Here is a 72,089-nt window from a genome sequence, read left to right on the forward strand (position 1 = left end):
AGGAACATACATATTGATAATAACCTTGAATGTAAATGGATTAAATGCCCCAACCAACAGACTGGCTGAATGGATACAAAAACAAGACCCATATATATGCTGTCTACAAGAGACCCACTTCAGACCTAGGAACACATACAGACTGAAAGTGATGGGATGGTAAAAGATATTCCATGCAAATGGAAATCAAAAGAAAGTTGGAGTAGCAAGACCCGTATCAGATAAAATAGACTTAATAAAGACTGTTACAAGAGATAAGGAGGGACAGTACATAATGATCTCCTTTCTCCATGAAAGGAAAAATCAACAGTAACATGATAATAGTAGGGGACTTTAACACCCCACTTACACCAATGGACAGATTATCGAAACAGAAAATAAATAAGGAAACACAAGCTTTAAATGACACAATAGACCAGATAGACCTAATTGATATGTATATTTTTTTAACATCTTTATTGGAGTATAATTGCTTTACAATGATGTGTTAGTTTCTGCTTTATAACAAAGTGAATCAGCTATACATATACATAATATCCCCATATCTCCTCCCTCTTGTGTCTCCCTCCCACCCTCCCTATCCCACCCCTCTAGGTGGACACAAAGCACCAACCTGATCTCCCTCTGCTATGTGGCTGCTTCCCACTAGCTATCTGTTTTATATTTGGTAGTGTATATATGTCCATGCCACTCTCTCACTTTGTCCCAGCTTACCCTTCCCCCTCCCCATGTCCTCAAATACGTTCTGTATGTCTGTGTCTTTATTCCTGTCCTGTCCCTAGGTTCTTCAGAACCACATTTTTGATGAACATAAATGCAGAAATCCTCAACAAAATACTAGCAAGCAGAATCCAACAGCACATTAAAAGGATCATACACCATGGTCAAGTGGGATTTATCCCAGGGATGCGAGGATTCTTCAATATATGCAAATCAATCAATGTTATACACCATATTAACAAATTGAAGGAGAAAAACCATATGGTCATCTCAGTAGATGCAGAAAAAGCTTTTGACAAAATTCAACAATTTATGATAAAAACTCTCCAGAAAGTGGGCATAGAGGGAACCTACCTCAACATAATAAAGGCCATATATGACAAACCCACAGCAAGCATCATACTCAGTGGTGAAAAAATGAAGCATTTCCACTGAGATCAGGAACAAGGCCAGGATGTGCAGTCTCGCCACTCTTATTCAACATAGTTTTGGAAATCCTAGCCACAGCAATCAGAGAAGAAAAAGAAATAAAAGGAATACAAATTGGAAAAGAAGTAAAACTATTACCGTTTGCCAATTACATGATACATAGAAAATCCTAAAGATGCCACCAGAAAACTACTAGAACTAATCAATGAACTTGGTAAGGTTGCAGGATACAAAATTAATGCACAGAAATCTGCATTCCTGTACACCAACAACAAAAAATCATAAAGAAATTAAGGAAACACTCTCATTTACCATTGCAGCAAAAAGAATAAAATATCTAGGAATAAACTTGCCTAAGGAGGTGAAAGACTTGTACTCAGAAAACTAAAAAACACTGATGAAAGAAATCAAAGATGACATAAACAGATGGAGAAATATACTATGTTCTTGGATTGGAAGAATCAATATTGTGAAAACGACTATACTACCCAAAGCAATCTACGGATTCAATTCAATCCCTATTAAACTACCAATGGCATTCTTCACAGAATTAGAACAAAAAATCTTACAATTTGTATGGAAACACAAAAGACCCCAAATAGCCAAAGCAATCTTGAGAAAGAAAAATGGAGCTGGAAGAATCAGTCTTCCTGACTTCAAACTATACCACAAAGCTACAGTAATCAAGACAGTATGGTGCTGGCACAAAAACAGAAGTATAGATCAATGGTACTGGATAGAAAGTCCAGAGATAAACCCACACACATATGGGCACCTAATTTATGACAAGGAGGCAAGAACATACAATGGAGAAAAGACAGTCTCTTCAATAAGTGGTGCTGGGAAAACTGGATACCTACATCCAGTAAAAGAATGTAGTAAGAGAATGAAGTTAGAACATTACATAACACCATACACAAAAATAAACTCCAAATGGATTAAAGACTTAAATGTAAGACCAGACACTATAAAACTTCTAGAGCAAGATCTTTTTTGACCCACCTAGAGTAATGGAAATAAAAACAAAAATAAACAAGTGGGACTTAATTAAACTTAAAAGCTTTTGCACAGCAAAGGAAACCATAAACAAGACAAAAAGACAACCCTCAGAATGGGAGAAAATATTTGCAAATGAAACAACAGACAAAGGATTAATCTCCAAAATATACGAACAGCTCATGGAGCTCAATATCAAAAAAACAAACAATCCAGTTTAAAAATGGGCAGAAGACCTAAATAGACATTTCACCAAGGAAGGCATACAGATGGCCAAGAGACACATGAAAAGATGCTCAACATCACTAATTATTAGAGAAATGCAAATCAAAACTACAATGAGGCATCAGCTCACGCCAGTCAGAATGGCCATTATCAAAAAAGCTGGAAACAAATGCTGGAAAGTGTGTGGTGAAAAGGAAACCCTCCTACAGTGTTGGTGGGAATGTAAATTGATACAACCACTATGGAGAACAGTATGGAGGTTCCTTAAAAAGGTAAAACGAACTACCATATGGCCCAGCAATCCCACTACTGGCATATACCCTGAGAAAAACGTAATTTAAAAAGAGACATGCACCGCAGTGTTCATTACAACACTACTTATAATAGCCAGGACATGGAAGCAACCTAATTGTCCATCAACAGATGAATGGATAAAGAAGATGTGGCACATACATACAATGGAATATTACTCAGCCATAAAAAGAAATGAAATTGAGTTATTTGTAGTGAGGTGGATGGACCTAGAGTCTGTCATACAGAGTGAAGTAAGTCAGAAAGAGAAAAACAAATACCGTATGCTAACGCCTATGTATAGAATCTGAAAAAAAAAGAAAAATGGTACTGATGAACCTAGTTTCAGGTCAGGAATAAAGAGCTAGACGTAGAGAATGGACTTGATGACATGGGGTGGGAGGGCGAAGCTGGGGTGAAGTGAGACATATATACACTACCGAATGTAAAAAAGTTGGCTGGTGGGAAGCAGCCGCATAGCACAGGGAGATCGGCTTGGTGCTTTGTGATGACCTAGAGGGGTGGGATAGGGAGGCTGGGAGAGAGGCTCAAGAGGGAGGGGATATGGGGACATGTGTACGCATATGTCTGATTCGCTTTGATGTGCAAAAGAAACAGTATTGTGAATCAATTATACTCCAATAAAGATCTATTTAAAACAAAAAGTTTAAACCCTTAAGTACTGTACAACCTGATTAGGCACTAGTAATAGTAACAGCTAAATGTATTGAGCAGTTACTATATGACAGGTATTGACTGAAGCTTGTTTTTAAACATTAATTCATATATGCCCTCAAAGCAACCAGTATTGTTCCCAATTTACAGGTGAGAAAACTGAGGCACAATCAAAATTACATGGATATCTTTAATACAAACAGAATATGATCAGCATTTACAATAGAGTTGGTACTGTATAGCAAGGGGGTCTAATCTAAAATCTGAGGGCTCTAACTCAAACCATGCTGATTGATTGGTTTCTTATGGCTGCTGAATGACTAAGAAGAAAATATTTCCTTCTTCTTGTCCAGTAATAACATCTTCATTTGTTGAGCCAATCACATTTTATTTAAAAGTTCCCATTTTGGGGCTTCCCTGGTGGCGCAGTGGTTGAGAGTCCGCCTGCTGATGCAGGGGACGCGGGTTCGTGCCCCGGTCCGGGAAGACCCCACATGCCGCGGGGCAGCTGGGCCCGTGAGCCATGGCTGCTGAGCCTGCGCGTCCGGAGCCTGTGCTCCGTAACGGGAGAGGCCACAGCAGTGAGAGGCCCGCGTACCGAAAAAAAAAAAAAAAAACCATTTGGTTAAAAACATCAAATCTACCTTTTAAAATGACATTTAGGGCAATAAATTTCTGCACTGATAAAATTCTAAGTAATATTCAAAATTTCCTGAAGTTATTTAAATGCTGTCTTTATGTAATATACTTGTAAAATCCTTCTCAAGTATGCTTTTTGGAGTATCTAAAATAATCATTTGATCCGTGCCAGTAGTTCAGACATTCAGTGGTAAATAAAATCAAATGCAATTACGTGCATGAGCATAATTTTATTGACAGAGAGGTTTAGGCTCAGCCAGAGAGCTGAGGACAGCATTTTGGCTCTGGAGTTGGTCAGATGCTCTTTTTATGATATTCTGCAGGCTTTGGAGGAGGCTGTGGTAGAAAGACTATAAGATGTGAATTTAACCCCTGTATTCAAACCTATCAAAAAAACCAGCAGAGAGATAAGCCATTTAATAAGGATAGAAACAGTAGGGGGAAATGCAGCTTAATGTCTGCAGGGTGCTCTCTAGGCAATGTTAAAGAAAATCATGGAAGTTTAGGGATTGTGGATCTAAAGTTGATTTATTAAAGAGTCAGAAGACTTTTTTGCACGATATACTAGCTGTAAATGCATAAAAAAAACCCTGCAGGACGTCTCTGGAAATGTTTCTGTATTGATTTCATCAATGCTTGAGTCAGATATGGATGTTTTCCTTTTATGCAAAATGCTGATGTGTACCGATTTGTGACTGGGTTCGTGCCTTAAGGAATTCTCTGTAGGGCATGAAAGTAACCGTATTGTAACAGTTTGAAATTGGAAGAACTTCACTTTCCATTTATTTTCACTTACTCAGCAATAAACACTAAAGGCCAATGACAAAACTCCTCCCTCATCTCATCCCCAAAGATAGGAAACACTTGCATTAATTCTTTGACACATTGTATACATTTCCTGGGCCTTTTCTTTTTATTGTGACTATTAATTCTTCTCTCCTGAATTCTTTCTAAAAATAACTACTCTCTAGAAACCATTGTTTAGTTACTATGAAACATTATCTTCCAGGGAAGACAATTGCTAGGTGATGGTTCTAACACATTTCCAGTGATAATTGGTTTGAAATGTCCCATATGCAGTGCTCAGCTGAGGGTTATATAAAGCAGCAAGTTAAAATGTAACTACGCATGAAATTTATAATGCGTTTGCAGATCATCCTTCTTTTGAAGAAAGCTTTTGCATTTTTCATTTATTTGTGCATGTTTAATTTCCAGAATCTATGTGGTCAACGTTTGTGTACATCTTTATGAAGATGTCCTTGCGGCACCTGTGACCATATAGCAGGTAAGGCAGTGCTGTTCCAATCATGTCTCCAGTTCTGTAAAGCACGATGGACCTTGTCCTAGTCTTTGAAAGTCAATAGGTCAAGCTTTTGAGAAAGGGGATTTTGATGGCTGGTTGGTGCCCAGGTGCTATTTGTGACCATTTAGCTTGTCCACTGTACAGTAGAATCTGGCAGAGCCCCTCTTTATTGGATGCTGGTGAGTGAGTTGAGTTTACCTGGGCTCATGGACATTTTGTTTAGTTAATATCTCTGAGATATTAGAGCACAAAAATAAGAAACAAGAGAAGAGAAAACAATACAGTGAGTGAACAACCTATAGGTTTTTAAACAATAAAAATGAGTGTGTGTGTGTGTGTGTGTGTGTGTGTATATATATATATATATATATATATATATATATATATAACTGTTACATATTGTAAGAGAACAGCTTCATCTACTATCATAGGAAAAGAGAACATGATGGCAAAAAAAGTACAACTGCAGAAAATTAACTATGACCCTCTGAGTTTCACTGATCTCTTCACGTAATTGTGAAGAAGCAGAGCTTGTGCTTCTGGCTCCAAGCTCAGAGCTCCCTGCAGTGACAGGGAGCTTACGGGTATATGGATTCTGTTTGCACAAGGACACTGAGACAAGGAAGTGAACACAGGGCAAGATGGAGGTGGCACTCTGCTTCCCAGGTTAAGTGTCCTGGCTGGGGTGCCATTTTCTGATTTACACTGAAACCTGGCCAATTGAAAATAGAAACAGATTCATTTCCTGATCATAGGAAGAATCCTTCATAATGGGCCTTCATTAAGAATGTTTTGTTTTTCCATTGCAGGGAAGGCTTTTGATCTACTGGACTATCTGGCATAGTCTTCTTGTTTTGTTAAACTTTGAGAAGGTTGAACAGTCCTAGGGACAACGCATTGTGTAAATTAGCATAAAATGTGATAAAGAGGTGAGGAGTGTGGTAGGCAGAATTCTTAAATAGCTCTCAAGATTTCCTCCCCCTGCCCTTGAATGTGGGCAGAACCTATGAATATGACAGGATAGTTGCTCCCATGATTGCATTGTGTTATATAAGACTCCTCCTTAGCTGACTAGAGAGAGATTCTCTTGCCAGCTTTCATGAAGTGAGCTGTCAAGTTATGAGGGGGCCACATGGCTAGGACCTGAGACTGGCCCTCAGCTGACAGCCAGCAGGAAAACAGGGACCCCATTCCTGCCTCAAAGAACTGAACTCTGCCCACAACCAGGGAGCTTGCAGGAGACCCTCGAGCTCCAGATGAGACCACAGCCCCAGCCGACACCTTGATTTCAGCCGGGTGAGACCCTATGCAGAGGTCTCCCTACTTAACCTCTACCTGGACTCCTGACCCATGGAAACTATGAGATAATAAATTTGTCTTGTTTTAAGTTTGTGATAATTTATTACGCAGCAATAGCAAACTACTAGTGTAGGGAAAGAGCGCATCAGATATATTAATGGCTGGCCTAGATGGGATCAGAATAAGTCATGTAAGTATTCACTCTTATGGTCCTACGTTTAAATAACACATGTATATTAAGTGATAGAGTGATCCATAACCCACTATTCTAAACACAAAAGCAATATTATGTCAACCTATACTTTTTTACTTACTCATCATAAAACAACGTAAAATTACACCTTCTCTGACTGTTACATACACATATTTGCTGTCTTAACTATTATAAATTATGGGAAATAATGTTTTTGTTTTTTTCATAATATAGAAAGTTTAATTTAAAAATTCAGTTTTGTTAGTTTTTACTTTCAACATAATGGAAATCATTTCTGGGCTATAATATTAGATTTTGTTGACATTTGCATGGTCCTGTGTGTTCGGTGTGTGTTAGCTCCATTTTACAGATGAATAAATTAAACCATAGATTAGATGAAGTAATTACTCAGAACTAGTAATTGACCATGTTAGACTATGAACTCAGCTTTCCTGACTCCTGAGTTCAAGATTATTTTGATCATAGCTCACCTACAGATGTATAACAGAAGAACACAAAAACATAAGTGCAATAGAAAAAGCTGAAGATGTTTCCACAATAGCTAAGATAACAATGAAAGAATCCTTTGGTTAGGAGCGATGATGTTTGTGAACGGGATAACTAATCTGGTTTCCTCTGTAGCATTAGAGCTTCAGGTGCTTGGGTTTAACCTTCAGAGCGAATTCCCCTGGTTCTCCAGAATATATGTTTTTGACCTTTTTGATGCTACTTTGATTTGCTTTGCAGAGGCCTTGCTTCTTCAGGGTTTTTAGTCTTATGTTCATCTTTAAATAGATGTTTTCGACTGTCTCTGTTTCTGAGGCTGTCCTTACATGTGTCTTTATCTTTTTGTTTTTCTTTGCTTTTGAAACCCGTACTTTGTGCCTTGGATCCTCCTGGAGGGTGCCAAGATCATCTTGGGGTTTGCAATAGGCCTGTTTTGTCCAGGTCCAATTGTTCACATTGAGAGGTGATATTTTGAACAATTTAAACCAATGAGCTATGTTCAGTATTTGTTTGTTACATATAAAGTATATAAAAGAAATGACTTCATATGTCGAATCACTTGCTCATGAAATTTTTTCTTCCAGTTTTATTGAGATATAATTAATGTACAGCACTGTATAAGTTTAAGGTTATAGCATAATGATCTACTCTATCATTGACATCATGAAATGATTATCACAATAAGTTTAGTGAATATCCATCCTCTCATAGAGACACAAAATGAAGGAAATAGAAAAAAAATTTTTCTTGTGATGAGAACTCAAGATTTACTCTCTTAACTTTTATATATAGCATTCAGCACTGTTCATCATATTTTGCTAATGAATTTTATTAACCCTTAATTACTGAAATAATTTTTATAAATTATATATCTAATTATGATTCCATTTATTAAAAACAATTGAAGTAGACTTTGTAATCAGGTAAGAGATGTTATCTATTACACAGGTGTTTAACAATTATATTTTCCATATTATGGAGAAAAATATAGGTCAGGAGAAAACAGCAACACTTTTGTATTTTTCCATAACAGAAGTGGATAACAATACAATGGATAGACATAGTGTATGCTCAAATATTTAATTTAATAATTACTTCAAATAATTCTGGAATAATGGGTTATTCATTTGAAGCATCTATTTGAAAAAAATAAAATGAAGGTTAAAAAATTGGAAACCTTTAAAAAGTTTGATTGCTAGTCACTTAAATTCATTTTAGATGTAATGATCTAACCAAACGTAATCTAAAATAAAATATAATTAATTAGATTGTAACATATCAAAAAATACATTTCAAAATAATATGCATACAACGATAACTTATTTAAAAATTCTGATGAAAAAAGACTTTCAATATTGTTTTTCTTTTAGTTTTAAGAAATGGATTATTTTTCTACTTTTCTATATGTCCAAGTTATTTCACAAAGAAAATGTGTTATTCCAGTAACCAATAATTAAAAAATAATATTCTAACATTTAGAAGTTGTTATAGGTAAATATAAAGGAAGGGATTTTGAAAGTCACTAGGTGTGTTCTCCATAAATAGTTCCTGGATTCCAGATTAGTGAGTTTCTGACTTCTTTATTTTTCTGCCTTTGCCTTCAACCATACTCCTTTGTAATCTATCTTTATTTTTTTAATTGAAGTATAGTTAATTTACAGTATTATACTAGTTTCGGGTGTACAACATAGCTATTCAATATTCTTATAGATTTTGCTCTATTTTTGTTTTCAATGATATCTTGTTATCTTTCTCAAGTTCTGGATTTCAATGATATCTTGTTATCTTTCTCAAGTTCTGGATTTGCCTCTTGACTATTCTTTTACAAGCTTTTATCTCTTCTCTGGTTTTTATATTGAAATATGAATATCCTGTTTATTAGTAAATCCACGTTTCTTAGTCTTTATTATAACAACTGAGCACCATTCTCCACTGTTAACTACCTGCTTCTTGAATCTCTCCCCCTTAGCTCCCATGCCAACATATTCTCCTGGTTTTCTCTGGCCACTTTCCAGTCCCCTTTGTCATTATTTCTCATGTTTTCTTTTTATTTGTTAAACTTATGTTTTCCTCCAGACCCTGACCTAAGCTCTTTACTTCTTGTCCTGTAAAATCCTCCTGACCATTCTCAAGACTTTAATACCTAAATGTTGCCAAAACCCAAATTTTTATCCCCAACACATGACTTCTGTCATTAGCTCCAGACCCACATAGATGAACACCTCAAGGCCAGGGTGTCAAAAACAGAACTCATGTTTTCTTCCAGTCCTGATCCGTTTTTCATGTTCTCTACACAGAAAGTAGAACTATCGTCTACCCTGTTGACTGCTTTGGACAGAAACTTGGGAATCCTGTGTAACTCTTTACCCTCCCTCTTCTCCCATGCTCAATTAATTACCAAAAGATATTAATTCTAGCCTTTAAATAATTCTAGAATCTGTCCACTTGTAATTCTCTTCATCATCTCCTTTATGGTTCAGTCCAGCATCAACTGTTTCCTTGTCTAGTACAAAATTGGTCTCCCCACACCTACCCTTGATCTCCTCAAACTATAATTTACACTGCGGCAGTAGTTACTTTTGTAAACACACACTGTATGGAAAAGAATTTCTATTGTCCCGAAACAATTCTCACTAAAACCTACAAGGTTCTTTATCCAGCCCCTGCATAATTTTTCAGTCTCATAAATGATTCTCCTCTTCTATTCATATAATTCAGTCACATCAGACCTTTTGCCTCAGTGTCTTTGCATCATACCTCTCCTTATTTTCCTCTCATTTTGTTTCCTAGTTTAATGCTTGTTCTTATTTTAGTTCTCGGTTTATATGTCACTTATTCTAGGAACTGTTCGTTGATCCATACTTACCCTGAGACTAGGTCAGCTTGCTTTTGCTTTCTTTTAAACTTCAGTGACACATGTTAGATGCTCAATATCTGTCATCTCCATTTGACTAGAGATTTAAGGAGAGCAAGATCTGTGTTAGTTTTCCCCCAGAACCTACAACAACAGTGTAGATGCTGCAACAGTGCAGTCACATTGCAGACAATAAATATGTGTCAATTAAATGACTGATGGGGCTGCTTTGCTCTGATGGGGCTGTATTGGTTCCTGTATATCAGTTCTCTCCATGTGCCCAGCTACTTGTAAGCTTGAGACTTGTCCAGTTATGAAAGAATATAGAGAACAGACAGAACAATAACGTACCATTCTTCTTTACCCGACATGCCCTGGACCATGCCTTTTTTACAAGCTGGTGAGCCTTAGTCATATTATGTGAGGAATAGAGTAGTTATTCTTGCCACCCCAAGGAGATTTTGCTTTCTCTGTATTCAAGGGAATAGGCATAAGTCTATGTAATTGCTGGCTCTGGTCCTAATCACAAGCTTGAAGAACCAAAAAACCCGTGACATATTTCTGGTCTTCTGTATGAGAATTTTCACATTGACATCAGTCAGTGGTCAGCTGAAGAACTGCAGACTGAGTGGAGTGGGACTGGGAGTGGAAGGAGGAATGTTCGTGCCTCATCCAAAGCAAATTTCTCCATTGTCTGACAGTTGTTAAGCAATGAGAAAAAATGCAGTCAATTTGGCTTTTTTTTTTTTTACTCGTGACCCAAAGTCTTTAGCAACTGACCATGCTAGCCAAGAATGGTAGATGAAACTTTGTCACAGTTTCTTCTTTAAGGTTTTAGGTCAAGTGAGCACACACAAAACACACAAAGGTAAAGTAAGATTAAGACATGTTATTAATATTTAGATATATCTCTATTTATATGCTAATGTAAACCAACAAGACAGAATACTGAGCTGATTACTAAACAAAGTTCCAGAGATTAATGTTAAACGTTTAACATAATATGAAATATTTATAGTTTTAATTTTTCAGGATTTCTTATTTCTATATTTTCCCAGCTGTGGCTTCAAACACGATGGCATCTTGAAGATATATTTCACACCCAGAGGGGGTCAAGATCATCTAGGTTCTGCCATAGGCCTGTTCTGTCAAATTGTTTATACAACTTTCTTCTGAGACGCAGAAACTCTGAATGATTTATAGGGTTACTCCTAAGCAGGGGGAAAAAATATGTGTGTGTGTGTGTGTGTGTATATATATATATATATATATATATATATATATATATATATATATATATATATATACATACATACCATATAAAGAAATTAAGGGGAAAAGACTATGGAGAACTGTGATGTCTCAGAGATTTTTGCAAACTATCCAGTTAGCCTGCCATGGTTTCATGGATGCTGGCACAAGTCATGAGACTCCTGGATCAGAAACAAAGGACTTTATGATTTGTGGCACAGCAAGCTACTTGGGTATCATGTTCATGCCGATTTCCCTTGCCTCCCAAATCCTACAGGGGTAACATTGAAGGGCCCTGGTGGACCTTGCACACATGGTGTGTTTGTGGCACAGCTGAGGAACCCCAAACTCAAGAAATCTGAATGTTTTATAAGGGGCTGCAAGTATATCTGCCCTGCCTGCCAGAGGGTGGCTCTCTCTCTAATTTACAAGGCTGGGGAAGATAACCCCTATGCTCACAAGGCATATAGAAAAGTGAGAGAGTAATGGATAATTGTTACATAAATTAAGGGGGAAAGACTTAAAGTGGACTTTTTCTCTTTTCCTTCCATCTTGGCTTCACCCTAGAAAGCAGAGAGAACATTTCCAATAAAACCAGATGCTTGTGTTATTACAATTAATATAAATGATCAGGTATTTAGTTATGTTTTTTGTTTTTCTTGTCTTCCTTCATCATGGCCCAGAGTAATATTTGCTTAGCATACAGTGAGGACTCATAACTGCTTATTATCTGTGTGAATGCTCAGGGGGTTGTCAAATAAGCACTGCCATGTCTCACCTCCAGAGAAGATGCAGCAACTGTACCGATGAAAAGCTCACCAGCCACTGGCTCATCCCTACTCTGACTTCAACCATACATCTTCAATACTGAATAATATCTAGCTGTAGTTCAGACATGTCATCTAGTATAAGAAATTATTGTTATTTTATATCTGTGTTACACTGATGAAATTAAACAGTGCTATGCAGAACCACTTTATTTATGGATAGTAAGAAAAACAATTCTATAAGAAATTTTCATGTTTGTTCTGTGTGTCAGGATGAAACCTGTGAAAAGCACTTCCTTTACCTATGGGAATCTAATATCTCATAGACATGTGGCCTTCTCCCACAGAGTGTAAAGATTGGTAAATAAAGAACTCTGATAGAAAATGTGCTCATCCCTGTGAGGTCAGTGAGTCCTTTGAAGGCACCATGGTTCTATTCAGTGCCCTGAAAGAGTTCATTAACCTGATGCAAGCAGACCGTTTACTCCTACCTAAAGGATCATGCTAATTAAATTGCTCTGTTTACCCACCTATGTCCCAGTTTTCTACGAATACATGAATGTCTTGAGTTTCATTTCCTGTATTTTTGTTGAAGGCAGAGATGGTTACAGATTAACACTCTCTACCTTGTACTTCTGCTATAGATCTCAGGCTTCATTGAACTTTTTTCAAAACCAATTTTTAAAAAATTTGTCAAGATAGTTTTATACTTAGAGCAACCCAGATGGAAGAATTTTAATGTTTTATATGTTTATAAATGTCTATAAGAGTTATCTATGGACAAGTTTTATTATTTCATTTCCTTCTTGCTGAAATTTAAAACAGTCGTTCCTCCTACCTGAGGCTAATTTCTTCATCTGTGCTTTTGAGTTCATCCTCAGGAATCTTAAGTTATAAGCCAGCCATCTCTCTCTTATGCATTCAAACTCCCTCTTCTCTCTCCCTTAACTGGAATTTTCCTGTTGGCTTTTAAATGTGCTCATGTCTCCTTCATAAAACATCAACAGTAACAATCTCTAGGCATCTCATCTCCTTCCATTAACTTCTCTATTTTCTCCACTTCATAGCCAAACTTCTTGAAGAAATTTTCTTTGTCATTATCTCTACTTCCTCATTTTATTCCAGTATGGATTTATCTATTTTATGAACCATTGAAATAATTTTCATTAAAGTTAATACTGATCTCCTGTTCACAGAATGTAAGAGAGATTTCCAGTCATTTTTGTACAAGTCCCCCCAGCTGCATTAAAAGTTTTGACTATTTAAAAATTTTATTTCTTCCCTTACTGTCACCAAGTTTTACTTCCTACTTTTCTGCTTCTCATTTACATTTTCTTTTCAGGATCAACCTCATCTACCTTGGACATAAAATGCTGATCCTAGGGATTCTCTTATTCTTACTGTATATTTTCTTTTTTATTGATTTCAAGCATATCTGTGGTTTGAATTACAACATATTTATAGATGACTTACAAATATACAGCTCCAGCCCAGATATCCTCTGATTCCTGGACCCATATATATACAACTGACATTTTCTTTTGGAGACTCAAAGTCATCTAAAACTAAAATTATCCAATTAGAGCTCTTTTATAGCCCCTTGACCCCCTTATGCTCCTCCAAAAAACGCCATCTATTTTATTATCCAAGCCAGAAAACTTGAGTCATCCTTGATACCTTCCTTTCCTAAATTCATCATTTTGTTTACTCTCCTATACTTCTTCAAAGTGCTTTGAGTACAATATATCGATTTATTATCACAGTCACCCAGTAAGACAGGTAATACCACTGTGAATTTAGATTTGGAAACTGAAGTGGAAAAAGGTCAACTGACCTGGCCAATATCACCATCTTGGAGTGGAATATAGAGCAGGAACATGAACATTTTACTCAAAATCCATTTGTGTTTGGAAGGTAATTGGAGAGGATTTTTTTAGAAGAAAGGAAGTTTGAGCATTCCTAAATGTTTAAAGGAACAAAGCTAAATTGCTAGTTTAATGAGGAAAGGAAGATATTAAGAATTCAGTAAGATCTTATTAATGGGTACATATTGATATTTTTTGTGACAACTTTAGGATTAAAAGAACAAATAAAAATAAGCTTTGTTTTTATCATAATTATTAGTATTCTATTCTAGTTTTACTGTTCTCAAGGCATTTTCTTGGAATTGTTAATTAATTTTAACAAGAAGCATATATTAATGGTCTGTAAAGGACAAACGCACACACACACACAAAAGCCATGTAAAACTTTCCTGACAATATGTCTGTAGTTATTAAGGAGCTGCTGAAAGTCTAATTATGATAAGAACATATTATTTCTAGAAAACAGGTAGTGTCTTAATTAATGAACTATGCCAAAACTTAAAATTCCAAGTCAGGTTGAATAACGATGTTTTCCACACTTATGGTAAGCGCATGTCTCTAGTGTGTATGAACTTTTTTATATATGTAAGTTAATTTTTTAAAGCTTTCATCAGGGTCAGGTAAGGTTATTAATTGCCATGTTAGTTTGGAGAAACATCTGATTCTTAAATTTTGAAAATAATTTGGAAATCTTAATTTCTCAGGAGCAAACGGTGTGCTTATTTTCATCCCTAGCCAATGGAAGATATTTTTAATAAATTGAACAAAATATGGCAGTAACGTCCCAACTCAGGAAATTAATTGGCACACTCAGTCAAGGAAGGAGAAAAGAGGAGAAAGATGAATACAGAGATGTGTACTTTGAGATCCTCTACTTTATATAAGACTCATTTCATGACACTAAAACCGATGACGACACAAGAAGTTTCCTTTACTGGTGTTATCATAATGATCATCTATTAGAAATAATTTTTAAAAGTAGATTGGGTGAGACTAAAGGAAAAAGAAATACTAATATTTAAATAGTGGGAAATGATATTCCTTTTGCTCTTAATGTATTATTATGACCTCCTTATCATTTACTTAAATTAATGTGCTTTATCCCATCCACATTTCTCACATGGTGATATTATCTATGAGTTTTCCTGATTAGAAAAAATGTAATTCTCCTTGAATGAGGGTATGCAAATCCATTAACTCAAAGCTACAGAAGTCTTTGAAAAGGCCCTCTGTTAGGTGATAGAGGGAAAGGAACGCCTCCTAACTTGAACATTCTCTTAGAGAAAGGTGAGTCTCAAACTTGTACGCATGCAATACCCGTCTCCCATCCTTCCTCTCCTCATTGTACATGGCTGAGGGTATGCTGAAAAGAACCCATTCTAGAAAGCAGACCTATGTTGAAAAAGTGGCACTAGATGAAATGAAAATGAAGATTCTGTATTAAAATGGCACTTTGCAGAAGCAAAGAATAATCAGGACATACTGGAAGTCTTACAAACTAGAAACTCAAAATTAGTCCTGTCATCTTCCTAAGTTCTTTTTAAACTGTGGCTTCCTTGGCTACAAGCTGTCCTCTTTCTAGTCATTAGTGATGCCTCTATGGAATTTATTTCCCTTTGGAGACAGGATAATGCAATGGTTGAGGGCCCATGCTTTATAGAGAGAACAGGATCAGTATTCTAACACTAACACCAGGCAGGTATCTTCAGGCAGTTTGCTTTAAACAAATGCCTTAGGCAATTGGTTTATCCTTTTTGATCCCCAGAGGCATATGCCCATGGCATAGGATGATTGAGTGTATTAAATGTGATAAAACAGAAAATTCTCAAACTTTAGTTGCTAGTTAGTCCTGTTAAGTTTTCAAAAACGGTAGCTCTCATTAAGAAGAAGAAGAAGAAGAAGAGGAGGAGGGGGAAGCAAGAATGCAGAAAGCAAGAGAAATAGTGTCACAGTTGCAGCTGTGCCTTACTGATATGTCTTTTAGGCTTCATTCTTACAATCACAGAATTCTACTTTAGGCTCATAGCCAAAGTGGGTGAGAGGTGAAACCATAAATTCCCTTTGCTACTCTCTCCATCTGTCAGCGCGCAGGTCTTTCTCATACCTAGTCGCTCCTTCCTTAATCAGATGACTTTTACTCTCCTGCAGTGTTTCTGGCTGTCCAGAGGCCATCATTACCACTCCTGTTCTAAGAGGCCAGCAGTTCCCCGTTGTTCCCTCATCTCTGCATGTCATTTTCCTAAGAGCTCTGTACTCAGCAGCCTGTCCCTTAGAAGACAATCTGACAAAATGGTGGTGTTTCAGTGTTAATGTCTAGTAGAAACTTGAATATGTTCCTTGCCGAAAGGTATCTGCTTTTTAAACGGCTGTATCAATCAGGGTTCAACCAGAGAAACAGAACCAGTGGGAGATTTATATTAACAGATCTGTTGTAAGGAATTGACTTAAACAGTTGTGGGGCTGGCAAAGCAAGTCTGGAGTCTGTAAGGCAGGTGGGCAGGAAGGACAGGCTGGGACTCTTGGGCATAAGCTGAAGATGCTCCCCGGAGTTTCTTCTTCTGGGAAGCCTCAGTATTGCTCTAAAGGCCTTTCAACGGCTCTAAAGGCCAATCAAGCCCACCCAGATTATATGGAATGATATCTCTTACTTGAAATCGATTGTGAACTTCAGTGACCTCTACAAAGTAACTTCACAGCAACACCTAGATTAGTGTTTGAATAGCTAGGGATATAGCCTAGCCAACTTGGCACATAAAACTGACCATCACCGTTCGCACTTGTCAACATGGCATACATACAAATCCCTTATGTCATAATTGATCTCCAAATAAGGGAATAACAAAGTCATACTTCTGTCTGACATGATTCAACTATTCTGTGTAAAATTGGAAACATGCTAACTCTTTCCTCAGAAAAGAGGGAATCTTGGGTGATGTTCATTCTTCCCTTCTGATTTCCGGTAACTTAAACACTGTAATATGAAGTTAACTATTATTAATACTTCTTATGTTACATAATAAGGAAAGAGAGAGAAGAAAATACAAATATTTTGTTAATACATATACAGACATTTTCGTGATTAAAAAAAGGAATTCCTCATTTTGAAACTTGTCATATGACCATAATTGGTATTTATAACTGCCTTCTGCTACCACCCGTTCCATATTCACTTTGCCCTCAGAAAGAACCTCAGCTGATTGTGGTTCTTTACCTCAGAGAGTGACCCAAGTCATCAGGCTGAGTTATGTTGTTTATTCATTGACTTTAAATCATAGGATGCCCTAAGGGATCTCTTACATTCCAGAAATACTCTTACTCACCATAGTACGGTAGCAACCCAGTTTTCTCTTGGTAATCAGGATCAATAACTCTAGCCAGTACTGTAATTGCTCTTTTTTTGCCTGTTGAATCAGAGGTACAAGGAGCTCAAAGTGGCTGGGTGGCAGTATTAACTTCCAGTTCAAAGGATTCATCCTTGTGTCTTCTGATGGAAGCATCTATTCCTTTGGAACAAAGACCAGCCTTGCCCAGGATCATAGGGATGGGAAACAAAATTTTTGCTAGTAGATTCCTCGCAATAATGGTGAGCGGTACCACTCTCATCTCCACCTTTTGATTCCTAGACCTATGTATGAATCCTGGCTGTGGGAGAAACAGTACCATATGTTGAATGCTGATTTAGGGCATATACACCCTGCTGGAGAGCACTGTCCCAGTCCGTCAAGTATTGACACCTATCAGGTGCTGTAAGTGCCTTTCATCAGGATGACAGAGGACATCATAAGATCAGTGAATCCCATGAGCATGGGCTAACTGCCACACTGCATTTGCTGCCAAGTGAGTTCCTCAGAAGCAATGCTGTGTGAAACACAGTGAACTTGGATAAGGCATCCTGTAAATCCACCCATGGTAGTTACAACAGAAGTGCTGTATAACCCATCGTCTATTCCAGTAAGAACAGACTGTTGCTCCCTCCATAATGGAAGTGGTTCAGTGGAACCAAGCTGCCGTCAGTTAGCTGACTGATCCCCCAGGTGATGCTGCAAGACTGGGGACCCAGTGCTGGTCTCTGCTGCTGACAGATAGGGCACTCAGCAGGGCCTGTAGCCAGTTCTGCCTTAGTCAGGCTGTTTGTCCTTTCAGGTAAATGACCAGGTGGACTGCCTGAATTTCTGCCCACTGGGAGTATTTTCCTTTACCACTGTCCTTTAAGAGTGCCCCAGGAAGGGGCTTTAGAACTATCCACGTTTGGGCGGTGCTCCCACATCATGCCGGAACCATCAGTAACCAGGGTGGGTTTTCTCTTCCTCCACCAGTTGGTTGTAGGGAACTCTCATGAAGCCATAAGTTCAGGCTGGGAGACAGAAGGTATTCTGACAGGAATGGGAGCCATGGGCATTTGGGCCACTTTCCCATGCAGCTCACCTGTGCCTTCAGGCCAGTGGTTGAATGTTAAAGAAGGACCCCCGAAATGTGAAAATTTTTAGACGGTTCCACCAGAAATTGCTGGTAAAACAAGAATTGCTGGGATGAAGCTCAGCATCAAATTTTAAGAAATGGCATTGGAGGATTGATTATAAATTCAAATAACCCTGCTTTTCATAGTTATCTATTTCACCTTATTCCTGGGTATCCCTTTTCTTTGCAATCCAAGGCTCACCTTTGATATCAAGGTCAGCCTACTGTGCTGGCCAAGGCCATATACCGGTCCTATCTCCTGGGACAAACAGAGGATTTTTCTGCTAAATAGCAGCATAGGAGATGTTTTCAGTTTAGAGTTAAAAATATCTATTTAACCCCCAGTTTTTCTGTGTTCTAAACATGTGCCCAAACCACTCTTGTGGTTTAGAAATTGGCTCCCCACTTTATAAATATTAATCAGGATGTGAGAAGGAAGTGTGAATATAATTAGAAACTTTCTTTCAGTTTTTGCTTGCAAAAAATGTATGCCTTGAATAATTAGTAACTTTTTTTCTCCATTCATTCATTTAATGCTTAATGTTTCCCAAGTTAGCTCAGGGACATTTGCCTTTTCCATTCCTACAGAGCAGAGAAGCTAGAAGACACCATGCAATTAGAAGTCTGAGCTTGCCTAAAACCCTAGGTTTATACTTTCCTCAAGATTACATGTCTTAACTTTTCTTTTATCTGAGGATTAATAAATCAATAATATTTGCTTTGTTCTTTTTATTAGTGATAGTATTGCATATAAATTGAGTTTTTACCTTAAAGTGTATTATATGATGTTTCATGTATTATTATAGAAAAATGCTCATGACAGAATTTCAGCCTTTCTTTATAAACTTTTTCTGAAAATTAAACCATATATTTGATTTAACCTAAAATTCTTGGAAGTAAGTTGTCGAAGATTCACCATGCAAATCTTGTAAATAGCATGGAACTGAGGCCTCTAGCTCAATAAGTATAAAAGCCATAACTAAAATACTCAGCTACTTAGTTGAAGAATATATTTAGATTCAGTGTCCTAGATTAATTGAATTTTATTTCATTCAGGTTCATTTAAATCTCTAGTCAGGAAGATATAAATTGTTTCATGCAAAAACAAATTAGTTTTTATAAATAAATTTTAATTTGTCATTTATAATAAAGCCATAGGTTTTATTTTCAGAATTTAAATACTACATATAAAACAGACTTAGGTTGCTTATTTATAATTTTTTACAGCTATGTTATTAAATTAAATGATTATTTTAGCTCATTTCTTAAAGATTATGGTACAGGATATCTAGTGAAATATTTTAACTATGGAGATTTATATTATTCCCAATAGGTACTTAGAAAACTTTATTAAAATATAATTTTATATCATAAATTTACCAGTTTTAAGCATACAATCCAATGGTTTTTAGTTAACTTTGTGCAACCCATGATCTTGTTTTAGAACATTTTCATCACCTAAAAAGAAACTTAGTAAACATTTTCAATCTCTGCTACCACCCCTCTCTTCAGACAACCACTTATCAGATTTCTATCTCCACAGGTTTGCCTTTTCTGGACATTTCATATACATGGAATTATGAAATATGCACTCCTTTGCATCCACTTCTAGGATAACGTTTTTGAGCTTCAGCCACATTGTAAAATATACCAATAGCTTATTCTTTTCTACTACTGAATGGTATTCCATCATGTAGGTATAGCACATATTGTTTATCCATTCACTGTTGAAATACATTTTGATTGTTTCAAGTTTTTCGCTATTATGAATATTGCTGCTTTAAACATTAATTTGTGTACAAGTCGTTATATGGTCACATGTTTTACTTTAGGAAGTGTAAATAACTGGAAGTGGGATTTCTTGGCTTTATGACAAGTTTATATTTTCAAAAGCTTTTGAAAAATCACTGCAGAGGCAGCCCAGCAATGTACGAGGATCCTACTTTCTCCACATTCTCACCAACACTCGATGATGTCTGGCTTTGGGATTATAGTCCTTCTGGCAGCAGTGATATCTCATTGTGGTTTAATTTGTATTTCCCCTTGTGACTAATAATGCTGAGCATTTTTCATATGCTTGTTAGCCATTTGTATATCGCCTTTGGTAAAATGTCTGTTTAAATCTTCTGTACATTTTAAAATTGAGTTGTCTATTATTGAGTCACAAGAGTTATTTATATATTCTGAGTACAAGTCCTTTTTCAGTTATATAATTTGCAAATAGTTTCTCCAAGACTGTTGTCTTTTACTTTTTAAAAGGTGACTTTTGAATGCAATGGTTTGCATTTTCATTAAGTCCAACTTATCAGATTTTTCTTGTATTGTGCTTTTAATGATATAATTAAGATATTTGGTCTAGCTCAAGTTCACAAAGGTTTAACCCTATATATTCATCTAAGGTTTTTATAGTTTTAGCTCTTACATCTAGATCTGCAATCCCTTTTGAGATATTTTTTGTGTATGGTGTTATATAATGACATAATATTTTTTTTGTAAGTAGATATGCAGTTATCCCAGAACTAGGTTTTGAAAAGCTTATCATTTTCCCCATTGAATTGCTTTGGTACTTCTGTTGAAAATTAATTTACCATAAATGTAATAGTTTATTTAAGGACTCAATTTGGCAATTCCATATATCTACATGTCTATCTTAATGCCAATACCATATTATTTTTAATCATTTACTGAGTTACAATTAAAATGTAAAAAACTGTATATATTTAATGTATACAACTCAATGTGTTTGAGGAGAAGTATACACCCATAAAACATCACCACTGTCAAAGTCATAAATATATCCATCACATCCCAAACTTTCCTCCTGCCCTCTTTATCATTCTTATTAGTATAGTGTGTAGTAAGAACATTTAAAGTAAGATCTACCCTCTTAACACTCTGTAAGTATACAATACAGTGCTGTTAGCTATAGGTACTATGCTGTGGAGTAGATCTCCAGAACTTATTTATCTTATATCTTACATAGTTGAAACTTTGTACCCTTTGACCGTTACCTCCCCATTTTCCCCTCCCATCAGCCCCTAGCAACCACCATTCTCTGATTCTATGAGATTGACTATTATTTTTATTATTATAGTCTGTGTTGTGTGTTTTGTAATGGGAAAGTATACATCCTCCAATTTTGTGGTTTTTTTTCAAAATTGTTTTTTGCTATTCTGAGTCCTTTGCATATCCATATAATTATTAGGATCAGTTTGTCAATTTCTGCAAAAAGCCTAGTAGGATGTTAAGGATTTCAGAGAACCTCTAGATCAAGTTCAGGAGAATTATCATCTTGACAATATTGAGTCTTCATGAACATAAAATGTCATTTAATATTTTACAGTTATATATGATGTTAGCTGTAGGGTTTATTTGCAGATGCCCTTTATCAGATTGAGGAGATTCCCTTCTATTCCTTATCTGTTAAGGTCTTTTTTATTATGAATGGATGTTGGATTTTTGTGTGTGTGTCTGTTGAGAGTTTCATGGTGATTTTTGTCATTTATTTTATTATAGAGTATATAATGTTAATTTTTATATTAAACTAAACTTTACATTTCTGATATGAATCACACTTTGTCAAGGGTTATAATCCCTTTTATGTGTTGCTAATGTTTTGTTGAGAAATTTTGTGTCTATATACATGAGAGATATTGGTTCATAATTTGTGATGTGTTTGTTTGTCTTTAGTGTCAGCGTAATACCTCACAGAATGAATCGGGAAGTCTCCCCTCTTCCATTATTTTTCTGAAAAAAATTGTGATGACCTGTCATTAAATGTTTGATAGAACTTACCAATGAAACCATCTGAGCTTGACTTTTTCTTTGTAGGCAGACATTTTCATTACTAATTCAATTTTTTATTTATAATATGTCTATTCAGATTTCTTGTTTTTTCTTGAGTCATTTTTAGTAAGTTGTGTCTTTCTAAGAATTTGTCCCTGTCTTCTAACTTGACTAATTTATTGGTATAATGTTGCTTTTAGTGATCCCTTATAATTCTTTTAATTTCTTTAAGATCTTTAGGAGTGTTTGTTCTTTTATTCCTGATTTTGGTAATTTGTGTTATCTTTTTCTTCCTTGATGATTCTAGCTAAAGTGTTGTCGTTTTTATTGATCTCATTGATGAATCACCTCTTGATTTCATTATTTTTTTTTCCATTGTTTTTCTGCTTCTGTCTCATTGGTATTTGCTCTAGTCTTTGCTACTTCCTTCCTTCTGAATGCTTTGGGTTTAGTTTGCTTTTTTTAATTTTCTTAAAGTGGAAGTTTAGTTTTCTAATATAGTTGTTTAAAGCTATAAATTTCCCTCTTAGTACCACTGTAGCTTCATCCCATAAACAGCTACATATTTAGGTGTTTTTCTGTTGTTCAGTTAAAACTATTGTCTAATTTTCATTTTAATCTTTGTTGATGTATGGGTAATTTAGTAGTGTATTGCTTAATTTCCAAATACTTGTGGGTTTCCCAAATTACATTCTCTTGTTGATTTCTAATTTAATTTTATTGTGGTTAGAGAATATACCTTGAATGATTTCAATCCTATTAAACTTACTGATACTTGTTTCATAGCCTAGCATATGGTAGCTAATCCTCATGACCCATACCAATGTAACAATGGAGCTGGGTCAATGAAAGTGGAGCATCCCCAGTAAAACTCCAGTCTACTTATATATGGAGAATGTCTAGTAAAGACATTATCTGTTTACTACTTAAATAAAAGATGAAATCTCTGTAGTTGAAGATCTTTGGTTAATGTAAAAAAATTTTATGTAAAACTGTAATTCAGTAAATATTACTACAAAGAAAAGTTCTGGCTAAAAATAGTTACGTTGGCAAAAAATATCCATAGGAAAATATTTTGATGCAATTATAAAAAAAGTATCTTTCAAATACCTTCTTTGATTCCTACACAAGAAGAAAATATGTATATATTCGCTTTTAGGAGAAGAGCTTAAAGTGAATGGTCTGATCCAAACAGGATGCAATGAGTCTCCACCTGCATCAGGCTCTATGCCAGATATTGTATCCCAGTACGAGGGAGCTCAAGGAACATTAAAGAATGTCTACCTGAATAATACTAGAACATCAAATATCGCACACACACAGTTTTATTTTTAAAAAATCAAACTGTTACATTTTGTCTAATTTTCTTCTACATACAGCAGGAATATAAGATATTAAAAAGTGAAGACAAAAACCCTGTCAGGAAGTAGCTGAGATGGGTTGTTTTACTAGTTTATCTGATAAAACAAAAGGAAAATGAGTGAACAAACAAAGAACACTGGCACCCTCCTCCCCACTTACCATCATCAAAATGTGAGCAAATAAAAAGAATTCTTCTATTTTAAAAAGAATCTAAACCCAGGGGTTTTCTGTTCCCAGTAGAAAGGCAATAATCACACCTCTCCCCCTACTGTCTTCTTTTCTCCCTCCCTCCTTCGCTTCTTTGCTTCCTTCCTCCTTTCCTTCCTTTCCTCTTTCTTTATTTCCTCCCTCTTCTTCCTCCTGTTTGCATCCTCCCTTCCAACTCCCTCTTTGCCTTCAGCTTTGCCTTCTCCTCCCTCCTCTTCCTCCTTCTTCTTTTTCTTCCTTCTTTTTCTTCTCTCTCCTGACCCCTCTTGCATTTCTTGTTCTCTCATGAAAATAGAATGCTACTATCTTGAAATGAAGTGTCTCACACATTAAATAAAGATGGTGGCTCAAAAATAATATCTGAGTTAAAAGATTCAGGACAAAATATTCATAAACTTTGACATTGAATCTAGCCCAGAACATGGGATAGAGAATATCATAGTTTTAAGGTTAGAGTTATAAGTTGTGATTTCTGTATTAAATAATATTCAAAATAAGGTTTTATGAAAATGAATAAATTAAAGTAAAAATATACTTTAATGAATCTTAGATTTAAATATTAGATATAACATTAAATATTAGATTTAAATCTTTCACTTTCTCCCTACTTTATTGTGTAATTAAAATTTCCTAAGTTTCACTAAAGTGATCTATTTTTTAAAAAACAAATCTTGAGTTTATATATATACTATAGACCTGACACAATACTATGTGTTGGGACAAGCACAACACGTATAGGATTAATGCCTTGCTATATAGGAGCTGACAATGATATGGTGAAATATCACTGCATGTGACAAAACAAATACTGGGCAAAGGATGGTAAGAAGCAAATAAATATAAAAAGTAGTAATAAATCATAGATGGATGAAAGCTTTTCCATTTAGGATGGTTAAAAATGTTTACACCTTGAAACAATAAAATTAATTTTATTTGCATTCATTGTAAATGATGCTATTATAAGTTATTTTACTATCTCCTGCTGTAAGGGGGGGATGGGGATATTCATGCTTTAGCTTCTTGGTGTCTCTGATTCAATATATAAAAGTATAATTAATGTACATTTTTTAAGCTTTCTAATGTTAGAATTTGTTGACTATCTTGAATTATTAGTCAAACTTTGGTTTGATATCCTATCATATACATTTTTCTGAAGCTTAATTTTCACTGAGTTTTGAAACCAGAGTGCAATTTTAAGAAAACTTTAACCCATATGTTTTGATTCATCAACTCTTAAGTCGTTAAAGTACATTATTGTTTTGAATGGATATTTTATGTTCTAAAGAAGTCTTTTGAGCTATTTCAATGACATTTTTATTTTCATTGTAAAACACAATGATTAATTTTTAGCCAAGGCATTATGAAACAATCTGGAAGAAAAGAATCTTTTCAGATCTTGCCTTTTTGCACATCCCCTTTCTTGAATGCATTGTCACTGCAGGCATAAGACCCTGAGTGTAGCAGTATAAGGTAGGAAAGAGAGAAGAGTTGGACACAAACCAGTAAAGGCATTTGTGGAATAGCTTCACTTTCCATTTATGAACAAAGAGCACATTCAAGTTTATGATTAAGTCAAACAGAAGTATACATAATCACTAGCGTTCTTCTATATCCTCTCTATAGTGATTCAAGGGCAATTACCTGAGATGCATTTAGTGATGAAACCATGCCAAAATACAAGATATTTATGAAGAGAGAAAGAGCTCTATTTAGTAAATTTGTGAGAGTGATTGAATGAGATGAGAACATTAATGGGTAACACTCTTTTTTTCTTAGTCAGAGGAAGCCAGCCCAGACACAGTCCAGTGGCAATACCAGTGCTTTCAGACTGAATCTATGAATTAGCATCATGCATCTATCCATTTAATCACTGCTCAACCCAAAGCAGCCATAGCTGTAGAAAAGAAATGGGAGGAGAAAAGAGCCAGAGGGACTGCATTACATACCTTTGAAGTAGGTAGTTGCTAGTGACATCAGAGCATGGCTCATCCTGAGACTCTTATCTTTATACAGCCTGTCACTGAAATCTGAAAATCCATGATTAGGGATTTGTTTCTTTGGCTAAAGAGTTGTCCTGTAATACAATTCAGCTCATCCCATGAAAAGACATATGGTAATCCTTCTCAACCACTGGACGTTAGTGATCAAGTTTATCAGATTCTTTTCAGGGATTATAAGTTTTGATGGGGGAAGATCGATTTTGCTTTTTTTCAGAGTTTTGGTTAGAGTAGATATATTTGTAAGTGTTTTTTAAGAATGCACTTTATTTGCCCAAGAGCCCACCTGCATAGGTTAACAGAGACCTACTAGGAAGAAATTTTCTGCCAGGCTCATAGTCAATACCAAAAGCAATCTGTCAAAGGAGTTCTCTAGTTGGTTGAGTTATTTGTAATCTAATTAAAAAATCAAACAGTATATTCTGGCATGGTTCTTTTGGTGTGAGTTTTCATGAATAAATTTCAAGATTGTTTTTTCCTGGAGATCTAATCTATAGAAAGTATGTGTGGCAAGCCCGAAATCTGGCTAATACTAGATGTATTGTAACAATAATGCCTGGATTTTTTTTTTAATTTTGGGATCTTTCAAACATTGTATGTATGTATTTTCTCAGTTTATTATCACATCTGCGTAAAGGAAGACATTATTATCATCAGTTTTTACAGACATAATACCTGAGCCTTGGGTAACTACATGAAAGTCAAATCTTTGAAGGAAGGGAAGTGTCTGGTTCTGTTTGATGATGATATACTTCCTTCCTCAAGCGACTGTTTTTCTTTGGTCCACAATGTGAGAACCATAGAGATCCTTCAGAGTTTCCTTGAAGAATATACTTCCATGCTTTTCATAATAAAGTATCTGAAGTCCATTCTAGGGCCAGGTAAGAGCTCAGACTCAGGATGTTTAAAGCTATCCACGGTACCTAGTATCTGATTAAGCTGATAAATTCCCTTTTTCCCTTCTTTTTTATTGCAATGGAACTGAACCAAAGTTGTAGTTCTTGGGGAGTTTTAGAATGGTAAATGCAGTCAAACCTGGGTGCTAGCTGGTCTATGCATGTTAAAAGGTAATTGAATAGGAGCAAGTTCAAGTGCAATTGGATATGTAGGCTAGAGGCACTAAGTTGCCGCTTCAAAGAGGTCACACTGAAATGAATTTTTTAAAAGGACTATAAAATTGCATCTAAGATAGATGGGGAGCAAAAGCAATATTTAAATGAAATTGTTGTGAGTATAAGTCACTTTCCAGGCATTATAACTATTTCTAACATAAAATATGTTTTCACTTCATATATAAAACATTGTTATTATTCACAGCTTATGACATGTTAACATATTAAAACTTAAATGTTTAATGCATATATTAAAATTTTGTGTCATCATTAACCCAGCTGATGAATTCTCTTTGAAAAAAATAATGGAAAAGATATATCAAGAGAGATAATTTTTACAATTAGAATAAAAATATGTAACTTAAAGTGTTGGTGAGATAAAAATGTCTAACTCAGTTCCAAACCCCACTTTTTTTTTTTTTTTTTTTTTTTGCTCATGGGACTCATACTGCCATTTGTTTTCCTATTAAATGACATTTCAAATACTTTATTATAAACATAAATCACATCTCCTTTCAAGAAGGCAAGCGACAAACTAAATTTGAGATCTGGCTTGCATTTCTACACCCTACCCAAGACTAAATAGATGAACAGTTGCTTTACAGACTGTATCTGAAGGATAAACAAAGAGAGACAGTAGATTACAGAAAACATGTCACTTGAAACTGACATCTTTAATTCACAAACATCAACCTAAACCCTGTCACTTCGGTTGACATCTGTTACACATCCTGATTCATGAGGTTCTGGAGAAGTGTAATCTTATCTACAGTTGGTTAGAAAAAAATGTATATATATGTGTATATGTATATATATATACATATTTTAAACTGCTTTGCTATATCTATAGATATGACTTTATCTTTATTAGTCTTTTAAAATGCCAAAAGATGGGCTTCCCTGGTGGCGCAGTGGTTGAGAGCCCGCCTGCCGATGCAGGGGACACGGGTTCGTGCCCCGGTCCAGGAAGATCCCACATGCCACAGAGCGGCTGGGCCCGTGAGCCATGGCCGCTGAGCCTGCGCGTCCAGAGCCTGTGCTCCGCAACGGGAGAGGCAACAACAGTGAGACGCCCGCGTACCACAGAAAAAAGAAAAAAAGCCAAAAGAGCACTGCTGTTCACCAGCTGATCCACTGGATTTAATAGTGGCTGCTGTTGGAGACACTGATAGTCCTAGGTACCCAAATTATACATTCTTTTCGATATAGGAAATTTCTACCACTAATTTGACTTCCTTGAATTAAATCATCTCAGAAAGACCCTTGTTAGATGTGTACATATTACCTCAGATGAGTAAACCATGAACGTATTTACCATTGGTTATCACGATAATGGAGAAAATGTCCTTTGAGATAGAAAGAAGAACTACTGTATAATAAGACAATGAATGGAAGCCATCTAGAGCCCAGATCTAGGCCTTTGCTACTCACAATGTGGTCCACTGACTGAGAGTATCAGCAGCACCTCGGAGGTTGTCAGAAATGCAAGTTTCAGGCCCCACCCCCTACATACTAAATCAGAATGCCCTGGGGATGGGACCCAGGAGTCTGAATTATAACAGACTCTTGCAGTGATTCTGATGAATGCTGACACTTGTCAAGCACTGGTCTAAACTCGAGAATAGGGAGACCTTCTGACAGCATGAGAAGAGGGGATAAGCAGAGCTGGAACAGGTATTTCGTAGGTCACATATTTATTTCACACATTTATGTGCATTAACCTGATCTCAGTTACATTTGCCTGAAAAAAATCATGATAAAAATTAAATGGCTAGTGTGAGTTTGTACCTAAATGCTCCTATGCTAGTCTCATATGCCATGATGACATAAGTTAAAAATACTCTCTTCAGGACACATACTTAAATAGATTTTAAACAAATATATGATTTCTAAAGCTTTAGAGTAGGGGAATTAAAATTTAAAAGAATCATTATTTATGTAGGTATTATTATATGTGAAACCACTGCTAAATCTTGGAGGGTGAGTGGTGTATAAAAGAAAAAACAAACAACTAGAAAAACTCTACATGTGTATTAGTTATTTCACACATATGTGGATGACAAAGCCCTCATAGAAACCTGGAAACAAAGGGTTTATAGGAACCAATGAAGTCATCGAGAATCTTTTAGTTTGTAGATTATGATTGTGCTTACTAAAAGCCTAAAGCCTTTAAACGTGTTATTGCTAAAACACCTACTCAGTCAATTTATCTGTCTTACTCAAATAAGAGCCTTGTGTTCGTCTCTGTTGACCTCATCTTGTTAAATGTACTTCATCACTCAAGCCTGCAAAACATTTGGCAGAGCCCAAGTTTTTCATCAGATGAATCCACTGCTCGACCCTGTCTTGTGACATCTAGAAAGTTTGTATATATGTCTCATTCATGTGCACAACTTTTGTAGGATATCCTAGCAGCAAGGCAATTTCAGAATTCATAACTTTTCAAAGTTTAGAAAGAGAATATTGTGCATATACGCTATATAGGTGTTTCTGCTGTGCTTCTGTATGTGCCTTATTGAAAAACCTTGTGCTATGCAACATGGTGCACTAAAATTGATAAAACTTATGGAAAAAATAGGTTTGTGGCAGACCGCCCAAATCCTGTGGAATTTTGTAATCAGAATAAAAACAACAAAAACTACAAGATAACTTTTAATAAAAATGTAGTGCAGCTAATCTCTACTTGCGTTGGCACCTAGCACCCCAATTTGTTAATCCTTTGCAAAACCATGGAGTTCTTACTTTGTCTCTGGTAATATAAGTTCTGAAGGGTGTTTAACTTTAAAAGCAACCATTTTTATTCAAAACAAATACAAAAAGCAAAAACCAAAACCCAACTTAGCCTGCGGAATCAAGGCTCCAGTCATCTGATTTTGGCTGGCTTCTCTATTAGCTAGCTCCCACTGTTCCTTTCAGAGAAACTAGAGCATTACTGTAAGTTATATTGGTGACTTACAGATAATCATAATTTCCTACTCCCATGTTTGCACTTTTCTCTCATTGTTTTCTTTACCTAGAATTCCATTCCTTAATCCTCTCTGTATCCAATTATGTATTTCAGGTCTTATCTCCTTTTGTGACAACCCCATTCTTAGCAACTTCTATATTGCTATAAAGCTAATTACAAATTATCTATGACAATCATATCATACTCAACATATATAAGCCTGTATATACATACATATATATGTATATATATATCATCCTCCTCTTCTGTCTCCCCATCCTGAGTTAGTTTGCTAGTTCATGTCATTATAATGGCAGTAGAGTAATCCATTTAGTAAATGTATTCATAATTCTTACTAGTCAGGATTCTCTAGAGAATATTTATATGGAGAGAGAGAGAGAAAGAGAGATTGATTGAGAGATTTCAAGGGGCTGGTTCACATTATTGCAGGAGGTGGGAAGTCCAAAATGTGCAGGGCCATCTGCCAGGCTGGAAATCCCAGCAAGAAGTTGATGTCTTGAGTTCAAAGACAGTGGAAGTAGAATTCCTTCCTCTTCTGGAGATGTCAATTTTTTTTCTCTTAAGGCCTTCAACTGATTGGATGAGGCCCATCCACATTACAGAAGGTAATCTACCTTACTCAGAGTTTACTGATCTAAATGTTAATCACACCTAAAAAATACTTTCACAGCAAAATCTAGACTTGTGTTTGACCGAACAATTCAGTACCCATCATAAACTAGTCAAGTTGACTCATAAAATTAACCATCATATCATTTAACCATCCCCCTTCTGATGGTCATTTAGAGTATTTTCAAACAGTTTGCCATTACAGACATTGCTTCAAGGAGTAACGTTTTAAAAAATCCATCTTATATATACATAGGTACACATGTAGTATACATTCCTAGAAGTGCAATTTCAGGGATTTCAGGATCAGTTGTTTTGTACATTTGTTATTTTCATGGATATTAAATTGCTATTCATAGTGGTCCCATATAGTAGTATACAATCTCATCTGCAGTGTTTGATAGTTTCTGTTTCTTCAGACTCCCCCCAATACAGCATGTTACCAGATTTTTGAACTTTGACAAATGAGAGTTGACAAATGATATCTTCTTGTTTTTCTCTTATAAATGAAGTGGAGCATCCATTAAAATGTTTAAGAATGACTTGTATTTTCTTCTATGAATAAGTTGTTCATATCCCTTGTCTATTTTACATAAACTTACTGCTATTTTTATGATAATATGATCAGAGTTGGTTCTGTAATAACCAAAACAATAAAATAAAACATCACTGTTCTTTGAGTTGCAAATATTTGGCAGAATTTGCTATTTCTATTAGTCTGTTTTCACCATAAGGATTCTTTTAAACATATATGTCAAAAGTTTAAATAAATTTTAATTGGTTATTACATAAATATAGGAAAGTTCAAACATTACATATATACAGACGAACACATTTTTATTAAGTGAATAAAGTTCTTCTTTGTAAATATCACCTGGAAGAGGAAACCACTCAATATATAGCTTCCTACAATGACACTTCCAGTTACTGTCACCCCCTCCCCAAAGCGAATATCACCAACATACATTAGTGACGCCTGTTTTAAAAATTTAAACAAACATATTTATTTCTAAAGTTGATTATAGATTATGAAATTATACAGATTTTCAAATGTTGTATAGAGTATGTATTCCTTAGGTATTTGGCTTCTTTTGCCCAACATTATGAGATCAGCCATGTTATTCTGTGTGACATAGTTTATTCATCCTCAATGCCATAAAAGATGTGTTAGTGTATCATATTTGTGTAACCTGTTCAGGCTGCTGTAGCAAAATACCAGAGTCTTGGTAGCTTATAAAGAGCAGAGATTTATTTCTTGCAGTTCTGGTAGGCGGAAGTCCAAGATCAGGACCAGTGTGGTCAGGTGAGGGCCCTCTTCCAGGCCGCAGACTTCTTGTTGTATCCTCATGTGACAGAAGGGGGTAGGGTGCTCTGTGGGGTTTCTTTTTTATAACATCACTAATCTCTTTTATGAGGGCCCCACCCTCATTACCTGATCACCTCCCAAAGGCCCCACCTCCTAACACCATAACATTGGGTGTTAGGACTCCTACATGAACATAGCAATAATTTATTTATTCATCAGTTATTGAAGGACATTTAGGCTGTTTCAACATCTGGCTACTTCAAGAGTGGTGGTAGAACATGCTTGCATATGTCTGTGAAGAGGACTAACTCTATACTTAGGAGTGGAATTATTGGATCATAAAGTACACATATGCTCAACTTTAGTGAATACTATCAACAAGTGATCCAATGTGATTGTAGAAATTTTGACTCCTATCAGCAGTGTATACCTGTCATTTTTGTGTTAGTCATTCTGTGTAGTGGTGCCTTACTGTGTGTATATGCATGTTATTCTGATGACTAAGGAAGTTGATGATTACCTTTTTGAACTTTCTCTATTGAATATTCATTTTAAATTTTATTATTTTATTATCTTATTTCTGCTGTCTTTGAGTTTGGTTTGTGTTCTTTTTCTATCCGTCTGCTTGAGAAGAAAGGTTGGATCATTTATTTTTAAACTTTCTTCTTTTTTTAAATATGAATTTAAGGCTATAAATTTCCTTCTAAGTATTGTTAGCTGCATTCCCAAAGGTTTGATATTTTATGTTTTCCTTGTTAGTTAGTTAAAAAGTTTTCTAATTTCTATTCTTTTAAAAAAATCCATGCATTACTTAAAAGTTCATTGTTTAATTTCCAAGCAGTTGGGGGGAATGTCTAGTTTTCTCTTTTTTATTGATTTCTAACTTAATTTTACTGTGGTCAGAAAATATACTTTGAATGTCTTAAAGCCTTTGAAATTTGTTGAGGTTTGCTCTATGATCCAATATGTGGTCAATTTTGGTAAATATTTCTTGTGCATTCTATTGTCATTGCATGAAGTATTTTGATGTCAATTAGATCAGTTGGTTAATTGTGTTTGTGAGCGACATATTCTAAGATGGCCTACAATTATTCTTGCCTTCAGATAATCAAACCCTTATGTAATTCCCTACCCTGGTATTGGTAGGTCTTGTGGCTTGCTTCTAACCAATAGAATATGATGATTACATTACATAAGAGTGTACCATCAGTCTTTCTAGGAGAATTTCCCTTGCTGGTTTTGATCAATAAGAAGCATGAGGAAGCCACATGTGACAAGAAACTGTGACTGTAAAAACCAGCTACAAAATAAGGATGATCTCTAGTCGATAGCTGGTAAGAACTTGGGGCCCTTGGTCCAACTGGCTGCAAGAAACAAAACTGTGCCAAGAAATGTGTGATCTTGGAAGCAGATCTTTACCAGTCAAGCCTTGAGGTGAAACTGCAGCTCCAGGCAACACATCAATTGCAAATTTCACTTGAGACTCTGAGGCAGAGAGGACTCTATAAAGCTGTGCCTGGACCCTTGACCCACAGAAATTTTGAGCTAATAAGTTGTGTAGTTTAAGACTAATGCTGTGGCAAAGTGTTATGCATCAACAGATAACTAATCCAGTGTATTACAAATTCTATATCTGTACTAAATTTTATATCCCTATTGTATTAGCTATGGGGAAAAGTATATAAAACTACCCCACATTTTCTGGGCTTCTCTATTTCTCCTCTTAGTTCTATAACTTTTATTTTACTTTATAAATTAGTTCTATAAATTTTATTTTTCCTTATACATTTTGAAGTTATGTATTTGATAGCACAAAAATTTGGGATTTGTATGTCTTCCTGGTGAATTTATATCATTATAAAATATTCTTCTTCATCTCTAATAATACTTCTTGCTTCTAACAGCTGTTTAAACTTTTTCTTTGTCTGGCTTTCATCAATCTTTCAATGATAAGCTTAGTTGTGATTCTCTTTTTATTTATCTACTTATGATTCACAGAACATATTGAATTTGTAGGTAAATATCTTTCATCACTTTTGGAATATCCTTGGCCATTATCTCTTCAAGTATCCCTTCTGCTCCATTTGCTCTTTCTACTTTGGATACCCTACTTATATATACGCTGTCATTTCTCACATACCTCTAATTCTCTTTTATGAATTTTCATAATTTTTTCCTTTCTGTTTCGGTTTAGATATTTTCTATTCACTTGTCTTCCAGTTCACCACTACTAGTGTCTTTCAATTTGCACAATGTTTTTTTAAAACTCACTTAATGATTTCTTAATTTCATCTATCTAACATATATTTATTGACTAGCTAGTCTGTGCCAGCACTATTTTTTTTTAAATAAATTTATTTATTTATTTATTTATTTTTGGCTGCACTGGGTCCTCGTTGCTGCACGTGGGCTTTCTCTAGTTGCGGCGAACGGGGGCTACTCTTCATTGCAGTGTGCGGGTTTCTCATTGCGGTGTCTTCTCTTGTTGCAGAGTACTGGCTGTAGTCACTCAGGCTTCAGTAGTTGTGGCACTCAGGCTCAGTAGTTGCGGCACACGGGCTTAGTTGCTCCACGGCATGTGGGATCTTCCCGGACCAGGGCTCGAACCCGTGTCCCCTGCATTGGTAGGCATATTCTTAACCACTGCTCCACCAGGGAAACCCTGCAGCACTATTTTATGCTCTAAAAATATATCAGGTAAAAGCAAAACAAAACAAACAAGAATGTGAAAAATATCTGAATATCCCTACATTCACACAGTTTACACTTTAGTATAGGGAAGCAGAAAATTAAAAATCAATCAGTCAATAAGTGTACAATATAATATGTTAGAATGTAAATATACTATAGCAAAAATTAGGGTAGGGGCTGGTATAGTGAGGAGTGTTGCAATTTTCAACAGGATGGATAGCATAGGGTTTATTGAATCAGTGGCATTTGACCCAAGACTTAAGAGAATCAAAGGACTTGACCATATGAATTTTTGGAGAAGTGGTATTCTAGATAGCCCTGAGGCTGCAGCATATTCCTGGGAAATTCAGGGAATAGCAAGGATGCCATGTTTGTGGAGCAAAGTTAGTGATAGGGAGAGTAATCTAAGAGGTCAAGGAGACTGGTGAGCCATGCAGAGAGTAGTGGAATGTTAAGGATAAACTTACCAGGACCTTTTAAGCCATTATAAAGATTTTTATTTTTATTTGAATAAGTTGGAAAGTCATTGAAGACTTTTAGGCAGATATGTGATATGATCTGCCTTATATCCTAACAGGATCATTCTGGCTTGTGTTGTGAATAGTACTAGTGTGGCAAAGAGGGGAACAGGGATACCAGTGAGGGGCTTATTTTAATAATCCCCACATGTGTCATGGTGTTTTGGACAAAGGTGGTACAGAGGTTGTAGGTCATGGTGAGAACTTGTTGGATTTTGAATCTACTTTGACGGTAGAGCCTGTGGTGTTTAGTTTAATGCTGCCTTTTTTAATAATAAGATCATTTACATCTATAAATTTTCTACCTTGTCTGGCTTTGACTATATCACATTGCTCACATATAGTTTTACTTACTGTTTTCTTATTAACTCAAATAACTTAAGATTTTGAAATTCCTAAATGACTGGGGTTATTTTTACATGAAAAAGATATTTTATCTTGCCTGTGTATTAATTTTATTATATATGGTGAACAAGTTAATATTATCTTTAACAGCCCTACTCTTTTAGAAAAATTAGTATTGTTTTTGTGGTATAATATAGTCATTTTTTGTAAAAATTAAAAGGATCCTTGAAAAGATAGTATCTTCACTATAGGCAGAAAAGTTCAAGAAGTATACCTATCGAACAAGATTTTAAATTTTATTATTGAATTCCTCTTTGTGCATATTTATTTTTGACCTAATCAATCTTTTAAAAACTAGTAATAGTATTATAAAAATCTCTAACTATAATAACATTTAACTCAATGTATTTCTGAAACTATTTCATATTTTAAAAATACATTATGAGTACATAGACCACCCAAACTTATTTTAGATTTTTTAATATAAGGAAGTATAGAGGTTATCCTAATAGCTGTATCTTAATCTTCAATTTATGCTTAATTAATTTTGAGCCTATTTATTTTGGCTGATGATTTTTGCCTTAAATTTTACTCTGTCTTATACTTACCCAGATTTCATTTCACATTTGTCTGTAAAACTTTTCCCTATCATTGACATTCAAATCAGTGAATTTGGCTTTTTGATGCTTCTTTTGGGAAAACAAACAAACATAGATGGATTTTATTTTTAATGTTACACTTTGAGAGTTTTTGTCTCTTAAGTGGGCGAGTCTAGATCATCTGTATTCTTTTCCACTTCTGTTATATCTTTCTCCTGATTTTGTGCTTCCTTGCTTTATTTTCCATTTCCATAGTTTTCCTATACATAAATATCCCTTTTTTTTCCTGCAGTCATCTTAAAGGCATATATCTTATGTTCTATTCATATACCTAGTTGTTAATTTTAAATCTTGTGTTTTTTTTTTCCTATGAACCATTTATAGTATCAATGTGAGGAATGAAGGAAAATGAACAGAATGGCATATCCCATCTCTACCATTTTCTGATTTCTTTTTATATAAACTGGGTCCTTTTAGACATTTAGGCATTATTATTATCGTTAATGTTATATTTTTGTAATCCTGCATATCTGTCATCATGTTACACCTCATTTTCATTTCATTCCTCTGTATTTGGTGATTTTCACAGATTTGTCCTTCATATCCCTAATCTAATACACAACAGTATTAATTCTGTAGTTTATTCCTTCTTTTGTAGATTTATTCTTACATTTCATATTTCCTTGAAGTCATTTATTACTTCACTCTCCTCATTTTACTTCTCCAAAACTGACTCAGCCTATAATTTCTACCTGGCTCCCACCTTTTGCATTTCTTTGAAATACCAAGCAAATGCATTATAATTTTTTTCTCATTCTTGTATTTTCTTCTGATTTTTGAAAATTACTCTTTCCTTGATTCTTTAGGATCCTTTATTTATTTATTTTAATGCTCTAGCATCTTTTTTCAGAACCCCATTCTGCCACTGTTTCTTCTTTGTGGTCTATCCCCATTATAATGGGTATCACATTCTTTAATGTAAACTGAATTGCTCAAAATATTATGTTCCAGTTCCTTAACATGATTTTACGAGATTACCCTGTTTCTTTGTCTCTCCTTTATCCTCAAGAATGAACTGCTTAATTTCCTGAAGCACATGATGTTCTGTCATCTGCTCTTCCTGGCTAACACTGCCAAATTCATACTCATCATTCAAAACTCAGATTAAATAATACTTTCTGCCATTACCCTCAGATAATTGTAAACATTTTTTTCCTCTGAGTTCATACAATATTTTGCACATATCGTATCAAATCTTAAGAGTTTTCTTGGTTTCGTTTTGTTTTATTTTATTTTAACATTTCTTTTTCTTCCTCTAGATTTTGACATTCTTGAGGGCAAGACCTTTGTCTTACTCTTTGTGCCAGCAGCAACTAATATACTACTTGAAACACTGTGGACAAAATATAAAAATATAAATTATTTGATGCTTCTGAGTCAGTATAAATCCATCACCACTTCAGAAAAATGCCTAGGGTATCTACTTCAGATAGTGGAAAACAAATTTATTTTTCTATATAAAGGAAAAATAAAATTTTTTGGAGAATATTAAATATCTTGTTCCACTGAGGTATTTATGAGGTTTTTGAATTGAATTGAAATTCCTCTCTCAGTATAAATCCTAGATACAAATCAAGTGTTCTTAGGGGACTGATACTAGAAAAAGAAACAAAAAGAAAACCAAACATTAGGTTTTAGTCTAAGAATTTGAGTGCTTTTTTAGACCCACCAAATATAATCAGATTTATATTTATTTTTACAGAAATGTTTGCTTTGCCAGTGCATTCCTAATCAAATAATGGGTGTTCCATGATGGAAATTTCAAATAAAGTTCTTAAGGCTGTCAAAAAGTAAATAAGCTAACTAGAATTATATTTCTTTGTTTCCCAGTGGACCTCATAAATGCTTGGAGAGGAATATGGTGTACTTAGAAATAGTCCAGTTACTCGAATACAAGAACAGTCAACACTTTTTCCTACATCCCTCACCCCCAACCAATGATTTCACACATATCTTCTGATGAGATATGTCCATTTTTTAAGTGACAAATATCTTCATGATCTATTATTATTTTTTATTATAATTCAGTTTATTTTTGACCAACTACGTGCCACTTTAAAAAATCTACAAAAAGATAGCAGGATACAATAAAAAATCATCAATTTTTTAAAACTAATCTATTTTGTATAAAAATATAGTACATTTTATATTTTCTCATTAACTTTATGTTTTTATGGCTAGCCACATGAATTTTACCTGCATTAGAGTAAATGAAGTTTGATGAATTTTTTAACTTACATTGTAGAGTGCACAAGGGAACAATGTATATTGTTAAAATGTAACTTTGGATTATTTTGAATCTGATTTTGAGTTCCTTTGTTGAACCTTCCAGAAGTCTTTGACATGATGCATTCTGTCCATAGGGATTTTCCAGCTCAACATAAGCTCTTCTATTTTAATTCTTGTGACATAGGGACTACAGAAAGCTTAGTAAAGCACTCCTCTGGAATACCCAAATCTAGACACTGTCTGTTACCAATGAAATATTCATGAAAAAAATGAATTTATTTTCAGTTTTGTGGTTTATAAGACATAAGTAATTAAACCAAATTTTATGAGGCATTATTTTGAAAGATTTGATTAAAATAGATTTGGAAGATTTGAAATAAAATGGCAAAAGTTAAGATTGTCTGTTTACTCTTATTAGAAACATCTCTCAATAGGAATAATGAGAGCAGTGGGCCACAAGTTCAACTTTTGTGAGGTTGAGAATCTACTTTATTTGAAAAGACTTTGGTTCACACATTGTGAGACAATTTGAGAAAAATGAGATTGCTGCCCTCTGAGCTCATGAAATATTAGGACAATTGGCCATAGAAGAAAATAGTCAATAAGGCCTATCTCTCATTAGAATACTAGAATGCTAAAGATTGCTTTTAGTATTTTTTTATGCTATCCAAGACAGAAAAGTCCACAAGGCTCTTAAGAAATCTCTGAGTTCTAAAAAATAATATATATGTATATACATATATATGTGTATATATATACATATATAATAAATTAGAAAGAAAAAATTATCTAAAGACTGTCCTTATACTTACTCATCTTCATTTGCATTTACAAAAGCTCCAGAGAAAATGCATTTCTTGATAAAGTCACACTTGACCTGACTGTTGGTAAACTTATTTTTAAAGATCATTAGCAAGAGCAGTAATAGTAGCTTCCTTCAGACTATACCTCTCATGTTCCAGTTCCTCTTTGCTCACCCCTTCAGTGTGTTCTTGTCTTGCTCAGAGTAAAATCTTAAGTCCAAGTTTCAGATATGGGGGCAGGATTAAGGGAGCAAACAAGGAGGGACAGTGAGGCACTCAGGGCCTAGCACGATTAGGAAGCTGGCACCATGCCTGACCTAAGTGCACATCAGTTCCTCTTGCACCTCAGTTTCCTTTCAGATTTTTCCTAAAACCAAGTTCTCCCCTAACTAACAATCCTGAAGTGATACTGAAAAACTTAGCTTTGAATATATCTAAGAAGGTAAAGTAATTTCAGAGCCACAAGGCTTGGATTCAAGATAATAGCACCATAATGTCAGACTAGATAATTTGTAGAAAAAGTGATACTACATTCCAACACTAATGCTGTAACACCAACTGGGCATTCTAGTATTCAACTCAATTCTGGTAGTACCTGAAGTTAGTGTAGGCATCACAAGTTAAAGGCTTAGTCTCACAAGACTGTCCCCAGTTCAGACAGCAGTTTCAAGCTGTGGGTATCCCTAAGCCACCTGAACTTCTGCCCTACTTGGCTACAAATTCAGGGGTTCCAAATGACTCCTTCTTCAGGTTAGATAATATGCTAGAATGACTCACAGAACTCACTTGAAAGTGTTATATTGATACTTATGATTACAGTTTCACTATAATGGATACAACTCAAGAATAGCCAAATGGGGCTTCCCTGGTGGCGCAGTGGTTGAGAGTCTGCCTGCTAATGCAGGGGACACGGGTTCGAGCCCTGGTCTGGGAGGATCCCACATGCCGCGGAGCATCTGGGCCCGTGAGCCACAACTACTGAGCCTGTGCGTCTGGAGCCTGTGCTCCACAACAAGAGAGACCACGATAGTGAGAAGCCCACGCACCGCGATTAAGAGTGGCCCCTGCTTGCCACAGCTAGAGAAAGCCCTCGCACAGAAACGAAGACCCAACACAGCCAAAAGTAAATAAATAAATTTTAAAAAAGAATAGCCAAATGGAAAAGACACATAAGACGGACATCTGAAAGGGTCCCAAACACAGGCGCTTCCGTCTCATGGAGTCGGGGTGCAACACTCTCTAGGTACATTGATATGTTCAGTAACCAGGAAGCTGGTCTTTTTGGCATGGCCAGCTCCTCCCTTGAAACTGTGTAAGGGTCCACCAGGAATTGCTTCATTAGCATTAACTCAGGTATGGTTGAAAAAGGCTTATTATAAAAAAGACATTTCTATCACACAGGAAATTCCAGAAGTTTCTTGAAGCTCTGTGTCAGAAATGGGGACAAAAACCAGATGTATTCTTTATTATAGCACAGATACATAATAAAATTTTGTTATAAGCTTGTAAGAACAGAGTCTGTGTTTCAGGGAAGAACAATTGGAATAGCAGAGATAGGAAATACATAAATATTCAATGTTAAGACAGTGTGTGAAATGAGTGCACATCAGTGCAGCAAAGGATGGATACAAGTAGGAAAAATTACATGAGTAGTTATCAAAGAGGATAAAGTGTATTATACATATTTCTGATAAGTTCTTGCTCATAACAAATAAATCCACACGATTATTATCCCAACATATTAACAACATACCTAGGTTGGTAGTAGAAACCTCATTGGAATTATTCATCTCATCATGAATATTTAGTTTATACAGCCTTGAAGAAAAAGATTTAATCTTAAGATAGAATGAATTTAGATTCCTCTGAATTTTTTTCTGTTAGGAATAGCTGTTCATATATATTTGCCTATTCCCCAAGTTCCCCTTGCCAGTACCCCAGAGAAATCTTCTCAGCAAATTCAGTAAGAATTGTGTTATTGAGAAACTCACCGATCTCATATTATTATTTGCAAGTGACGGTTAAGTAATGTCAGTGTTGTTATCTGTGATCATACAATTCTACCCTGTATATAAAAGATGATATAGGGTTTCCCTGGTGGCACAGTGGTTGAGAGTCCGCCTGCTGATGCAGGGGACACGGGTTCATGCCCCGGTCCGGGAAGATCCCACATGCCGCGGAGCGGCTGGGCCTGTGAGCCATGGCCGCTGAGCCTGCGCGTCCGGAGCCTGTGCTCTGCAACGGGAGAGGCCACAACAGTGAGAGGCCCGCATACTGCAAAACAAGAGAAAATGATGACATAGAATAGTTAAAGAAAGATGATGTGAGCAGCCAAATGGTCAGGGTCATGTTCCTGGACATGATGGTGATTTAATATGTAATTACATGGCAACAACCTAACCTGTACGAACTTGAATTTCCTCATTTGTTGAATAAGTAGATATGCTAGATTCAAGGTTTAATATTTTGTGATTCTATTACTATTGACTTCAAATGGTAGAATAGCAATCTGACCTATACACTTGCATACACACACCAGTACATACAGTTATTTTTCCCAAATTAGCAGTACTGACTCTAATGAAGAGTTGAAAATACAGATCCTTGAAAGAATCTGTAAAAAGATTTTTTGTTGATTAGCATAAATGCCCCTTAATAAATGTACATGTAAATATAAAACATAACGTTGCTAATGGATCAAATGTCACTTTTCATCCTCTTGACTTACTTTTTACTCCAGCCACTGCTACGGCAGTTAGCATTTTATCACCCACCTCAGTTATACGTCTTGCTTTCTACACCAAGGCTCCTCTGATGTTTCATGCAGAAACTCACTAAAATGCATGCACAAACCGGAGGTGATGGAGAGCTAATGGCCCATGGAGCAATCTTGAGCAGCAGGAAAAGGATCAGGAAGATAACTGGCCCTCCCTTCCATCCCTTAGGAGCACAAGGCCGAGGATCATTCTGTACAGTTTGTCAGAGGAACCCAGTGGGATTGAGTCTCCATTGCCCTCAGGTTAAATGAGGTCCTAAGAGTGGGGCTCTGATCTGATAGGATTAATGTCCTTATAGAAAGAGACATGAGAGAGCCCGCTCTCTCTTCCTCCACATTCAAGGACCGAGAAATGGCTATGAGGGCATAGCAGGAAGGTGGCCGTCTGCAAGCCAGGAAGAGGGTTCTCAACAAAAACTCAATTGGCTGGAACATACACCTTGACCATAGACTTCTGTCTTCCAGAATTGTGAAAAAGTAAGTTTCTATTGTTTAAGCCACTCAACCTATGGTATTTTGTTACGGTAGCCCCAGCAGACTAATACAAATAGTCTGGAAGGTATGCCAAGAAATCTCCTCTAAGGTAAATGACCAATTATTCCTCCTTGTATCTACCACTAAGAAAGAGGCACAGCACTTAGTGGGGCATCTTTGAATTTTTTCCAAGTCTTTTATTGAAGTATACTATACATATGGAAAAGACTCACATCATTAGTGAAAAATTGTTTCAGTTATGCTACTAGATTCTAGTGGACACTAAGTATCTCATCACGGGGCATCAACTATGCGATCAGAGCTTCCTGTCATGAGTTGGATACTATCCTACACACTGAATCAGGCACCACAGCAATCCATTGTACAGTGGAAATAGTCATTTAAGATCAGGTTGAGACAGAACCAGAAAGTAAAAGAAAACCACAGGACTGGTGGTTCAGACTTCCACAGCTTCTGTCTTTTTAAAATGATGCCTCTTGCTCAATTCAGACTTATTTCCTCACTGGAAGCTATTGACCAAGAAGGAAACATCTCAGGCCTGTTTTAAGGATAGACCAGCTTGATAATCATGTGTTTGTCAAATAAAATGATTGCTTCCACGTGCTGTCACACTTGGAATGGACCTAGTAGATGGAGATGAAAGGAAATTCTCCCAGTGGGCAGAGTGGAAGGAAATGTACTCAGTCTTTCAGTTTAAATGGAGAGAGAAATGACAGTGGTATAGATATATATGAACTCTGGGCAGCACAGATGTCTTGGCTGGTTGATCATGGGATTGGAAGGAGCAAAACTGTACGAATGGACACAAAGGATTTTAGGGAAGTCATGTGGATGGACCAGTAGGAGGGATTTAAAGCCGACTCTGCCCCCATTACAATGTCTAGAAAGAGTTTTAAAAGAGGAGGCACTCAACGCAACATATGACGTCAGTTACTGCAGTGTGTGAACAAAGAGCTTATCAAATAAGTAACCATGTAGGCAGGGAGGGACATTATACATGTAGTTAACAACATGGGCACCCCCTTGCCCATCATGATCTAGCTTGAACCACAGCTGAATGAGAAACCTGCTAACAGAGACTGATGCTCAGCCTTCTAAATGACAGCTTCCCTTGGAGAAAAGATGTAGCCACTTGATAGAGGTTGACAGTAATGGAACCCTACCATCCTGGGAGGGCAGTGAATTGTCCTTATTGGAATTGATAGCAGCTCTGAATATGGGATTGCCTTTCTATCCACAGACTTACAAAATGCCTGATTTCCCAGCACAATGTCCCTTGCAATATCATCTTAAATAAAGCATCCTTTACTAAGGAACTGCATTACTAGACATTACACAATAGCCACTGGCCCTATCATATAATACATCAGGTGTATAACAGAATAGTGGAATGGCCAGTTAAAGGCTTAACTGGGATGTCTGCCTAGGAGCCAGACTCTGGAGTTTGGGTCTTGGCTCCAGGATGGGTATGCATGTTGAGCCCACAGCTGACGCATGGTGCTGATCGCTAGAGGACGCCAGTTGCTAAAGCATATGGGTCCTGGAACCAAAGGGTGAAGCCGACTAGCCTTTCTCACCATCATTTCCAATAATGATGGAGATCATTCTCATCTCTGACCATGTAGGCTCTGCCATACTAGATGATCTGGTCTTCAGGGAAATCACTTCCACTAGGGGACACAGTATGGCTTTCATGGTCTTAAAAGCTGTACTACCACCTGGTCACATGGTGCTCCTCATGCCATTGGGTCAACAGGCAAAGAAGAGTTACTAGACTGTTCAGGGTAATTGAGCATGACTTACCATGAAAAACTCAGGTTGCTGCTACATAATGGGGACAGGAGAGAGTACATGTGGAACCCCACAGATTCACTGAGGCAGCCTTGGGCAGTTTATATCTGGTGATAATTGAATATAGGCAATTACAGCAATCATAATAACAAAACATGAAAGAGAAATGATGGCTCAGTCCCTCAGAGACTAGGGTTTGGGTCCCTCCACCAGGCAAGCATCCTAAACCAGGTGAAAACGGAGAGAGAGTAAGGGAAATCAGATGGTGGAGGAAGGGCATGATGCATATAAATTACTATTTTGGGACAAGTTGCAGCTCAGGGAACTGCAGCTTTTTCCAAGACCCTAAGCCTTCTATAGAGAGTGCAGTCTGCTACTGAATAAACAGTGAGGGCTTTGACTGAATGAAGGACAGAGGAACACCTGAAGTGTTATGGGACGGGACCCATCTTTTATTCAAGCCTCTGCTATAGAAACTGGCTTTGTGCAGGTATAACCTGGCAGCATCTCACCTCAACTGCACTGTATCCTTCCAGCTTTCCACCTTGCAGCTGCTCTGAAGCCAGGGTGGGCAATGCCTATGGAAACCCACTTAGCACTCACACATGTGAATCCTGAGGAATAGTGCTCGACCACCTGAACAATTCCTTTGGGACTTGATACAAACAAATGACAAAACACTTGTTTAGGGGACTGTCTGAGAGAATGTCTGGTTTATTTGATTACCTTCTTGATTATTGCCTTTCATGCCTCTTCTTATTCTTGAATAAAACTCCACGTGTGATTTAGCTCCCCTTTTCCTTGTGAAGTAAAATTCAGGCTTTTAAATTTAACTTTGCCAATAATCGAGAGTCTCCAGTTGCCCATGTTCATTAAAAAAAAAAAAAATCCCCCAAAATAAACAAATCACAACGCTTTAATCTCTTAAACCATCTTCCAGGCCAGTCTTGCTTTTTTTCTTAATACAGCACCTGTACCTTCACAAATCATTTCTCTTTAGAAATGCAACATGCAGGCAGTGAATAAACGCCCCCCTCCCCCAGTCCCCAGCAGACACATTCTACATAACTTCTCAAAGGTCCTGATGGATTTGAGACCCAGTTGTCCATACAGAATAGCCATTTAGGTAACATACCCTTTGTCTTAAAATGTTGGTTTTATTATTATTCAGGTATGATGAGGCCAGCAGATCTGGAGATGACTGCCATGGAAAAGGTCATTTGCTGCCATTCTTATTCCATGCAGGGCCACACAGGGAAGCACCAGGGTCAGTCAGGAGGCCAGAGCCAGGGAGCAGGAGGAAATGTGGGTGACAGTTTTTATTGTGGTTTTTGCAGGAAAGAATGGGTGAGGTAGGGTAGTCAGGCTAAGCAGGTTTAGGATTAGGGAGTTTGAATGATTTCAGTAGGTTCCAGATGTCAAGGCTACAGGGTATATTTGTCTGATACCTGGCCCTGGGGTGATCAGGGCAGGTGATTAGTGACCTGGAGTGTAAGAGCCTGATAAGTGAGCCAGTTGGGGATGTGTAAGTGGCTTGCATATAAAAACATGTTCCCAGGAGAGTCACTTACCATCTCTAGGAATTGGCTAACCCTTGGGAGAGGCAGATGTCAAAAACATCAGAAATACAGAAAATAAAAGCGCACGGTTAACACAACCTTGCATTTGGTTTCCTCCTTTCTTCCCTGCTTCACTCTTTTCGGGTTTCACTTTTATCTCCTGAAATCACTTTACAAATAAATTACCTTTACCCAGACTCTAGTCTTTTGCATTGATTTCATATAGGGTGTGGGTGGAGAGGGAAAGGGGTGAGTGGCAGGGGAACCCAAGCTGAGAAAAATCGTTTCTAACCCCCTCGTTCACTGTTAGATTGCATTGACATATCCTAGATTCTGACCCTATGTCTATTCAGCAGATTAGATCTCATGACTGTATGCCTGCAAGTTGCATTTCTAAAGAGAAATGATTTGTGAAGGTACAGGTGCTGTATTAAGAAAAAAGCAGGACTGGCCTGGAAGATGGTTTAAGAGATTAAAGAGTTACACTTTTTTATTTTTTGGATTTATTATTTTTTTTAGTGAACATGGGCAACTGGAGACTCGATTATTGGTAAAGTTAAACTGAAAAACCTGTATTTTACTTCACAAGGAAAAAGGGAGCTAAATCGCATGTAGAGTTTTATTCAAGAATAAGAAGAAGCATGAAAGGCAATAATCAAGAATGTAATCAAATAAACCAGACATTCTCTCAGACAGCCCCCCTAAGTGTTTTGCCATTTGTTTGTACAAGTCCCAAAGGAATTGTTCAGGTGGTCGAGCGCTAGGGGCCTCTGGGCACGTGTGAACGTTGACCCATTCTTGATTCTCCTTCCTCAAGACGCTGTGATGGAAATCCCACTATGACAAGAGGAGAAGCCATCCCCATTTTCTGTTGCCCAAAGTTGGGGATTGTAAAGATCAAGTTCCCTCTTCTGCCTGGAGCACAGTTCAGTTTTCCATCTTCCTGGTTCTCATCCTTCTAGGAAGACACCTTCTGTCACGTTTTCATAGGCTGACCCAGACAATGGAAAGCAGTCAAAAATTGCCTTTAAGAAGCCCATACAGGGGCTTTATTTTTTTAATTAGTGAAAAAGTCTGAGAATTAAATATAAAGAAGTGTTAAATTATTTTGCTGGCTTAAACAAACAGGGGGAAGAAAAAAAAATCTGCACTAAATTAACCACCCTGTATTTCAAAATGGGAAATTCTTTGGCACGAGTCATAAATTTTCTGTTTTCTGAGATTTCCCTGTGTACTTTCTTAAGGGTCTGAATTTGGAAATCCAAATACATCAGGGACTAAATTATTTAGAAATTACCCTGAATACCAGATTAGTGAGATTATCTAAAAATAACTGAGGTAATGCAATGCAGAAGGTAACTAATGACCTGTAAGTGCAGGTTCCTCTCTAACTCTCCCTTGAGGGAGTAGTTAATGTTTCTCAAATGGCTTCTGTGGGAACTGGATGGTTCAGAGGAACTGGTAATAAGAGATGATACAGTGATTTTGCCATTATGTCCTGACTTGAGCGACACGTAAACAAACCATCTTTCTAAACAAGTATATTCATAAACGCTTAAGAAACGCATCAGATGCTGAAAACAGCCTGGAAATCTGCACTTTTAATCAGACTTCTCAGGCTTACTTGTCAGAATCTATTTCTGCAGAACACAGTGTTATTCCTTTGTTGCATAAAAGAAAATGAGGAGAAGAGGAAGCCAGCAGTTCTAGCTAATAATTTGATTATACTTGCTAATCAAACTAGCTGCTCTGGCATTTTATAATTGCAGAAGTTTTAAGAGACGTATCTGAAAATATCATCAGTCAGGTAAATAGTATCTGTGAATGCAAACCAAAGGGCAATGCCAATGTGTATGAATAGGAGAAAAGCTGTTACTGTTCCAAAGAAAAGGGCCTGGGATTATTCGGTCCTATGTAGTAGAAAGAATGCAGGCTTTGCAATCAAATGAGCCTTGAGCCACTACCCTTTGCCAGATTTGCACCTCAACTCATTTGACTATAGCAATCCCACGTATTACATGGGACTAATAATAAGTACCAGTTACCTTACCATCAGGATTAAACGAAGTCATATACTTAAAGTTAGTGACATAAAATAAATGCTGAATAAAAGGCAATTATGATCATTTTCACATTTTATTAAGAAGAAAAATTCAAATCTGTATAAAGAATAATATAATGTATGCCTGTGAACCTATCACCCAGCTTCAATGATTAAAAATGTATGGCCAACCTTGTTTTGTTCAAATCTGCATTCATTTCTACCTCCTGTATTATTTTGAAACAAATCCTAGACATTACTTTTTATCTTTAAATAGTTCAATGTATATCTCTAAAAGATAAGGACTCTCATAACCATAAAATATTATCTCACCCCGAAATAGTAATAATTCTTATTATCAAATATCTAGTCAGTGTTCAGGTTTTCACATTGTCTTGTGAATGTTACATGGGGTTTTTTTTCCCCTTAGCTTATTTGAGTCAGGATCTTGATAAGTTTGGCTAATACATGATCGCTGTGATGATGATGATAAAGGTTACTGGCATGAAGTGGTATAATTTTGGAATAGAAATAACCTTCATAAGTAATGCTAGCCATTGCTACAGGAGTTTAAAGAAAGTACAAGAATATATGACTCATAGATCAAGTCACATCTCTTCTTCTTCCACTCACTTCAAAGGAAGAATTAACTCAGTTGTCCTGGCAAAAGCCCCCGGCCTGTTACCTGTGCCAGACTCACCCTGCTGTTTCCCTTAGTTTGCTTTGTGATCAGGCACTATAGTGTCATGAAGACCATAGGCGATCTGAGGCAGGAGATCTGTGTAAGTACAGGCGAGGTGAGAGTCAAGGACTTGGTTGTGCTGGCATTTCGAGGGACCCTGCTGCTGTGTGTTGGTGCTCACATTTTGGGTGTCTGTGTGGTAGTGCCTATAATTATACTCAGCAGCAACTGGGTGCCTACTAAAGTGTTTTACAAAGTCTAGTTTTCTCTAGAGACATAGTGATTTATAAAGAGCAGCTAAACAAGGAAATGGCCCATATCCTGGTCTTAGGTTTGGGGAGCAGCCTACTACAGTGGGCTAGTAGCTGGAAAGTAAGTCAGAGTAGGAGAGAACTTCAGAGATAATATAAAATTCAGAGGCATGTAATCAGTAAAGCTTAGAGGTGACATTTCCCCCCTCTTTTACCTTTCTCCCATCACCCTCCAGATAAAAGGTGACTTACTTATGTATAATAGTGCAATCTTTCTAATTAATATCAGTCCCTCGGTGTGCAGTATTATACATATATATAAGCTTTTCATATATACCTATCTCCATCTCTGTATCTATCTCTATAGATCTATATCTCTCCTTGTTTTCAACTGAAGATGAGTAAGGTGACATATGAGGCAATAAGAGAGAAGACACACCTCCAGCTGTAGTTGCTTCCCAAAGTCGACTGTCTGAGGTCACGTGGTTGAAAGGAGTAACAAAGACTGGGCTGAAGAAGCAGATGGATGGAAAAAACATGCCTTGTTACTTCTGTATTATTCTCTAAGTCATCAATCTGAACTTGTCTACAAATAGGATTCTTAAATATATGTAATATATTATGGATTAAAACTTCAGCCCCTGTTGAATAATAACAAGTATTGTATGTGCTTAAATAAATGAAACCACCATGCGATTATGTTCCAGTTTCACTGAAGTTGATCCAGACCCAGTTAAATTAGGCTGTACATAAGGCATTATTTAGGTCACACAATTGTTCAAACAAAGCTGAAAAGGATGGTTCTCTTACATTTTGTAGAACTGCAGTAAATTATACATTTTTTTAAGGGAAGCGGGTCTACTTTGGATACAAATTTATTACCATACAATAATTTAATCATGGGTTTAAATGACATTTATTTGGAAAATAAGGGGGGAGGTAATCAAATCTGAGGGAAGTCCTATTAGAACAAGAATTTTGTCTTGTTTATCATACAGTTTCTGGTATATGGTGCTCAATAACCATTTTGTCATGAATGTATAGATTAATGAAGCCATGATCTTTCCTGACAAAGATGGGCTTCCACCAAGTGACCGGTGTTCTCGTGAGTGGTGCCAAGAGCCCTCTGATTTGGCAAGAGAAAACCAACACATCATCTGGAAAGACTTTCTCTCTTTCATTCCATACCCAGCTCATCATCAGGTTCTCTAGAGGTTTTTTTTTTTTTTAATAAATTTATCTATTTATTTTTGGCTGCCTTGGGTCTTCATTGCTGCATGAGGGCTTTCTTTTTAGTGGTAACCAGCGGAGGAGGCTACTATTCGTTGCGGTGCACAGGCCTCTCCTTAATGTGGCTTCTCTTGTTGTAGAGCACAGGCTCTAGGTGCGCGGGCTTCAGTAGCTGTGGCACATGGGCTCAATAGTTGTGGCTCGCGAGTTCTAGAGCGCAAGCTCAGTAGTTGTGGCACACAGGCTTAGTTGCTCCACGGCATGTGGGATCTTCCCAAACCAGGGCTTGAACCCATGTCCCCTGCATTGGCAGGCAGATTCCCAACCACTGCACCACCAGGGAAGCCCCTCTCTAGAGTTTATAATCCTGCATGTTATTCAATTATGCTGTTCCCATCACTCAGTTCAAACCTGACTTCTTCAGGGGTGCCTTCTCTAATCCTTCAGAATAGGTTAAGTCCCCACTATTTATAAACTCGGTCGATGCCAAGTCACCGTATCATCATAGAACTTGTAGACATTTACATTTATTTTCATGATTCTTTGACTAACAACTTAGGCCACTGAGAGATTCTCACTGCAGGGGTAATATGAAGTGTATCTCTTTTGCTTACCTTTATATCCCAACACCTAAGAAAGTAACTGATAATTAAGTGCTTAGGTGGGTGCATTCCTTCCCATAGGGAACATTAATGAATAAATAGCTATTACTTTTGGTACACTGAAGGAAATTATATAGATACAGTAAAGCCTGTGCTATTCATTAAGGTGGTTCCAAGATTTATCAGATGCAAACATATAAAAAACAATTCACTCAGTCAGCTATGATATAAAACCCCTATTTTGTGCTCAGTGTTATGGCAGACTTTTTTTTCTTCATTTTTTAAAATTTAACGTATGATTTAGGTACAGTAAAATCTGCTCTTTGATGCATATAGTTTGAAAGATTTTGATAAAAACGTATAATCATGGAATCACCAGCTCCGTGAACATGTGGAACAGCTCCGTTACTCCAGAATACCAGCCCCACCCATCCTCAGTCATCTGTAGTCCTGCTCAGACCAACAGCTCATGTCTCCCACTGATCTGTTTTTTTCTCCCTTTAATTTCGTTTTCTCCTAAAGATCATATAAAACATATAGTATGTAGTCTTTTACATGTGCCTTCTTCCACTTAAAAGGATGCATTTTAGGTTCATCTGTCTTATTGCATATACCAGTTGTTTGTTCCTTTTTATTGCTCAGTTTCATTCCATTGTATGAATGACATACAGTTGAGTGACATAGTGACTATTTCCACTTTGTGACAATTATGAATAAAATCAGTCTAAACATTCACTGACAAGTTTTTGTGTGCACATAGCTTTCATTTCCCTTGGAAAATACCTAGAAGAGTGATTACAAGGTCTTTCCCAAACTGTATATTAAGTTTACTAGAATCTTAAAAAAAATAAAATAAAAGACTTCCCTGGTGGTCCAGTGGTAAAGAATCCGCCTTCCAATGCAGGAGACTCAGGTTCAATCCCTGGTTGGGGAACTAAGATCCCACATGCCATGCTGAGGTGTAACTGAGCCCGTGCTCCACAACTACTGAGCTCGTGTGCCTCATTGAGAGAGCCCACGTGCCACAAACTACAGAGCCCGCACCCCACAACTAGAGAGAGAAAACCCTCACACCGCAACTAGAGAGAAGCCCGCTAGAGAGAAGCCCACACCCCGCAACGAAGTTTACTAGAAACTACTACAGCATTTTTTTTATTCTCACCAGTGATGTGTAAGAGTTTCAGGTGCGCCACATCCTTGGTATTATTTATCTTTTAATTTTAGCTAAAATTCCAGTGGGAGCATAGTGGCTTCCCATTATGGCTTCAATTTGAATTTATCTAATGAAAAATTATGTTAATCATTTTTTTCATGTGCTTATTTACCATCCCTATAGCTCTGGTAAAATGTCTGTTCAAATCTTTGGTCCATTTTTATTGGATTATTTGTTTTCTTGTTACTGAGTTGTTAGAGTCCTTTATAATCTGGATACAAGTTCATCATCACATATGTGATTTGCAAATATTTTCTCTCAGTATGTGCTTGTCTTCTCATTCTATTTAGTGTTTTTGAAGAGAAGAAATTCTTAATTTAGATAAAAATAATTTATCAAATTTTTAATAGATCATGCTTTGGGTGTTGTATCTAAAAAATCTTTGTATGATCCAGGGTCACAAATATTCTCCAATGTTTTTATCTAGAAGTTCTATATTTTTACATTTTATTCTTAGGTCTTTGATCCAATCTTAAATCAGTTTTATATATGTTTTGACTTATGTGTTGTAATTCTTTTTTATTTTGCGTATGTATAAAAATTTTCCAGCACCATCTGTTGCAAAGAATATTCTTCCTTCATTAAATTTCCTTGAAACATTCTTGAAGATCAGTTGACCAGCTATGCTTGGGTCTGTTTCTATGCTCTGTCTTCTGTCCCATGGATTTATTAGTATATACTTTTTCCCATATTATTCTGTCTTGATTACTGTGGATTTTAAGTCTTAAGATTAGGTACCATGAAGCCTCTGACTTTATTCCTTTTTCCTCAAAATTCAGTGTTCTTTGCCTTTCCAGCTTGTCAATTTCTGCAAAATATTCTGCTGGAATTTTTATTGGGATTATGTTGAATCTATAAATCAGTTTGGGAAGAACTGACTTCTTAATTATACTTGGTCTTCCAATCTGTGAACATGATATAGTTCTCCATTTTGAGACTGCTTTGATTTCTTTCATAAATGTTTTGTATATTTCAGAATATAGAACTTGCACATAAAGTACTTATTTGTTAATTGTGTCTATTTGATATTTTTGTGCTTTTGTAAATGGTACTGATTTTGTATTCAGTATCCAATTTTTCATTGCTTGCATCTGGAAAATAGTTGATTTTTGTATATTAGCTGTGTATGTTGTGAACTCCCTAAACTCCTTTATTTGTTAGAATAGTTTTATTTTGAATCCTTTGAGATTATGTATGAAGAAAATTTTGTCGGCCCCAATTACAGTTTTATTTCTTCACTGCAAAACCATATAAATTTTTTTATCAACTAAGAACATCAGTATAATGGTGAATGGTCATGGGGTGAGTAAACAGCTAATGCTTTGTTTCTAATATTAGGATAAAGCATTCAATCTTTTGCCGTTAAAGTATGATGTTACTTGTAGCTTTTTCCTAGATTCTTTTTATCAGATTAAAAGGTTCATTCTACTCCTATTTTGCTGAGACATTTCATCATGAATGGATGCTAAATATTGTCTATTTAATCTAAATTGTTGAATTTATGAACATAGAGTTGTTCATAGCATTTCCTTATTAGTCTTTCAATTACTGTATGGTCTGTAGTAATATCCCTTCCTTTATTCCATATGTTCGTGATTTTGTCTTATTGCTTTATTTCTTGTTAATTCTGACTATAGGTTTACTATTTTTATTTATTTTTTCAAAGAACAAACTTCTAATTTTATTCTTTTTTCTTAATTTTCCTATTTAGTTTCATCTATTTCTACTCTAATCTTCATTAATTTTTTTTCCCTTCCACTTCCATTGGGTTTAAAACACTCTCCATTTTCAAGTTTGTTAATGTGATGTTTACATCTTTGATTTGAGTCTTCTTCTCTTCTAATATGAACATTTAGTGCTATATATTTTCTTATAAGCACTGCTTAAACTGTTCCCTACATATGCTGTGTTTACTTTTCACTCAATTAAAATTTTTTAACTTCATTATGATTTTCCCTTAGATCTATGGGCTTTAAATTTTTTTCTGTCTAACTTTAAAATGTTTGGTATTTTCTCCAAATATCTTCCTGTTGTTCATTTTTATTTTAATTATATCCTAGTAAGAGAATAAACTGTGTATAAGTTAAACTCTTATTTTTAAAACGTCTTGGTTAGGCCAAATATATATCTTGATCAATAGTTCATGAGTACTTGGAACAAAATGTATTCTGCTATTGTTAGGTGGACTCTCCCCATAAGTGACAATTAGGTCAAACTGGTTGTCATTGTTAGGATCTTCTTTATCCTCACTAATTTTCTGTTTACTTATTTTAGTGATTACTAAAGAGGGAGTGTTGGAAGCTGCAGATATTATTGTGGATCTGACTATTACTAATTTAATTCTATAAAATTTTAACTGTTTTGAAGCTGTATTGTTAGATGCATATACAGTTATGATATTCATGTTCTCTTGCTACTTGACCTTTTAATCATTATGTAATATCCCTCTTTATCCCTAGTAATATTCCTTGTTCTGAGATGTACTTTATTTGATACTAATATAGCCACCACTTCAACACTCCTTTGATTCATGTCTGCGTGGTCTTATAGTTTTCCATCCTTTTACTTTGTACTTTTCTATATCTATATTTCATATATATGTATATTTTTACATAAACTGATTTTCTTCTGGACAGCATATAGTTGTTGCTGTTTTTCTTTATTCAACATGACAATCTATGCCTTTAATTGGTGTGTTTAGGCCATTTACATTTAAAGTCATTAGTGCTATCACTGTAATAAAATAAATCATCTTACTAGATACTTCCTTTTTGTTCCATTGCATCACTTTTTTCTTTTCTTCCTGCTCCTTTTTCTTTTATTATTTTTTTGATTCCGTTTTATCTCCATTGTTGGTTTATGTATTTTAAATCTTTGAGAAATGTTTTTAGTGGTTTAACCAGTGTTTATAATATGCATCATTAACTAATCACAATCTACCTTAAAATAATATTATATTACTTCACTTACAGGGTACTGACCTTGCAATAACAGATTGCTTCATACCCTTAGTGCTATTTTTGTCACTCATTTTACTTGAATATATACAAGAAAGCCAAAGTGCATTGGTACTACTTTTGTTTTAGAAGTTAGTTATCATTTACAACAACTAAAAGTAAGAAAAATATGAACTTTATATTTATCATTATTTATGTCCTTTCCATGCCTCTTTATTGCTTTTTGCAGCTTCAAGTTTTTGTCTGCTATCATATCTTTTCTGCCTGAAGAACTTTCTTTAACATTTTCTTTAGAGCAGGTCTAATGGTAATAAGTCTTCTCTTTATATTTGCCTGAGAAGATCTTTATATCCCATTTGGAAGATAATTTCACTAGATATAGAATTCTAGGTTGACAGGTAATTTTTTCCAACAACTGAAGATATAACTCCACTGTATTCTCTTTGCCAAGTTTCTCACACATACAAAAAAACTTACCTTTGTTATTCTTGTTTCTTTTTTTTTCTTTTTATCTATAATTTTCAACAGCCTGAATCTCTCTTTTCCTTTTTATTTTTAATTTACCCTGCCTATTATTCTCTGAGCCTTGTGGATATGTGGTTTAGTGTTTTTTATAATAAATTTTGAGAAGACTTTTCATTATCTTTTCAAATATTTATTATTATGCCATATTCTTCCTTGATTCTCCTTCAGGGATTTCACATAGACATACATTGGGCCATTTGATATTGCCCCATATCTCGTAGATGCTTCATTTTGTTTTGTTCATTTTCTTCTTTGTCTTTTAGTTTGTTCCATTTTTATTTATCAGTCTTGAAGTTTATTAATTCCTTCTGTAGTTGTGTTGAATCTACTGTTTATTTCACTGAAAACATCAATATTATAATTTCTTCATTTCTAGCATTTCTGTTATTTTCTTTCTTATGATTTTCAACTCTCTGCTGAAGTTCATCTGAACTGGCATGCTGGCCCACTTTTCTACTAGATACTTTAACATATTAATCATAATTATTTTAAATTTCTTCTATTTCCAACAACTGTGTCATATCTGAGTTTGATTCTGTTGATTACTTTGTTTCTTGACAGTAATTTTTTTCTTGCTTCTTTATTTCATAATTTTTCATTCAAAGCTGGCATATTGTGTAGAAAAACAGAGATGGAAGTAATCAACATGTATGACTGGAATGGGCACACATCTTTTTTGAGAGGGGTGGGAAGGCTAGGTTTTTAGTATAATAGGTTGAATCAATCTCAACAGGAATTAGGGTGGATTTAGTTTTTGTTTTTACTGTTGTAAGCCTTAGTGTACCCAGGTTGCAGATTCCTCTAGCATTAAATAGCTATAATTCATGTAGGACTGGTCTGCCAGAGAGTTTTCTCACTGTTCAGTTTCTGCTTTAGATCTTTCTTTTGCACCTGTGCCTTAGAGAAGGTCTCTCCCCATGGTCTTCCCTTCCAATCATATTTGTTACCTCACACTTGGTAGCCTGGGAAAAGGAGGAAAGGAATATTCTCTTATTGTGTTTAACCACCAGTCTTATCCAGGTAGTGTGTCCCTGAGGCTGAGTAGTGGGGCCCTCTCAGTGATACTGCACTGCCCCCAGCAATAGGGGATCTCTGATTGTGTGGACCCAGGACATATTTCTGACCCTTTATCTAGGGATAAAGGATTTTTTAAAATTCTGTGTCCCCAGATGCAATGGTCTTCACCCTTGATGTTAGGTAGCAGGATTTCTGCCTTTTCACATGCAGCTTAAGTTTTTTGTTCCATAGGGATGATAAGGTAGAAAGATCTGGGTGGGGTTTCATGCCTTTCTTGTAGTCTGATACCATAACAAAATATCATAGACTCCCTGGCTTAACTGAAATTTATTTTTTCACTGTTCTAGAGGCTTGAAGTCCAAGAACTGGGTTCCAGTATGGTTGGGTTCTTGAGGGCCCTTTTCCTGGCTTGGTGATCGCCACCTTCTTGCAAGAGCAAATCTCTGGTATCTCTTCTTATAAAGACACAGATCCCATCATAGGGGCCCCTCCCTCATGACATGATCTAAACCTAATTACTCCCATAGACTCCATCTCCAAATGCCATCACATTGGAGGTTAGAGCTTCAATACATGAAATTTGGAGGGACACAGTTCAGTCCACATTAGTACTGTTCCCCTCTTCCAGGCCTGCATAACAATGGAGCCCTTCTGGAGACTCACTCTGCCACCATTCTCATTCATGATCTTCCAACTGGATCTGTGGGCGTAAATCACCTGAGTGAACAGCTCCCAGAGATGCTGGTTTCTCACACTAGTCCACACTTAGCCTTTATTAATTCACTAGAAAATTCAGCTAAATTAATCTGTTGATGTATGTTGTTTGACATCTGACCCAGATAAGAAAGTGTTTGTTCTCTCTCTCTCTCCTTGGAGGTGCCATCTTTCATTAGATTTTAAGTTAGTTCTTTGCCCTGTAATTCCAACTCTGATGGATTAAAATAAGTTGTGTCTTTTTATAAATTATCTATGTCTTATAATCTTGGGAGCAAAGCCTTTCCAGCTTTCTACATCTTAAGCAGAAGCTATAAAGTCCCACACATGTCTTAGCAGATACAAAAGATTTTAAAAATACATTTTTAGATTTTATTTAAAATGTATGGCATAGAACAAATTAAATGATGTCAGAAAGCCTTATAAGCAAGTACAAATTCGTGATTATCAGTGAAATATGAATTAAAAAATGAGAGATCAGGGAAAGGATGGTAAGGATTACTTTTTAAGAGGAAGGGATACTCACTATTTAGGCAGGATCTGAGAATCTATATAATTTAAATGTATGAACAACTTATGTTCATCTCAAAAGCAAGCATATTTTGTTAAAAATAGAATGCACAGTAGTCTGCAGTTTAACTGTTAGTTTCAACATCTTTAACCATGTATGAGCAGTAATAACCAGCATCATTTTGTTAAACTAGGCCACACATGTTTTCCTTTCTTGTCCTTCAAAATAAGAGCAGTGATGAAAAATGAATAGGAAGACAGTCTGAATAAAATAGACTAAAAAGATTGTCATCCTCACAAATGCTGGTTAATTAAGTATGTGGCAGACATCAAGCTGTACTACTAAATGTAATTTTAGAGAGGAATCTCAATAAGAAACCTGGCTGCTGTTATTCATTTGCAGAAAATATACTGAACATTTCTAAACATTCCAATATTGGGCACAAAACAACAATAGTTGTTTTCGTAAGCAAGAAGTTTGGTCTTTGTTAAAGAGTTTCAAAGTCCTAAGTCAACAATGAACTATAATTCCTCATTCAGTTCCAGCAACTCAAAGTATTTGGAAGAGGGAGAGAGAGCAAGCAAGCAAGTTCTCTAGCTTTCTGTTCCTGTGAGTAAGAAGCCAGTTATCAGAAATTCCATGTTGGTAAAATCTTCATTTCACTATAGGTCAATACAGAAGAAAGAAAACTTTTTTCTACAAAAGTCTGTGTTGCTGTCAGATGGCAGCACATTAAATTGTTTGAAAAATCCACATCCTGGCATGTGAATATTTCTCAAAGCTAACTATTCATAAAATGTTGACATACCATTACTGTAACTGTCAACAGACACGGATACTGGTATGATCACATGAAGTTTTATTCTCAAGGAGACCAGAAATCACAAGACTACACTAGGAATTTTCAGAATACTAGTACTCAAAACAAGAAAATGTTCAGATTTATCTAAACGTGTAAAAATACAATAAAAAGTAACAGCTTCAAAATAAGAAATTCTGAAATAGTCACTAAGTCAGATATTCAAAGAGGGGCCTATTAATTATATTTGCCATACTTAGTAAAGCATACAGCTTTGCAGACCCTTATACATGGAACAGTTCCTTTTTAAATATGGAAAGTTTATATAAACCTTGACTGCATTAATCATGGTTCAACATAGTGATGTACAAAGTTCTTTGATGGTCTTGGAATATGAAGCTTTGCCCAATTTATTCATGCCATATTAAGGTAGAGACTTTAATATTTGTTCTTAGACACTTTCAGGGAATTTAATTGGAGGAAGGACATGAATTATAGAAATAGAACTCTCCCAGCTATTCTCCAGTTAGTGATTGGAAAAAATATCTAACTCAATAAATTTGAGATATTTTCTTAAATATCTTCAAAATGTTTGTAAAATAACAAAAATTATCAAATATTTTAAAAATAACTTCATAATTTTCTTTCAAACTAGGTATTATTTTCTCCTTCAGTAGCTCATCCGTCATCAACATTAATTAAGCCATCATTTATTGAGTACTTATTTTGTGACAGGGAGAGTAATTGGGGTTTTGCATATGTTATTTCATGCTCAGTAACATACAACTCAAAGAGGAAGTAAAGTTCAAGAAGGCACCAGAGAAAATGGATCATATTACTAGTCTGCTCAGATGTTGCTGATTCCAGTGGGCAACCTTTCTGGATCACTCACTTATTTTCTTAATTGGCTTTTCTTTTAAGCTTACTGTCGATTTCTGTAAATCTTTTAATCTTTCCTCCCATGAAAGAATTAAGCACTGATAACCTAAGGCATCCTCCGTATGTAGCCACTTGACTCTTTCGCATCAGGAGTGGTTCTTGTCATACACCATCCTTGGGAGATAAATGAGAAATTAGCCACTCAAATCATTTTCTGTGTTGTATGGTACGTATGAAGAACTCTGGTTCAGAAAGACTATTGGAAGAAGTGATGTCATACAAGTTGTACCATTGGATCTCTCTTGATTACCATTGCAATTGGTGAGAAGACTCAGCTTATTCCCCATGTATGATGCCATTTAATAATGGTTTCCCTAGGCCTTATCATACTGGGCAATTGAGAATGTCTAGTTTTAGGTGGTATGGAAGAGATTTAATAGCACTATCTCGTCTAGCCTATTAATACTATTACAGATGATTTTAAATGATTAGCTATCTCTCTTTACTCTCAGAAGTAGAGTAAAATATTATCTGGGCAATATTAAGGGATTAAAATGTAACCAAAGAGAAAAGAACTGGAGAAAAATCCTACATAATTGTTCCATAAAATAAGATTGCCAGATAATAGATTTCAAAAATTTTATTTTTCACAAAGGTCACCAACATGATTATAAAAAATGTATATTACTGACCCCAAATCAGGAAGCTATTCAGTAGTTCTTAGGTGGGTCTCTGGAATCTGCATTTTGACAAATGTACACATGTTTTTGCTCCACATAGCCCACAATTTATATTTTAAGAAACCTTGAACTCTTCCTGTACCAACATAACTGATAGGTGTTATATTAGGAGGGGTAATTTCTATTCACCCAGTTTTTCTGATATGCCTTTGAATCCAAGGGTATTTACCCACCAGCCCACCTCCATGTAATTGATTGGTTTAAAGCTATAAAGTAGGATTGTCCAAAGAAGCTCACACTTTTGTAACTAGAGTAAGCAATCTTTTCAGTGTACCTCAGCACACTAATTTTATTGACTTTCTCTCCACACACCAAATATATGGTTGATAAATATTGTTGAATGCTAATTCCTCAAGTTAGAAAGTGGCATCAGCTATAATGCAATCAAATCCTTCCTTCCAAGTGCAAAATTGAGGCAAAGAATAAGCAACTTGCCTAAGATTTCACATCAGTTAGTCAAAATAAGCTAGTTACTCTGTCACCTGCTACCCGGTTTTGAAAGAGAACAGTCTGAGTCCTGCTTTTGTCAATGATCGAGTAGCTAGTACTAGACTTGCCCTCATACTAAAAACAACAGTAAAATTAGATAAAATTAGTAAAAGAAGCATCTATTTTCATATATTGGACAATAAGCATCTCAGGTCTGTGATTAGTGAGAGGAGAGGAAAAAAGTGATCTGAGACCCAAAATAAATCCACAATCACCCTGTGTTTCTGTTTAGGGTAATTATCCTGCCACAGAGCATAGAAGAGGAGCCAAAGAAATGGCAAACTTATTGCATTGAGGAGTAGTTATCAGAATCATGGGCTGCTGAGGTGGCTGTAAGTTGGAGGTTAAGATCATCAGAAAAAGGATTTATGCAGAGATGGTCCCAGAAATATGCATATGGTAATTCAAATAGCTGAGGGCTTGACTGAACATATACAGCACAAAATTCCAAAGGGTCTAGAAGAAATCACATGTAACAGGGTTGAGAATGATGTAAGAGATTATGCAGAGCTGAGAAAATTTGAAGTTCTAGAACAGCCTGAAAGAGTTCTCAATAAACATCATAGGTAACCAGTGGAGACTCAAGAAAGAAATGCCTAAGAAGTAAGAGCCTTAGCCTATAAGATGCAGCTTGTAAATAAAAGCAAATAAACCCACTCTAAGAAAATTAGCAAAAGCATGACATGTCCAAAATGATTGTTCAATAACTTAATTGCCTATCAAAACAAAGCTCAATACTCCTTAAAGGGAGACACCATAATCCAAACTTCTTGCATTATTATAATTTCTAGTATAAAATAAAATTTACTAGAGAATGAAGTAATGTGAAATTTTATCCATAGTCAAGAGAAAAAGGGAAAAATAAAAAAGACCACAAAATGACATAGATGTTAAAAGTAGAAGGTAAGAGTGTTAAGGCAGATATTATAAATATGTTCAAGGTCTTAATTAATGAGCAGACGAGGATCAGAGACAAATAGAAATTACTAAAAACAATAAAGGTGAAAATTCTACATTGGGAATTACAATACCTATACTGAAAATTGACTGGATTGGATTAACAACAGATCAAAGACAGCAAAAGAAGGGGTCACTGAATGTAAAAATGCATAAGTAAGGTAACCCAATATGAAAACACAGATTTTAAAGTATTAAAAAAATAAATAGACTTGTGTGACAGTTGTGGAATTCTAAAAAGAGAGGAGAGAGAGAGTTAAGGATACATATTGTAATATCAAGAGCAACAACTTAAAAAACTAAATGCAAAAAGGTGTAAGTAGAAGTGCAATAGAGGAATAAAAATTGAATACTATTTTTTTTGATTATCCTAAAATAAGAGAGGAAAATAGAAATAGAGAAACAATAGCAACAGAGATAGATGGGACAAATAGAAGACCCATACGAAAATGACATAGATTTAAATCAATAATATCAATTATTGTATTACCTGTAAACAGATTTCCAGGAATGAAGGTTGATTCATAATCAGTAAATCCATTAATATATCAAGCATTTTAATACACCTAACAAGAAAAAAAATTATGTGACTATGTAAAATGCTGAAAGTCCTTGACAAATTTCAAGATCTGCTTCTGATGAAATTTTTTTTAAATTGAAGGGCATTTTCTGAATATGAATATATATATATATATATATATATATATATATATATATATATATATATATATATATATATATATATATATATTTAAAATCTAGAGTGTTTCCTCCAAAATGAGCTTACCCTTGATTGCCTGGAATACTTCTTGGAGTGACTACTGACTTAATTATTTATGCTTACTCTGTGGGCAGTTTCCTTCCAACTGAAGTCATCCCATTAGAATAGATGATACAAGATTTGTCCTTGAATTTAGATGATGTGTTAAATGATGTCATCACATCCTTGCAAGGCATATAGGTCAGCCTCTACTCAAAGGTGAAAGTTGTTATGGATTACAGCATTGGCCCAGAATTCCTCCTTGTTTGTGCAAGGTAGAGTCTGTGAAGCTGCTAATACATCTTTCTCACCCTGGTTTAATTCTTTGGGCCAAGTGGAAAAGTCAGTGCAGAAATGTAAAAAGAAATCCACCTGGCTATCTAAGGTAGACTCTTCTGGTTTGTGGGATTTGTTCAGTTAACTGAATCTGAAACCCTATAGGAAATGGCTAAAGCCAATGCTGCAAGTTGCCCTCAACCTGCTGTTCGGAGTTCTGTAGATTGTAGTCTTAATTAAATATTGCATGAGACAAATTGAATGGATTTGTTCCTAGCCTCTGTTGATCAGATTAATCAGAGTGGCTGATGGAGTGGTGTACTCATGTGTAAATTTGCCAGAAAGCAAAACAGCAAAGTGCAGGTAGGTTCACTAGTAGACCATTAGGGGAAAAAAAAAGCAAACAAAAATCTTCAAGTTCTTTAAGCTCAGGGTTCCTCACTTGTGATGCAAAACCATATGCAAAACTCACTTGAGTCCCTCTTCATTGCTTCCTTGAGACTTGGTGTAGGAGAGGAATTAACTCAAATATGATACTCATTCTTCTTGATGTGCTGTGAGTAATGAATGCCTTTTTTAAGAACCGAGAATCTTTTGTCTTCTGCTAGCATCTATGAAACAATGGCAAGATAACTTACTACCTTGTAAGTGGGATCCTTCATAGTTATTGACACAAGGATGTGGGGAAAATCCTAAAATTGTGTACCAGCAGACACTAATGAGCTGAACCGTATTTCAAATGAACAATATTACTACAGTTAAGGGATCGGGGGAAGAACTACCCCAAGTAACTTTACAGCACAATATTTGGACTAAGTCTTCAGGCTAAAGGCAAAAAGAATTTTATTATTTTGTTTTTCTTTTCACAGAGAGATAGATTGGCATTTCTGAAACTACTTTCTCTGTATTTTATGATTGAGCAAACAAATAAATATATTAAGGATAATGAGAGCCAGATTTCTGACTGTCAAAATAAAGAGTTAAAAATTAAATGTAAAGTTGTTGAAATGGAGAGTGTGAACTCATGGGTTTTAATAGATAGATAGATAGATAGATATGAGTACTTATGTATGTGGTTATATAGATATTTATGCACATGTATGTGTGTTGTATATATTGGGCTGGCCAAAAAGTTTGTTCAGGTTTTTCTCAACGTCTTATGGAGAAACTCGAACGAACTTTTTGGCCAACCCAATATATAGATGTCTTTTATTTCACAGCCCAATCCAATGAGAGGACCAGGACACAGTGATATCCCAATAGCAGAAAACATACCTAGCACCCAGACCTTGGTTTCTAAATGTACTTCTCCCAATTAAGACACAGGTATCCATGGTGTAATAACTAACACCAATTAATGCACATTGTCACAAATAGGAAGATTTTCTTCATTTTTATGGCTGAATTATATATTATACATATTATATACATATGTGTGTATATATATATTCCATTATGTGGAATATATCACACGTATATCACATTTTTTAAAATCTATTGATCCATCGATGAACACTTAGGTTGTGTCTTGGCTATTGTAAATAATGCAGCTGTGAACATAGAGCTGCATATACCTTTTTGAGTTAGTGTTTTCATTTTCTTTGGTTAGATACCCAGAAGTGGAATTGCTGAATCACAGAGTAGTTGTATTTTTAATTTTTTTGAAGAACTTCCATGCTGTTTTCTATAGTGGCTGCACCAATTTGCATTCCTTCTAACAGTGCATAATGGTTCCCTTTTTTCCACATCTTCACCAACACTTGTTCTTTCTTGTCTTTTTGCTAATAGCCATTCTCACACGTGTGAGATAATATGTCACTGTGGTTTTGATTTGCATTTCCTTCATAATTAGTGATGTTGAGTACCTTTTCATGTACTTTTTTTTTTTAACATCTTTATTGGAGTATAATTGCTTTACAATGGTGTGTTAGTTTCTGCTGTATAACAAAGCGAATCAGCTACATGTGTTCATATATCTCCATATCCCCTCCCTCTTGCGTCACCCTCCCTCCCTCATCTTGCATGCTGGTCTCCTCCTCCTTGTCTCAGTGAGTCTGTCAGCTCAATCTGCTGGTGCTTAAATCTCTCAGATCTACTTTTCTGCTGCCTGCCTAATACATCAGTACTTAGAGTTGGCTTTAGTTATCTATCCTCTAGTTAGTAAACTGATGAAATTATGGAGATCATTTTCCTCGTTTTCTTTCTCTTTGGGATCCCCATCCTGTATTCCCAGCTGTCCATTGTTTAAATCCCTTGTTTCACATACTTTGTCCATTTTAGCTTGTTGTTCAAAGTTAGCAGGTAAATCCAGTCCCTGTTATTCTCTTCTGACCATGTTGGTCAGAAGAGAAAGTATGGTACAACTACATTCAAAAACTTTTTCTCAGCTAAGCTAAATTTATTGAAACGCTATGACCCAGTAATTTTACTCCTAGGTATTTTCTTAAGATAAATGAAAACATACACTCACAAAAAGACACGTAGGAGGATTTTCATGACAGCTTCATCCATAGTAACCAAAAACTGAAAACAATTCAAATTCCAATTTCATGTTTATACATGAAAATGTATAAACAAATTGTAGCATATTCATACAAGAAATATTACTCAAAAATAAAGAGGAATAACATAACTGATAATCACAACAACATAGATGACTCTCACAGGTATTACGCTCCCTTAAGCAGTAAGTAAAATGCTACCTACACTATGATGAATTCACGTGAAGTTCAAAAGCAGACAAAACCAACTTATGGTGAAAAATGCCGGAAACTGATTGCCTCTGAAAGTGCAAATTAATTGAAAAGGGAAACGAGGCATTGTTCTTATGAGATCAAGTATCCTCTATCCTTACAGAGGTGTGGGCTATGAATTCATGAATTTTACAAAACTCATCAACTGTTTAGTTTAAAATGTGTGTATTTTATTTGATATAAACTTTCCCTAAAAAGAACTTCAAACCAATTTAAAATTTGGGGCATTAGAATTGTTTTTCACAGTGAGATGAGTTGGCAATTCTGAAATTAATCTCTGTAACTTCTGTATAATTGTATATATTCTAAGCTTGGGAATATTGTTAAATATATTGAGGGTAATAGGAGCGAGGTCTCTCATTGTGGAAAGTTGTAAATATGGAGAGGAAGATTAAACTCTACCCTGTGGTATTAGATTATAGTTGGAGGTATCAGAGTAAATCCACTGTTTTTAATACAAGTACAGAAAAGAATAGATACAAGTATATATCAGTATTACTGACAAAGACCCAGCACCCATCTTGGCTTCTAAACATGATTTTCCTCTAAAAGGAAACATATTTCCTTGGAATAAATAATTTCATGGCTAGAGTGTGGAACGTATACAATGACTCTAGAACATTTTACTGAGACAGAAACCCAGGAAGTGCTCAAAGAATGATGGAGATATGTGAAAAGCAGTTAGAATACAGCTTTATGAGGCTTCTACTGGTCAAATCTCAGACAATTTGATCAGCACAATAAATATTGATAGCAATGTATTACTACAGCATGTAGTGTGCTGGTAAACTGGCTCTCCAAAAAGAAAGGAAGAAAAAAAAGCCCTGATTGGCAGTATTTGCTGATTTCTACAATGTGTATATTCACACTGTGGATCATCTCAAACCACCAACATTATGCCACTGAACACAGATTTGTGGCTTAAAATTCTCATGAGTGTGAGCTGGCCACAGAACACCACTAATTATAACCATGGAATTCAGTAAGGATACATATATTTACACTTTTATCAATACATAGATGATTAAATCATTTAATGGAGGAGAAGGGAAAGGTCTTTGTTAAAAGTTTAACTAATAAATATAGAAAAAATGATGGAGTAGAAAACAATCAATGGATGCAGGAGCTGGTGAGGGAGGATTTAATGAGGAGCTGTAAATGTGCACGATCTTAAAGAATCATTCTACAAATTATGTGTTCATTACAAAGTGAAAAATAATGACTTCATAATAGAAAGACCTGATAGATACCACTTTAACCAAGTAATCAATGTTAAGATCTGCAGAACTGGGTCAAACTGAAAGCATATGTCTCTGGTTAGGATGCTCTAGGGAGGACCAGGATCTCTCATCTGTCATGCCTTCTGTATCAGTTTGAGATCTCCAGAAAAACAGAACCAATGGGATATATTTACCTATAGAGATTTATTCTAAGGAATTGGTTCATGCAGTTGTGGGAATGGCAAGTCCAAAATCTACAGGATAGGCTGGCAAGCTGGAAACTCAGGCAGGATTTCTACATAGCAGTTCTGAGGCAGAATTCCTTCTTCCCAGTAAACCAGAGTTTTGCTCTTAATGCCTTTGATTGATAAGTCCATCATATTATCTTGGGTAATAGCCTTTATTTAAACTTAACTGAGTGTAGGTGTCAATCACATCTACAAAATACATTCATAGCAACATCTAGATTAGTGTTTAACCAAACAACTGTGTACCATAGCCAAGCCAAGAGGACACATAAAATTTAACCATCGCATCTGTCAAAAACTCACAATCTGAGCCCAATCATGAAAAACTAAATACAAATGGAGATATTTCATCAAATAACAGGACTGTAGCCTCCAAAATATATCAGGTAAAGGACAGAAAAGAAGAAAGGCTAAGGAACTGATTTCAATTATGTAGACCAAAGACACATGAAAATTAAATTTCAAGTGGGATCTTGATTTCACATGGTACTGGATGAAGAACATTGCTGGGACGATTTGTGAAATTATATTACAGACTGTGGATAAGACAATTTTCTTATTTGATAATTTTGTTGTAGTCATATAAGATAAAGTCCTCATTCCTAGGAAGTCCATACTGAAATATTAGAGGTAGGGTGCACACTGTCTCCCTACCTCTACTATTTTTTATTTATTATTTATATAATATGTTTCATTCTCTTCACTAGGTAGAATAATGGTCTCCAAATGATGTCTGAATCCCAGCATCTGTGAATATGTTTCCTTACATGATAAAAAAGGACACTGTGCATGTGATTGAGTTAAGGATCTTGAGATAAGGAGATTGTCCCGGATTATTACAGTGAGCCCAGTGTAATCACAAGGGTCTTATAAGTTTAAGAAGTAGGCAAGGGAATCAGAATCGGAGAAGGAGAGGTAAGGGCAGATGTAGAGTTCAGAGTAACGCAATGACTAGCTTTAAAGGTGGAAGGGGACCACAAGCCATGGAGTACAGGCAGCCTCTACAGGCTGAAAGAATTATGGCAGCCTGTAGAAGCCAAAGAAGGCAAGGGCCAGATTCTCCCAAGACCCTCAAGGAGACCCTGCTGACACACTGATTTTACCTTCAGGAGACCCATTCTGTCTGTACCTTGGAACTCCAGAACTATAAGATAGTAAATCTGTGTTGTTTTAAAGAACTGACTTTATGGTAATGTGTTATGGTAGCAATAGAAAACTAATACATCCACAAACGATTCAGAAAAAGTAAGCATTTCTTTGAAACTATATACAGAGTTGATGTGAAATAAAGCAAACATAAAACATTAGCAAATTTTGGTTGAGTCTCGAGGAGTTCTTTGTATTACTCTTGCAAATTTTCTTTAAGTTTGAAGTAATATTAAAATGAAAGGCGACAAGAAAGTCATCGGCTTTTAAAAATGGTGAAATATTTACAATTAAATGTCTGTATTTGCTTCAAATAAGATAAGGAAGAGGGAAGTGTGTGGGGTATGAATAGGACAGTGTTTACTGTAGATGAATGCTTGTTAGAAATGGTCAATGTGGAAAAGAGTTTGAGTGGACTCTTTTGTCTGCTTCTGCATGTGTTTCAAATTATTCTTAAAAAGGTAAAAAACAGGACGATGCTATCTAAAAATCTGTGGAAGGGAAAATGATGCAATGCAAACATTTCATGTATCAGTCAGTCAATCTGGGGAGTTAGCAGCCTCAGTTGAAAAAAAATGTTCTAAACGCTAACAGTCTACTGTCATATCAGTTTAATATATTTTATTTACTTGAACAGATAAAGCAGGAAACGAGAGGTTTTTCTCTGAGTATGTCAGCCAGCAGACATTAACCTTTCTCTACTGTCAGTGCTACTCTGCAGTTTCTACAGTTCATTTTGCTTTTTGTTATTATAATTGTAGGCACCACCATGAGTGTTTAAAACACTGTTGAAAATAGCAGTATTTGAAGAAACCGGATGTCACTTAAGATATGAGCCTTGGATAAACATCACATGCTGCTGGCCTTCTTACAAAATGAGTAAGGACTGAGTTTGTTTCTTTTTGGCTGCCAAAGCCACTTTCATTTTTCTAGAGCCTTCTAGTTAGCAGGTAGTTTGAGGAGACCGTTGGGAAGGGACAGAGAGCATGCATTTGGATTACCGTCTTCCTGTGCCTCACCTGTCCCCTTTTTTGAATAAATATATAAAAGCAATAAGGATATATTTACATACAATTAAAAAAGGAAACTAAAGTAGTTCAAATAGGGAACCTAACTTTTTGCCCTTTCCCCCATGAGAGAAACAAATGAGAGCATGCACTTCTTGGCCAGATTCAATGAATTTAAATTTTCCATTAGCATATAACAGGTTTAGGTTATAAATCCCTTTGAGCATGGGAATCAGTGAGGAAAAAAAAACAACACTCTGCAAGCTATGGTTCAAATAAGCTCAGGCTGTTATTTTAGAATATACTGTGCCTGTAAAGAGAAAGATAATACGTTTTATGTGTGTTAGTTTTTCTTAAAATAGCAAGAGTTTTTAAAAAGCCATTTCATCTCTGAGAGATTGAATGACCGTGTTTGATGACAAGCCAGATGGCAGCCGTTCTCCAGATCCGGTGCCAAGAAGCATGACAGGAGCTGCAATCTACCTTCCACGATGAGGCTGGCTGCAGACGCACAGCACAGCTGCGGGCGAGCAGGCTGCTGCCGTAGGTGCAAGCACAGTTGATTTCCTCCCAATTTGGATGGAGCAGGTAAGAGGCTGAATCAGTACCCAGCAATTATAGAATTGGCATGCACTGCCTTGTTTACTCACAGTAATATTCCTACTGGACTTTATTAAAACACCATCTGTTGTCAGGGCAGACAAAGAATCCAAACACAAATACAGAGCAAGACACAGGCGGGGAGTGAAAGTGAGAGCGTGCATGGGTGTGTCAGAGTCACGCTGAAGGATGGGGTTGCATTTCTCAGAGGCCGCCTTTGACCCTAAAGGTTATCATTTAACACGCTATCCCCCCCTGCCAAATATTTTGTGTATTGGTCTGTACTGTCAGCAAGGCCCAAACGGTTTGTGGTCCAAATGAAGTTGGCTGTGTGTGATTCAGGCTGGAATTCAAGGCAGTGAGTGCATGCATAGGGGTGGAACCCAATCACATTAGCATGACTACACATTAAAACCAAAATGAGGGAAAGTAAAGACGTCCCAGTGAATGATGCTCAGAGTACACTTCTCAGTTAATGTCCGGCATATAGGCTGAGTAATAAAAGGTATGTGCCAATAATAATACCTGCAGGGGACAAGGAAAAGTAACTGTTTTTTAAAATCAGCTGTTTTCTCTCACTTTTTAAAATCCTGCAGATGGGGATCAGATATTTCTAATACACAGCTGGTCTCTACAAATGGCCAAGTGTAATTTTTCATACACCCGCATACAATTGCAGGTGAAATTAATTAGTCAGAATTCCTCATTGGATAATATACTAATAAAAATGTGATGCAAGTAATTAAATATGCAAATATGAGAAAGACAGCATTAACACTCTGATGTGTCATTCAGTTTCACAAGAAGACATCTGTCTATTTGGATATTGCGTGCAAAAAACCCCCCACAAAACCTTAAAATAAAAGTGAAAACAAGTGCCAATTCATGTGGCAAAATGAAAGCTGCAGAAAAAAATGATTCGAAAACAAACACTGACTACCTTCTGGGTAAAAGAGTTGGCTCATTTGAAAATATATATTCAAATATTATGGAGCATTTTGGGGAAAGCCAAAGGGAGAAAGCTCATGGAGTGTATGATGTCATAGTCTGCTTTGCCTGACACTGAAACCCCTGATATTCTTGCCAGGATATGAGCAGTCATTTTAATTTACAGAAATGCTATTTACCGCTTTGCAAGCCGTACCAATATTTACAGAGAATTCAATGAATGAATGAAAAGAAACAGCTGCGACTCCTTCCACCTCATTGCCCACTTCATCTCTAACTCTCCTCCTCGGTACTGTCTTACTTAGATAGTCATTTGTTGAGCAATGGATTGGATTGGCAGCATTCAACCCACCAATGCCCGTTTGTTAAATACTTCACAATTCCTATTGTGAAATTTCCCTTTCCTGAGTGTGTTCTACAGAGAATATGATGATTGACTATATTCTAGATTTATGTTTTTAATAGGCTTTAAAAATGTGTGAATATGCCAGTTATGTATTATTTTCCTAACACTGCATTTAAGATGGTTTTAAGCCTATTCTAAATATCATGGCTTTATATTAATGATATTTTGCTCTTTGGTAATAGATGTATGCCACAGTGTCAGTTACTGTAGAGGATGTTTAAAAAAATACAAAAAGCTGCAATTCTCACCTTCTGGGAGCTTAAAATTTAGTTGGGGAGATAAGACATATGCTGAAACAATAGAAAACAATATCAAGTTACATATGAGGAACAGGCTATATAAATATTTGAAGACCAAAGTTTACCAAGAAAGAATGAATTAGTGAATTGATTGTAACAACTGTGAAATATGATTAAGAAAATGTTGCAAAACCTAAGTGCCCTTGTTGTAAATTTGCACCTGCTTTGTGGGAAGAATTTTGTTTAGGTCCTACACCAGTAACTGGATCAAACCAAGTGAGGCTTCATATTTGATGGTTACCATGACCTAAGCTAGAGCAGGTGAGCTCTTTACCAGGACAGTAGAATGATAGATGTTGAGCTTGAGCCATTCTTGAAAGGAGGGAGTCTAAGGTCAAAGACAAAATAAGTGTCTCTAGCGTCAGGTCTAAGGATGAGATCTAACCACACACAGAATGAAAGTGTTGTGGGGTCAGAAGGCATGAAGAGCTGAAGTAGGTTAAGAGATTGGCATGTGAGTGCACAGAGAACAGAGGCCAGGACAATTACGGGGTTGTCAGAGCCTTGACTTTAGGTGGTACACGGTAGGGACCCACACATAGGTTTTCCAGGAAGGGAGGAAAGAAGAGAGAGAAATATGTTGCTATTTTACCCCATGGTATACATTTAATGAAGTTTTCTCTTTCATCCTGATAGAAATTGATCTTACTTAAAATAAAAGCATGGACTCACCGTCTTTGAATTATATCACTATTTACTTCACTAGCATAAGAAGTTGACAAATAAACAGCTATCTACATGGAATGATTAGAAAGGCTGAAAGAGATCTTTTTGATAAAATGTTACAAAAGAATATTTCCACAAGATAACATTTAACCTGTCCCTCACTCTCCTTCTCCCCAGTGCTCACTCTTTCTAATGCTTCTGTCTTGAAAAAATCCAATAGGAACAGCTTCTGGTTTAGGGATCATGCTCGGAGAAGAACAAGGAAACTTCCCTCATCCTTTTGCCACTATAGTTCTTCCTTCCATCTACTTTGCCAAGTGTGCCCCACCCCCTTCGTTGGAGTTGGTGTCTTCACACATAGACCTTTGGCTTTTGACATTCATTCATAACAAAGGCTCATTCCTTTGCTCACCAGAAGGATTTAGTTTGAAAACTTCAGAGTCTAAAGGGAACACTAGAACAAAACAT

This window comes from Hyperoodon ampullatus (assembly GCF_949752795.1).
Source record: "Hyperoodon ampullatus genome assembly, chromosome: 10".
Lineage (NCBI taxonomy): Eukaryota > Metazoa > Chordata > Mammalia > Artiodactyla > Ziphiidae > Hyperoodon > Hyperoodon ampullatus.